The 72,089-nt window shown below is 39.8% G+C and overlaps 1 protein-coding gene across 6 annotated transcripts; it reads right to left on the bottom strand.

The window, feature by feature from the left end:
• Window positions 1-15,338: 15,338 nt before the first annotated feature.
• On the bottom strand, window positions 15,339-69,460 carry LPIN1 (lipin 1). Of its 6 annotated transcripts, none has more exons than XM_053459217.1 (21): window positions 69,220-69,460; window positions 41,247-41,447; window positions 40,916-41,011; window positions 38,121-38,428; window positions 36,464-36,583; window positions 35,851-35,958; window positions 33,682-33,808; window positions 32,731-33,037; window positions 31,781-31,874; window positions 29,808-29,998; window positions 27,984-28,077; window positions 27,035-27,104; window positions 23,873-23,962; window positions 22,354-22,421; window positions 21,515-21,656; window positions 19,255-19,403; window positions 18,902-18,988; window positions 18,392-18,544; window positions 17,751-17,865; window positions 17,297-17,400; window positions 15,339-15,889 (listed from the first exon to the last, which is right to left on the bottom strand). In XM_053459217.1, exons 1-21 carry the CDS (start codon window positions 69,355-69,357, stop codon window positions 15,730-15,732), a joined length of 2,922 nt encoding a protein of 973 aa, XP_053315192.1. In that variant the 5' UTR covers window positions 69,358-69,460; the 3' UTR covers window positions 15,339-15,729. The 6 variants fall into 6 exon arrangements, with proteins under 6 accessions (XP_053315192.1, XP_053315190.1, XP_053315193.1 ...); XM_053459215.1 differs by having other exon boundaries at window positions 15,340-15,889; window positions 23,870-23,962; window positions 69,220-69,459; XM_053459218.1 differs by lacking the exon at window positions 69,220-69,460 and adding an exon at window positions 53,526-53,621 and having other exon boundaries at window positions 15,340-15,889; window positions 23,870-23,962.
• Window positions 69,461-72,089: the final 2,629 nt, after the last annotated feature.

Genomic DNA, 72,089 nt, shown 5'->3' with positions numbered 1-72,089 from the left:
GCTATACACGCATTTACAAGGGGGACACCACAAAAAATTAAATGGACCATCTAGCTGTCATATGCTTTGAAGTACATATAACCACTGGTGTGTCCTTTAGACTTTGACAAAAGCGCATAAGTGAGTCATTTACTAAACCGATGAATATATAGTAAGCTCAGGATTCTGTCTTGTGTTTCAAAATGAACTATCTCTCATGTCCTCCTCTCAGCATAGACATGACAGGGAACCCTCCAGACTTGGTCCAGAAACCCCAGGAATCAAAGCCATTGGGATATTCCCACCTTCATGACTTACAACTCCTCCAACGTACATTGTAATCATATACCAATGCCTTATAGTTTATTAGATGTGCTTTTATAGGCACATAATATAGAAAAATACATGTGACTCTTTGTTTACTGGGTACGTTAGATTGACATACTTACTTTAATTACAAGCCAACCCAAACTCCAAATTCATTATTAACAAGAATAATTACGGAGCGCATCAGTCATGATATAAGGGGTTCTGTCAAATTATCCAATTGATGCTACACATATGGGTTAGGTGTCATGCACCTGATGCTATTATTAATCTGACCATAGATCAATACCAGCTAAAAGTTAATTTGTTAATTGATCTTCAAATCCATAACATTGGCAAAAAAAATCAATGAGTGCTATTTCAAAGACAACTATATATTTTCTGTCTTGATATATTTTGTTACTGTTCATTCTTGTTTTTATTTGTGGTATTAGTCTTCTTAGAAATCACTTCATACCGGTCCTTAGAAGCAAATGGAAAGGCATTCAGACTCATGATTTATTCAGAGATTGAAAATAACCATGGGAACGTAGAATAAGAACCATTCTGCCCATCAGGGGGGTAACTTGCCCAGGGGCCTCCAACTTCACAGCTGGTCTCTGCCATCATTGCCCCCAAACAACTTGTCTATGCCTTCTTTGCCTCTTGTTCCCACATCTGTAAACACACTTACACAAATTGCACACACTTACTCATATTCTCTAACACATACGTACACATTCATTCTAACACACACTCCATCTCACCCACTTACACATCCATGCTCACACACACATTACACATCCATGCTCAAACACACACACAGAAATACACATCCATTCTCACACACACATTTACAAATCAATGCTCAAACACATACACTACACATTCATGCTCACACACAATTACATATCCATGCTCACTTGGTCTATTCTTTTGGATAGCTTTTGGATTCTATGTTGGATAGCATTATGTCCATCTCATGTTTAAATTCCCTCACTGCATTAGCCTCTACCACTTCTCATGGGAGGCTTTTCCATATATCTACCACCTTCTTATTAAAGGAAAATTTTGTTATAGTCTGGAATTAAGTATATATACTCTATTCATGCGCTTTGTTGGTATTTCAATAAAATACATGTTTGTGTGCTTATTCAGAAGCTTTTGAAAGTAGAAATTCTGGCATTCCCTATTGCGTAGTGTCTTACAGCCCATTTTCTATATAATGGCTTAGCTCAGCCAAGACTACTGAATCATTTTCATAGTATGCAAGCTGTTTTCATTTAGATTCATTTCACAGTTCTGGTCCAGCCCTGCTGGATCTTTCTCCTGATGGTATACAATAACACTGGGATTACCATGTGTCGTCCCAGCAGTTACAGATGACAAAAAAAACCCAGAGCCTCAGGAAGGAAATGAAATGTGGCAAAATTAGAGTAGACCTGTGGTTAGGAAACTGGCTTCTGAAATGGAGAACCAGCATCCGAGTCCTAGAGCCAGACCTAAGTCACAAGTCAATTTATAGCACACAGCGTTCTTCCTGAAAGAAGTAGTAATGGTATTTCTGTGGTGTATGGGGATGATACATTGCCTCTGTATGTCCTGGGATCAAACTATTTTTTATGGCTGTTAATGTAACATTAAATCACCTTCTGGAAAAATGTGAAAAGTGTAGCTGTTGCTACTATTAAGTAGTTCAGGAGCAGCCATGGGGGAAGTCACAAAATCCAAGTTGCTGGCCTGGCTGCGTACACATGTGGATGGGGGAAATGCTCATCTGGAAGATGGCTCAAGCTGATCAATACAAAAAAGGATGAATTAAGATGCAGTCATTGATGGTTTCCATAGGTCCATAAATCACATTTTGTTCTCACTCATTAAGGATGATTCAGATCCTAGTGATAGAGGAACAAAGAACTTATCTGGCTAAAACACATGTTCAATGCATTCAACGTACACAGTCCTGTGCAAATCATATTCACCAAAAGGAATAACATTAAAAAGTCCATACAATGAGCACATAAAGGACCAGATTATGGCCAAAATGCTGTATAAAGCCCTTATTACTCTACACCATTGTCCTCCTCGGGTATAGCCCTGGCACTAGAACTAGTATAATAGGATAGCTTGCTCTCTGTGGACATCAATGGATCATCTTAGTGTGAGACAATTAGGAAATGTGACCTTCTGTGGACTCCTCCTAGGTCAAGGCTTGCCTAAGACCATTTGATATATGCTTCCAAAGACTGGGAAAGTACACCATAGCAAGACCAGAACAGCTGCTAAGAGAGACACTTGTGACGCAGAAAAAGTGGCCACAAGAGCAGATCTGAGCCCAGATCTATGTGTGCTTACACAGGTTGTGCTATCTACACCTTCCAAGGGCACCGCATCTCTCCTTGAGGATCTAGGATTGGGCTCTCAGCGGATGGGAATGGACTCCCATACTGTCGGACTTTGCATCGTCTCCTAAATCATGTATTTTCAGTTTAACTACAGACTTGAAATATGAATGGTGACGTTATGTTTTACCATGTATAGTTTTAAATTATTGCTGCTATATTAATATTACATGAAGCTGTTCAAAATATACCGGGTTGCATTAAGAAAAAGTCACTAAAAGTCAAGTCGTTGTTATATTACCGTATTTGCTTGATTATAAGACTACCCTGATTATAAGACGACCCCCCAAAATCTGAATATTAATTTAGGAAAAAAAAGAAAAAGCCTGAATATAAGACGACCCTATAGGAAAAAAGTTTTACCAGTAAATGTTAATTCATGTAAACTATTTTTTTTAAATAAAAGCTATGATTGAGAAAAATATTTTGTTGTTATTTACTTTTATTTTCCAACCTGCCCCCCCCCAGTAATGCACATCTGTCCCCGGGCTTGCCATTCTGCCCCAGAAATGCCTTATACCCCCTATATGCCACTGTTCCCTATGATGTGCCTTTTAACCCTCTATATGCCACTGTACCCCATGATATGCCTTTGACCCCCTATGTGCTACTTTCTGGAGGCAGAGTGGCATTAAGGGGGTTAAAAGGCATTTCATAGAGCACTCTGCCTACAGAAATGCCTTAACACACCCCCCCAAACATTGTCTACGATTCGCGTAGACAACTTCCACTGCAGCCGGGAGGAGGTGCGTTTAGCAGCGGGGGTTGTGTGCATCCATCGTGCAGACCTTCCTCGGCTGTCAGAGAGAATTCCCCGCACCGGAAAACAATCTGTCTCAGTCTACGTGTTCAATAGATACCATTACTCTGTCAAAATAGTCCTTTCTAAAATTAAGTGAGAAGTTGCCAATTTGCTTTTTTTTTATGGCACTTTGCCGCCCCAAGCCCTTTTTTTTATTTTTTAAAGCCGAGAAGAGAGAGAGAGAGGGCGCCGAGTGGTTTTATCTTACCAAGTTGTCAGTACCCGCTCGGCGCCCCTCTCTCCTCTGCGAGCCCTCTAGCTCAGTCTCGGTGCCGGCTTGTAATGTTGTGCGCCGGAAGATTACGTCATTTCCGGCGCTCAGCATTACAAGCCGGCACCGAGACCGAGCAGGGAGACAGCATTTTGTTTTGGGCGGCCCTGGCTAGCCCCACCACTGCCCTCACCACCATAGCTAGACCCCCCTTCCAATCTCCTTTAGCTATCTCGACATTTCTATCTTTGCCCCCCCCAACCTAATTTAAAACTCCTCCATTCCTCTAGCTATTCCCTCCCCTTATACCGTAGCTCCCTCATCATTTAAGTGAGACTGATGGATCATCCTACCAACTTCATGTACATTTTCTGCATATGCCACTCCTAAAATGTATTTATTTTTATATAACCTAAAATAAGATCTAGCATAAAAAACACTTTCCGCAAATCTAAATTATACATAACAATTTTTTGCCATCATGAAAGAGAAAATCTATCCCAGTCTTTTACATTTTTTGAGAATGCCTACCCTAATTCTGAATATGTCTAGTTACTGAGTATATTCGCATTCAATTAAAACGCAAGTAACGTTATACTAAGTGATTACGCTCAAACATTGAGAGATAAAGGCATGTTAATCACACTAATAGCTATCAGGATACGGGATTCTTACTAGATCAATTTTTCATTAAAACGTTCTTCTCAGGTGATATTCCACAGGGAGACAGAAACAAGAAAATAAGTCCCACAATCGCAGCGAGATCGCTGATCTTTCATGAGATCGGTGCTGCATTTTGATGAATCTCTCTGAAGCAGTTATTCGGGAATATCTGCAGGTTCTGATACAAATACACAAAGTTACATGAATGTTCTGAGACCCGTTTGGACCGTTATTACATAACCTCCAACATTTCGGGTGTCCGAATCTGCTCTCTGGGGCAGTTAGGGGAGATTCTCTGATCTCCCAAATGGGCTCATGATCCCCATTGCTCAGAAACGTAGGACAGAGGGGCAGTTACCCCATACAACAAGACAGCACCCCTAAAAGTCTGTTTTGTGATATGTTGCATTTCCCCATAGCTGCCAGATATTAGTTTAAATTGAAGTCTACTTCTTTTTATTATTTATTCAACCACAGACTACCGTGTATATTATGTGACACCTTCCAGATCAACTCAGTCCCTGTTGATATGCAAATATTTCCTTAATACAAATGACATTTAAAAAAAAAATTCTGGTGACTTGAATTTGAAAGTGATTTGATTGCTAGAGATAGTCAAAACTGCAGATTCAGAGTTGCTTTTAGCCCCAAGCTCTCGTCTTGTCGTATTTCATGTACTTAATCATTTTTATTCTGCAAGTATCTGCCAAGAATAACATTTATGCATCCATCAGAAAGCAGAACCTACTGATAAAAATGTCTTTATTCCTGTTGTTGATATTAGATAACAGGTTGTTATATCTTTGTTTAAAAAAAATATCCTTTATTATTTTAAATTAAGATGCTTAAGTAGACAAATTTAAATGATAAAGATATGTTAGATGTTCTAATTATTCTATAATACAGGGGTAGATCGATATCTTCCAATTATTATATTAAGATGTTAAAACAAATAATGAATAAGTACTTCAATCATGTTGAACAGTCCTTCATCCTCACATCTTGACTTTGGAGTAGGAGACTATGAAGTTTTAATGTCAGGAGTAAGGTGTTCAATTCCATTGACCTACTGCCAGCACTCTTGGACTCAGAGAGGATATCAAAGAAAATCAACCAAGCAGAGTCCCAGATAAAACATCCCTTACACGCACCGGCCCATATACACAAACATATACACATATACTGCCCTTACTTACACCTGCCCATACACACACATATACACATACACTGCCCTTACTTACACCTGCGCATACACACACATATGCACTAATGAAATACAATCTTACTGGCTATACTAAAGATAGGAAGTATAACTATTGAGTTATAGTGCTATCCCCTCTCTCCCCATCATCTACCACCCTTTCTCCCCATCATCTGCCCCCCTTTCTTCTAATCTCTTAACATTCTCCACTTCCTTTTCCATCTATTATCCTGTCTATTGCCTGGTGCGCCGGCAATTGATGCTGAGATATTATGTCATATCACACTATTCGACATCAGTTGTTGGAGTAAAGTGATAAGGGAGCATGGAAGCTGAGATCTGAAGTGATGAGCCTCAAGCTCCCTTAATGTTAGGCCGGTTAGAGGGAGATTGTGATCTCCCCAACTGGCCCTGCTCATTGGGCACACCTGAGGGCACCTGCTATCCAGACCAGCGCTCATGGTGTCTTGCACCAGCCTCGGCGTGGCCCAGAAGACTGGTCCCAGAGGAGGCAGCCTATTGGAAAATCTCTGGGTATCCCAGTAAGCCAGTCCGTCTCTGGCACTGTGCCTGCGCCCCTTGCTTTGCGCACTTGGGGTGGCCTTTCCACATGGAAAGTTTCAATTTGACCTGTTGTTATTGTACTCGGTTCAACTGCAGATGGCCCCTACTGACTTTAATACATCTCGTGTGTAAAAAACACAAGTGTGGAAAACAAGAAACATAATTCAATTTAAACACTTTTAGCTCCGGGTTACGGATTTTGTACATTCAGTCTTCCTTTATTTGGCATTCAACGGACCTCCCGTCAGAATCCTGAGCTCTGAATTACATGAACCGTATTCAAACAACGCCTTCTATTTTGATGTTTCTGGGCATGTAGTGCGGTACTGTTGGGATTATAATATTTTGGCAATTAGATGCTGTATGCTTTTCAGTGCTCACAAATTATTTAAAATGCTTTACCAATGTGTCCATTGGACCATATACAAGTTCGTAACAGTGGAAAATCCTTCCAGATGCAGGCTTTTATCTGTGGAGGCGTCATATTGAGTTATAGTGCTTTTTGAAAGAGCCCATGAATGTTGATAGAAAACACTATCATAAATATATGCAAACAAATTGTTTCTAATGTCTAGACATGGCACATCACATTATATCAACAATACAAAAAAAGAATAGGAAAGTAACAGGTTTATTGTATTAATGGGAAGTACGTATATCCCTCATTACTTTTGTAACCAGCCGTGTGCCTATGGAATCATGTTCTAAGGGTAGCCGATGGCTGCCTTCCTGCGACGGGTTACATTTGTAGTGCACTTTGGGCTATAAAGGAAGAAGTGGCCACATTAACTATTTACTGCTACTTAGTGGCACAGAATCAGTTACTTCCAAGCAGTTTGGGTCAGTGGTCCTGGTGGAGGATTTGAAGCTATCACCATGGAAAATAATTGTATTAACGAGTCTAGAGACCCACACAAACATGCAAATTGAAACAGCCCTGACCTGTTTGGATATCGGGAATATGTATAACCAAGAATTACTACCAAGGAGGAATATTTTTGTGTCTCTGGCTGACTACACAGTTCCAGGCGTTGATCGTAATCTATCTTTGTGAGCTTTATTGTATTTCTTTTTGCTAGTAATCTTCTTCCACCGTCTACAGATATTGGTGTTTTATTGTGACAGTTTCTTTTAAGAAATACTAAGCGATTGCAAAATCGTGAATGATTTCATACTTTGTTGTCCTTTGTTTTTTTTCTTGCTGATATGATGTCCCATCATTTATATAGTTGATACAAAGTTCTGAAAACCCTCTTAGTTTATGGCACCTGTCTTAGTCTACAGATAAATTCTCCCTTCCTGCTGGTTAAAACTCGTATAACCCGTGCAAGTGATGTGCAGAGTATTTCAGAAGGAGTGAAAAGTTATTATGAAGGTCTGTCTGAGAGTTCCTTCGTCAAGAAGAGCCGAGTTTGTGCCCCATTAGTGTCATTAACACACTAATCACCATTGTAGTAGTCATTTTCTCACACCTGTTGGTAGCCACTGGAGTCCCACCAGGATTTACATCACTGGGGGCACCAGGCCCAAGGATAGTCCTGCACATGTGGCCAAAAGCCTGTGCAAAGAGTATCCATGGGGTACAATAAAGTCAAGATAATCATAACTACCACGGATAACAACATAAGATAATTTTTGTAAAGTATCCTACCAAGTACCAGTTTCTGTCACACGAACATACGTGATGGTGAAGATTGGTCATGCACCACAAGCCCTAACAACACTGTCTCAGGGGCAAACTGTATCCACCGGGGTATCAAACGCAATAAACATGTCAATGTGTAAATTAGGATAGCTATACTCATGGCGGCTAACCACATCACATGACTTTTGTAAGGTATTTCACCAACTTCCATCTTGTGTGACATAATGATGAAGATAGCTGATGCACTTTTAGCTGGAACCATATTGATTTAGTGGTAAGCAATGACTATGGAGAACACCTCACAATAAACCTGTTATTACGAGATCAGGACAGCCATATAAAAAAGCCCCCTGATTTGAAACAAATGGGCAAGAAGCAGAATTAACCCCTTAAGGACAATGGGCGGTCCCTAAACCCATTGAAAACAATGCATTTTGAGAGAGCGGCAAGTGAGCCGGCAAACTGGTTTTTCCTTAAACCCTTTCACACTCAGGTTTGCCCTAAAATTATGGAAATTAAAAGGAAACAAAGTTAAATGTTTTACGCCATAGGAAGACAAAGTAATTACCCTCGTTTAGCGAAACAAAGTATATGTTCTCAGTTTTTTGGGGGGGTAATAACCAAAAGAACTTGATGGTTGATATGTTAACAAATAATTTGTTGGGATTATATACAATGTAAATTCATGAATGCTAAGTGTTATATATTGATAAAAATGTACCTGCAGGGTAATTTCTTTTATAATTATTGAAATTTTAGAAATTTCAGCATTTATAGTAGTCCGTGAAAAGACAGCATGTAGGTTTACATGTCAAAATGCTTTTGAAATGTTTTCATTACACTACCAATTGTGTATCTTTTTTTGCACCATTCTACAATATATAGAAATACAAAATGTCAGTTATTAACGTATCAAATGTGGCTTTAAAAGGGAGGGTTAGGATTCGAGATGTGGAAATGTGCTTTTCAGAGGAGGCTATACAAATGTAATTGTGACATAATGATTGAAGGAGATTGACAGATGAAATGCCAGAACAAACAAAAATTGATATTTTTGATTCAATTGGCCATATGCTAGAATATCCTTATCTAACCTAAAGTGCTTTGTACCCAACAGTGTTCTCTGAAGTCATTCATATTAAGGTTGCTAAATTACCTCCACACCAGTTACAAGTTGGTGTAGTTAGTTTTAGGGTCTCAGTATGCTAATAAGGAGCTGGGTTAAAGTTCCCTAATTTATATTATAATTACGCTAATTGTATAAAATCTAATATAGGTTAAATATGTATACGGTATATTTACTAGACATGTACAAATGGGCCAAAAACGATTAGGACAAATTGTGGCCCATTCATTTTCACCTGGTGCCCACATTCACTTTCATTCACCCTCTCACATTCTCATTCACTCTCTCTCACACTCTATAAATGTTTCCCTACCTTCTAACCTGACTACTTCTGCCAGCCACTTCCACATCTTCTTTTTCTTCTATCTTCTCCCTTCCCTTTGATCTTCAATCTGCAATCTTCTATCTTCATCTGCACCTTCACAGACATAACCCGGTAGGAACTTCAGCCAAAACGGCGGTGCTTCCAGTGACATTCTCTCCCTGATCCTTCAGTCGGTGAGAGGAAGTCAGCCGAAGTGCACCATATTGCCCTAAATTCATGCTTCAAGAAAGAGATAGCAACAGATATTCATGAGAATCTTTGCTTGGACACTTCCATTGAAAGACATGGAATTTGAGGCTAATGTATTAAGGTCCTATCCCAACAAGGTTATGAGGGAAATTGATTTTAAGAAAATTACATAAACGTAAGAATTTTGATGTGTCAATTACAAAGTTAATCATCAAAACGGTATAATCAGCAAAACTAAAAACTGTAACTCTTGCTAAACAGAAAGTTACAAACTGGATCCAGGTGTAATTCGAGAGATGTATCAGTGTCTACTGGTTAGGTAACAGCCGCCAACCTTGGCAAATTCTACAAAATGAACTTGTGAATATTTCATGAAATGCTAGGAAAGATTCAGCAAACTGATAATATAACTTAAAATAATACTAGTTGAAATAAGGCGAGATAAGTTTTTTTTTGCTATCATGAATCTAAGATGACTCTAAGGACAGAATCAGGAGAAACAGACAGACTAAACAGGCTGAATGTAAGGGGTGCGCTAAGGTAGTAATTAAGGCACCCAGTCAGTGGGGTCACGTAACATTATGCGCCCCCGTGGTAGGAGGACTGCAGCTGCATACGTAGGCTGCAAACTGCACTGGAGACCTGGCTTTGAGCAGGGTAAGAGGGATGTGGCGGAAGTATAGGGAGGGAGAACTGTGTTAGCCGCATGCATAACAGGAGAGGAGGAGTATGTGTAATTATATGGTGTTTATGTATGTAAATATATGACATTTGAGTCTGTATGTATGAGTGTGTATCTTAGGTGTAAGCATGAGTATGTGCATGTTAGTGAATGATTTGATTTTAGTAGGAGGGTGCATTAATATTTGGTGTTAGCATGTGTACGTGGGTGGTATGGAGTTTGCATGAGTAAGTAAGCGTGTGTTAGCGTATGGTTGCAGAGAGAGTGGGTTTACATGTTAGTATGCGAGAGTGTTTGAAAGGAAGGATACCGAATAAATACTGCACGCCGCACCATTAACCCTAGGCTCCCCGATTCTTATCTGCCGTCACATGCTTTGTTTGTGTGGCTTCACTTTGCATTCTAGTGGCCTTGATAGTAAATCTTGAAGGTCATAAAACCAAAGTTTGACCATGCATTCAGCTCTAGAGAATTCCTCTTTTTTCACTTTTTTTCTGAATGTAAACAGCTCTTTATTTTCAGCATAAAAAAAAATAAAAATCGCAAGTAGTTGCTTTCGAATGTGAAACCTAAAACCACAATCTCCGGTTCAGAATACACAGAATGAGTCACAGGAAGGGGTCACTTGCTTGCAAAACTCATTAAAGGGAAAATGGATTTCCTGAGTCGATAAATAGATTTCTGGCATCTCGCTAAACGTCTCGTCTGTGCATTTCAAAAGATATATATAAAACCATCCAATATTTCATGAATGATGGTAATCTCGCCCGTATATCATCTTGCAATTACTCCCACCCATGAATATTATTCATACATATATTTTTTTTTTCCTTCCACTTCTCTAAGAATTAATCTATTTTCTGATTGTCTTTGCAGTACACACACTTCTAGGTGGAATGAAATAAATTAAGAAATATGCAATTTTGCAATATTTGTACCGTAAAATACATAAGAGGCTTTAAATTAACTTATGAATTATGTATGGACTTATTCACAGCGGTATATTAAGTCATTTGTCAGGGAAGCTTTGAGTGTATTAAAAAACCGAGGCGTGATTGGTGTGGAACATATTACAATATATTGTATAATAGAATAAATGAAGATTTATTTATATCCAATGCCGTATAGAAAGAATAAGGCGTCAAGAGACAATGTGATGTGAAATCATGTATTAAAGATATCCATGGTTTCATTGGCCCTGTAGATAATTTACTTTGGACTCGGGTAAGTCGCTAAACGTCAAGGAAAATCTTCATCTAAATGTCTTATCAAGCATTAAGGGCCGCCACGTGGAACAGTTCTATGGTAGAAGTGGCAGAAATGTAATTTGGGTTCTGGAGAGTTACTCGTTGCATTTAAAACATGAATAAAATGGCCGACATGGACATCTCTAGGTCAGGTTCCTCCTCATGAGCATTAAGGTCTACTAAGGAGAACAGAGGAACCGGTTTGTCAATCCGGCATGACCTTGATGAAAGTCGTCCTTGGAACTTTAAATACAGCAGATGGCTTACCGTGACGGATAACATGTTTCTAAATATGCCATTGTGGCGTCAGCACGGGTTATACGTGTGCCCCTTATATGTTGATTGATGGGACATTCTGCTGCTGCAAACACAAGAAGGTCAAACACACCAAGCAGCCGGAATCCAAAGCTTATCATTTTATATGAATACTATTTTATCAATTGTATGAAACATGGAAATTAAGAACAATAACAACAACGTAAATACATTAACCAGAGCACATCGGCCCAGTCCAACATTTCGGCTGCACAGGCTCCATCCACGTCGACATGGCATATGGTCAGTGGTTAGGTCTAATTAAAGCTTTTAAAGATGCTGTTCCGCTTACACAATTCCTTAATCGTCCTTTTTAGCGTACTTTCCAGATTTGTTATTTTGTTCTTTCTTCTTAAGGCTTAATCACATAAAGTAACATTTGCAGTTTCTATGACAACAGCCTTTCAGTGGAAAATGAAGATGCGATATTTTACTTGATTAAACAATTCATTCCGGGGAAGGGTTTTGGCATTTAACAGCACTAGTAATTATCTTTCTAATGCTGCATTTAGTTACAACGGTATGTGTAACAGCATTTTTAATGGAATACAAGTAGAAACAACTACATTTACGAATATACTCCCTCTTCCATTATTTTATTGTAATAGTGATTTTTTCCACACACTTTGCTTAATAGACTGCTAGCACCCATTGTAAATAATAAGTGAATATGATAAAAATATTACAATTAAGCAGCCCTAACTATCTATAACCAATCCGCCTTATGAAGAATCTGTTCTGATCATTTGTTGTGCTGTTGGTTCTGTGGAACGTGCCGTATGATCTGCGTTGGCCAGAATTTAGCACATGCTAACTAAAAAAACATCCGTCTTTGCAATTGCAAAACTCCCAAATGTCCGTACAGTGGAATAACTCCCTGTTGTCCCGCCAAACACCTCCATGCCCCAGAACTAAACCAAAAAGGTGCCACGTTAGTTGAGGTCCGTGTGTTTGTGCAGCAAGGTAGTTAGACAGGTAGCAGGTGGTCTTGCCCTTCTACTAACCCCCCACCTCTAATGAAGGTGTCTTTATGTGGGCACCTGAAACATTGGGGGGAGGGGTATGGATTTTGGATACATACAGTACACCTTACCTTTCCTAAAGAGCTTGACGCGCAAAAAGCATATGCATCTGACACCTGAGGCGGAATGTGTTAAGTCAGCCGCAAAAGGGAATAAAACGGACTCATGTTACTGTTACGAGACATCACAACTCCCATTTTTCCCATGAAGTTAATGTAACATATGGGACTAGCCGTTATCTATAGGCTGTATTTACTATACTGTATGTTTATTGCTACACCCGTCTTGCTAGGTATATTAAATGTGCCGACTAAGATTCACAGAGTGACCATATCTCCATTGGGTCAAAGAAAACAGAGTTTGCAGTAAAACCCCAACCAGAACACAATGCCCAACATCTATAGTACCTTCCCCCCCAGCCACCGCCGGATACACCGGGTAGACTCACTAGCCGACCATGATAAAGCCTTGGAAGAAGAAGTAGGGTATTTGGCTAGATGTCCATCAAAAGGCCTGGGAACTTTTACAAGTGTATCACGTCTGCTAAATGATGAGGTAGCGACCTCTAACTTGTACACCATTTACACGAGTTGGACTTGTACCCCAAGAACCAGTTTTTGTAATAAAAAAAAAAAATAAACACTTACCTTTTTTTGGGTGCTATAAGGACAGCCCTTAAATTACTAGTTGGTTATTAAAAGTCTTAACAACTGGGTAAAAGATTCCAAATGAGAACACAATGATTTCTTTGCAAACAATTTCCATTTATTACATTATGTCATTATCCTTACATCGGGCACATCAACATTTTATTTCCAGTCATAAATCCTATGTGATACACTCACAAGTACAACAGGGTGCGTGTGTCAATATGCTGTAGCCGGCAGCTGGGGATTTTGGTCTTCTGATATGGGTCCATCATCACTGCTTAATAGCTTGGGTCACAAGCATTATGAAAGCATATCATTCTATACAGCTTCCCGGTGCCCATTGCTAGTGTGATGGAGGAAAAAAAAAAATCAAGATCCTCAAGTCTACTGGCAGCCCAAAATTGAATACAGCAGCTAAAACGAACAAATTAACTCTATTAAAATGTACACTTTAAACACAGACCTCAACTTTTTGAGCTAAAGCAAAAAAAATAAATAAAAAAAAAAAAGAAAGAAATAATAAATGCAGATCTTAAATCCTTTCTATGGTAGAAGTGTGAACATGTGGCTGAAGCTCAAAGAGTAAGATCGTTTGATGGCAGTGTGCCAGCCGCTATAGGAAACGCGTGTGGAAGATTCCATCTCTCATTGGCTACAGATCTGCATATAAATAGTTATTTTCACAGCATTCAAAAATTTATACTGAGCACTTGGCGTATCAAGTTTGGGACCCAAAGCCCCATTTTACCAAGACCCACTTTTTTTTTTTTTTTTTTAATTACTTAATTTAAGTAATATTTTGCTTCTACAAAAATAACACATTTTCCTTAAAAAGTTGTTTTGAGACCTATTGAGATTTCAACATCTCAGCTGGACTTTTGTTAAAATATAAGACATGCATTTCCAATGTATTTGTTTGCTGGATTATTCCTAATCTGCCGCTATATACAGGACATATTAAACACACGCGCACCAAGATGTACGATTTTTCCGATAATAACGCAATTCAATCATCACATTATTCTCACCAGTCTGACCCCCACACAATGCGAAAAGGACGCAAGAAGACAATCTGCACCGCAATACGCATTCTTGCAGCGATCACATAATAAAAAATAGGAGTATATAGGTGAAAATGAAAAACATTGTAACAGAAAACAGCGTTACCATGTAAGCTATCAATTTTCTTTCACAGAAAGAATACGTTGTGTAAAACATTCCATTTTTCATGTGGAATACAGCAAATCTCCTATTATCTGGGCATGTATACACATCACTTAAAATGCTCAATTCAATCTGTAAGAAGTTACCATACGGAGGGCTCAGTTCTTCACGGCAAATCCGATGTAAATAAGTTACGTTAGGGTAAATAAATTAATGGCTAATTAATTCACCTGTAACATATCGCGAGAGAGAGTACCAGGTCTCAATATCAATGCATCTTTACTGTGCAGTGAAACCGTGGGGCTGCACTCTAGTGCGATGTGCGTTAGATCACATGATCTATGTATGCCTTTCAAAAACTACCATTAGATTCATTCAATTTTCAGATGGTTTCTATAAACCAGTCCATCTACTGCCTTCCGCTTTAGTACAATATCCTAGGCAGCCCTTTTGCCATCTTGTGTACACCAAAGAGGACAGTTGTTATACATCTGAAATAGCACCGACGGAGAAACCGAGCTTCGTAACTAGCCTTACAAATGGGGTCATACTAGGGCCACGTGTTCTAGATCAGGCAACATCATTTCCAAAGACATAAAACTGTAAAGTGTCTATGTGATTAGTCTTGACTCCTCTATAAATCAACAGTGAAACAAACATTGTAAAAAAAAAAAAGTCCTATTTCAAGGGTATTTCCTAACATCCCCACTTTGGAAAGCATTAAGCTGCCTGATAGCACAAGAATTGTCCACCCGTCAAAAAAAAAAATATATATATTAGAACGCAATAGATACTCCACTCCCGGTTTTATTTTAAATTCAGAAATCCTCCGTAACACGCACAGAGTTCCGAAACCCTGACTTTGCCATCAGATGCAAACTGAACCCAAGACAGGCTCCGGGGACATAGATAAACGCGGGCGATATGCATTCTATTACGCAGCAGGTAGACAATCCTTCTAGCCGTGTGTATAGGAAGCTCAGACATCAATCAATACGGTTTCTCTGAAGAACGCGATTCTATACGAACCTCCCGGAAACGGGAAATCCCATCCGAATTATTCCTGACAAAATCATTTCAGCAGCCCCCCCAGACAATGGGGGATTATGAAATGCTGTGACCGTTCCTCCTAAGTGCCTCCTAGAGCATTGCATGTGGATGTTCTGCATTGCTTTCTACACCCTCCTTGTACCGTGGGGGTTAATACACAAAACCTTATGCACTATTCAGTCATTCTTAAGACGCTGGGGGATGAATGTCTTGGTTTTCAAACGGGGGCAAAGGCTCTCTCCAGTACGTGAACTGACTGTACGTATCCGAGCAGGGGAAGTCGGACGAATGGCTTCTCTTCAGAAGAGGGAAAATGTGATCCACCACCTCGCAGAGTCGGACGTAGCTGAAACAATAAAATGCGTACGGTCAGTGTCCGACGAGCCATTTATCAGCGCAAATCCATCTCCCGGGCTGATCGGATTAAACACATAAATAGATACGGGTATTAGCACATCAAGCACACCTCAAAACACGGAGCAAATGGACAATTTAGAGTGCACTACGCGGTTATCGACGTGCGAGTTAAAAGAAGAAAATTGTTTGCCTGAATTAATGGCATCTCTACAGGTTGCCCGAATTCTACCGTGCATAAAAGCTCTGATGTAGCACAGCATGGTAAAAAAATATTTGGAGGCAATATTAGTGGACTTTCAAAGCAAATCACCATTTTTGGGCAGTTAAAGTTGATTTATTGGGTCAACGTAGAAAAAAAATGTAAAGCTCCCTAAACCCTTGGGACCTTAGAGGTCTCTTCTTGATTCCATCTGGAGGTTGTGAAAGTGTGTAGCTTTACATGACTTGATAACTTTGTATTGGGCCAACACAGAAAAGGATGGAAAGACCACATATTCTCTTGGACTAATATGGCTGTATACATTTTTCTTCTCTTGAAATCGTTGAAGAGCTAGGTTATACAGAACGCCAGAGCGTATTAGTAAAATGTCTTAATCTCGATAGAAGGATCTATGGATACATACATTTCTTTAATGGATTGAGAACAGGTCTTAACAAGGAGCTGGCGGACCAATGAGTTTCACAGCAGTCTCTGCACTTGCGCACGCATGATGGAAAATTGCACCAAAATACAGAAACCGTGGAGGAAAAGTCAGAACAAAGGAACGAGAGAATCTTCTGATTTCCTCCATGGTAAATATTTCCTTGAAACTTCTTTGGAAATGGAGTGCTTTTTGAAGTTTTTTTTGCATGACTTTATCCTGTGACCTACAACGCTCAGGGTTTATGGCTGTTCTCAACCGTTTGACTATATGCACGGAATTGTCTGCCAACATCCATCATGCAAGGAAACAATAGCGATCTTACCTGAATAGGAATAGGAACATCCAGTGTATTGTATCATTCGAGCTGCACATAAAGGGGGGGCATGACACAAAAACATGGACTTACAGAACCAAAGAGGTTAAGAGGGGCCCTTTTGTTGCTGGCGGTCCGAATTGTTGTATGATGAGCTACTCGCCAAATTTACGAACATGCCACGGGTTTACGATCTGGAGCTTTAACTACTCGTTCCGACCAAAGTATTTCAGTCTCAGAGCCTCGCATCAATCCTGCTTGTTCCAAACAGCTAGCGGGAACGCTTACAAAGCGACCAAACACATTAACACTGTATAACGCAGCTAAGAGTCAGCGGGGAGGCTTGTTCATCTCTCGCGCGCTTTATTGCTAGCACTTGCCTGGATTTATTAGAGAGGATCGTTTGAGTAATAAACGTAGTAACAAGACCATTACTCACGAGGAGATGTTCGTCTTTGCGTGCTCCTGAATCAGCTCTCCTTTGGGGTTGACTGTAAATATTCTGTTTAAGGAAACCCCCACTTGCTTATACGAACAAACGTCCTGCGTGGATTATAAAAGACATTTGTTATGTATTTTCAACGAGGGTAATAAAATATACGGTCTGCTTAAAATTAATTGTCAACATAAATATTGTGCACAACCATACTATATGTAAGTAAAAACCATTGTGCCAAGAAGTAAACTAAAACATGTCGGTGTCGATTTAATGGCTTATTGTGTGAAGAGCAATGCCATGTAATCAGTTCCTTCCCTTGAAGAGTTAAATTATTGAGTATATGTAAGATTCTTTATAGTTTATATGCAAAACTAGATAACTTTTTGATTGCTTTCCTACTTTGGTTATTTGAACTCTGAAAAGAGACTTTTTGTTAAATGATCCAGTAACTTACGGTGGCACGGTTTCCAAATGCAGCATAAAAAGGCTCCAGATTGGGGAGGAAGAGGTTTTTGATATCGGTCAGGCACTCGATCTTGAACTTTTCAGGTTTTTTTTCTATCACTTCCCTGTTAATAATAATTTTAAAAAAAAGGTACAAAGCTTTCATGTGAATTCCGTGGCAATGCTTCGTAAACACTTTTCTAAAGTGCACGAAAACATTTATGCATAATGAATGAATGACCTTTTTCTTTCTTTCAACAACAAAAAAACTGTCCATTAGCTTGGAGCACGAGGCAGCCTGCCGCGTCTGCGCGTTATCCGGTTAAGCGGCATTGCTAGCCTCTTGGCACCCATAGGGTTAAATGGGCTGTAATGTAGTGTCCTAGTGGCCATAGCAGAAATTATGGTTGAAAAGCAGCATTAGGAATGATTCAGTTCCAAAAGCGTTATATTCAGTAAAGCGGATGGAAGAGCGGCTTTACATTTTGATGTAAAGTTAGAAAATTCCATTCAAAACTGTAAGCGTGGTCTACATTTTGCTGTAGTTAAGAAAAGGGCCGTTTCTTCTACCCATATTTTGATAAATATTAAATGTCTGTAAGGGAATCCCGGCTTAGTTTTGGTACTTTAGTGACGCAGACGCGGACATACCTGTGCAAGGCCGAGAACAAACTGCTGGGACTTAGAAGAACGGGTCCCTGAGGTAGCACTGTCCCTCGCTCGTTCACCCAATGGAGATATCCTCGCGTCATGTCTGCCATTCCAATAGCACGGGCTGAACAATACAAGAACTTATAGCCATTTCTAATAAAAGGAAAAAAATAACATGTTAATCAAAAATGTGACACATATTCGAGGAGAGACAGCTTTAAAACAAAAATACATTCACACGGGGCATTTTTAGCCATAAACTTTAGGGCTAAACATATCTGGTCCTTTTGCGGTCAGAAATGCACCATGACTGCAAACGATACCCAGAGTCTCTAACGTACAGTATAGGACAACAATGGCCTTAATTAATTAGAGGACTATAACCACAACGTTCTACATGGACATTCCTGTTGACTGCAGTTGTTGGCCGAGTTAAACAAGGAACCCTTTAGGAGCGACGTGCGTTTCCTTACACTGAAATCATGAGCTACAGAACCACAAGATACTCACTGGCTAACTTTGTGATACAACTTTGCAATTCCTTGGTGAGTCCAGTCTTTCCCAAGTGTTGGCAAAATATGACCCAATGTGTCAGATCTGAAAGAAAAAAAAAAATCTATATAAGTAAGCTGCAGAAAATAAACATTTTACAGCGTTTATGCTCTGTATAAGAAATGCCTAGAGTCACATTAGTTCAAGAAAAGATGGCCAGCAGAGAAAAATATGTATAGTCACAAGAACTTTAAAAGGTCTGTTCATTTAAATGGAAGAAGCTATAGTCCAGACTGAAGACCCCCCTACATATTATAATAGTGTGCACCTACTGAACGGCTCTGATGAACCACCGTTCCAACATAACTCACCTGGTGATGGTCCCATCGATATCAGAAATAACGATTTTATCATCCCAGTTCCACAGGTAAATGGTGCCTTCACAACGGCAGGTACCCTGATATTGAGTTGTGACACTGAATACAACATCGTTGGGGCCACTCTTCAGTTTAAGGCTTTTCTATAAATCAGAAAAAAAATACATTAGCCTACTAACCAAGGGTCCTGAAGGCCAATATGATTCTGATGTAGGAAGGTGGACTAAAAACTACATCACACTTTATTTACGGACGGCCAGCAGATTGAGTAGCGCTAAGGAGGACAGCAGATATCTAGATAGTTATGATGACACTACAATTACAGATTATGGTTAATTGCAGTTGCCAGTAATATAAAATTTATACCCCCCCAATCACTCAATTATAAGCAAATTAAGATTTATTTGCCCATAAAGTACCGTATTTGCTTGATTATAAGACAAGGTTTTTTCCAGAGCAAATGCTCTGAAAAATACCCCTCGTCTTATAATCGAGGTCGTCTTCTAATCAGACCTCATTCTGCTTCGGCCGTGCTGCTTACTGGGCTTTGATCGCGAGCAGCGTCTCTGCTATTAGCAGCAGGAAACAGGAAGCTAGCACAGTCCTCACATAACTCTACCTCCCCCCTCCTTCCTCTGGGGGCGGGGCCAGAGAAGTTGCTGGCACAGCCGGGACCCTGCAGAAGTCTGCGAGTGGGAGATCTGCAGTTCAGGTAAGGGGGTGGGGGGTTTGAGCGTGTGTGTGTGTGTGTGTGTGTGTGTGTGTGTGTGTGTGTGTATGTGTGATTAATGGAATGAATGACTATTTAAATGTTTGTGACTGAGTGTGTGTGTGATAGCATGGATGTGTAAGGGGGGTGGGGGTGGTAGCATGGCATAGGGAGGCTGTAATCACACTTCTAACATCCCCAGGTTCCAGCATGTACTGGCTGCCTTGGCTTGATAGGAGTGTGATTGCTGTTAGCAGTATATATATATATATATCTCCAGAAATGTATTTTAACCCCCTATATGCCACTCAGCCCCATGATATGCCTTTTAACCCCCTATATGCCAGAGTGTATAAGGCATATCATGGGGCAGAGGGGCATATAGGGGGTTAAAAGGCATATCATGGGGCACAGTGGCATATAGGAGGGTATAAGACATTTCTGGAGGCAGAGTGGCATATAGAGGGTTAAAAGGCACATCATGGGGCAGAGTGGCAAATAGGGGGTATAAGGCATTTCTGGGGGCAGAGTGGCAAGCCTGGGGGGGGCCAGGTTGGGAAATAAAAGGAAATAAAAAATATATTTTTCTCAATCATAGCTTTTATTAAATATGAAAATTAGTTTACATGAATTAATATTTACTAGTAAAAAAATTTTCCTATAGGGTAGTCTTATATTCAGGCTTTTTGTTTTTTCCTAAATTAATATTTTGATTTTGGGGGGTCGTCTTATAATCGAGCAAATACGGTAAGCCCTGTACATAGCTAAAGCTCAGTGTGCTTCATGTTAAAGCCCAAGGTTCAACCATTGAGGGGCACACAGTCACTGTTTCCAAGTAGCAAAATATTAATTACATGTGTAACAATGTGACCACTTCCAAAAACCTATTTGCAATTAAAAAAACAACAACATTTTGTAGCTCTACATCTTGTGAAGAATGACATTTTAAACTTCTTGTATTCTCACTAATTTGTCTTATTTTTGAGTCTTATTTTTTTTTATCCATCGTCAGACGTATCCTCTAGGCCTCCATTCGGCACAAACACTTTTTTGTCTTGTTTTGAAGTACGTGCCTAATTGATGATGTCTGTGTTACACACCAATATGTCTAATGGATATTCCTAATGCATTTTCATTTGACATCATCCCAATTAGATTTTAGATTCTGCAAGCCTTTCAAAGCAGCGCTCCCCCCGTCTCCCGCTGTTAAAGTGCACATGCTGTATCCGGATTAATTATCCGGAATCATTTTTTTGTATATCTTAAATTAGTTTGTAAGTAAACACGGAAGGGCAACTGTTTTGAAGATACACCCGATGCACTACTGACGTTATAAATATATTATATCCAATTTACTCTGTCCTTACATATTATTACCATTGGCTTTAGGCTTACGTCATAGTAAGACTTAAAATCACCAAGGTGAGAAGAAGATGCTTTACGACGACGACTGTTTAAATGAAACATTATTAAAGGTCGGAGCCCATCTCTTCTGCGTCTTCTCGAATATCTGCCCTAGCACGAGCTCATAGGTCCGTAACTCACCAACTGGTCGGAGCTGAGACGCAGCGTCTTTTTATACGTTATGCCGGACGAGGAGAGGAGAGTCTGGGTTGACTGTAAAGAGCCTATGTTTTGTTTGGCTGCCCTGGGGTCTTCATCACTTGAAGACGACTCATCCTTTATTCTAAAAAAGAAATAATTATTCGATCAACTGGAAATAAATGTGCGATTGTAGAAATACATTAGCAGTGAATCACCAAGTGCATTCATTGATCATCTTTAAAATACCATATCTCTAGGGAGGCTCCCGCCTCTCAAGTCATCAATGAACAATCTAGTCTTCAATGCTTCATTCATACACATATATCCAACCATTAGAATACATCATTTTCTATGAATGGAAGCAGAGCTCCTAACCGGTGGTTAAACGTGCCTATGTTTAGGTAGAAATCAGACGGTATCGAACACTTAATTCAATTTACTTCTAGATCACAGAAGCATTGGGAAATGGAACCGGCTGCAGGGTTTTATTCTGGTATTACGATACCGCTGCCCTATTAAGTTGCTGATTTTTGCTAGTTGGTTGAGGGGCGAGGAGAAGAGAACTTCCGCACAGGAATTTTTTTTTTTTTTTTTTTAAATCATTTAGCACTACCCAACCCAAAAAGTAAAAGGTGCTTGAAAGAGTATGTGCAAGATATAACCCCCTCACAAAAAATAAAATAAAAAATTAATTTATTGACGAAAAGGAAAATGGTTATCCACGATAACCAACAACAAGATGTTGGAATTGACCTTGTTTTGGGGATAAATGGTCTCTGAAATTGGGTTTTATTTTGATTTTTAAACAAAGTCCCGGATTTATTTTGAATGCGGATTACCTGTTTTCAATGCCTGTCACAGCTGCTTGTTCTCCGCTCCCGTTCAATCCTTCTTCTGGCTTAGCCTCCTAATAAAACAAGATGTCAGGCCAAGTTCTTACACGGTAAAGGAAATGCATGAACCACCGTTACACGCCTGAGCATTCATTTACACGCAGATTCCAGATGTCCAGGACTTTATAGTCCCAAACAGATCTCTAAAACAGCTATCGTAAATTTACAAAGGAAATTAAAAAATAGTTCTGTATTTGGAAACTGTAGGTAAATCAATTTCACCGGAAAACGGGAAAGTAGAATTGGAGTTAAATGAATAAAAAAAAAAAAAAAAAAAAAAAAATTGAGAAAAAGAAAAAACACTTTATTGGAAAAGAAAATGTAAAATATAATTGAAAAATAGTACTTTTTCTCACATACAAAATGATCTACAATGTTATACCGTAAAGCTAATTTATATGGCTATCCACCTATATACCCATAGAGAATACATTTTTATTTAAAGATACATACACCGGTGGTTCAGGGTAAAGCAGGGTGTTAAATGGAGCTAGGCAAAACACAGAATCTTCCTGCCCGAGTTAATGTGGAAAGCAGTACTTGTTTCCATGGTAACTCCCGCGGGAGTGTGAACAATCAAACGTTTTACAAAAAGTTGCTGGTTTTGCAACGTCTAAACGTGGTCACATGACACATACACTACCGTTCAAACGTTTAGGGTCACTAAGTCCTTGTTTTTGAAAGAAAAACTTTGTCCATTAAAATAACATGAAATGGATCAGAAATCCAGCGCAGATGGGGTTAATGTAAATGACTATTGTAGCTGGAAACGGCTGATTTTATATCTTCATAGGGGTACAGAGGCCCTTTATCACTCCCATCACCCCCGTGTTCCAATGGCCCGTTATCACTCCCATCACCCCCGTGTTCCAATGGCCCTTTATCACTCCCATCACCCCCGTGTTCCAATGGCCCTTTATCACTCCCATCACCCCCGTGTTCCAATGGCACGTTGTGTTCGCTGATCCAAGTTTAAAAGGCTAATTAAACCTTTTTGCAAATATGTTACAGCTAGAAATGTCCTTGTTTCCATGACAACAGCTGAGTGATCCCAAACTTTTTAATGGGAGTGTATGATTGTGCAAACAAGGTTTTTTTCTCCTCGTGTAACCTTTTTTTTGGGGGGGGGGGATTACTTAAATCTGCCAAGGTGAACGTTACATTTTAATTAATTAAAGAGCATTTGCTTGAGTTACGCTTAACTAAACTTGTACGCGAGCTTAAGAGGTCGGCGCGTGTTACTTGTCTATCGCTTAAAGGCAAGTATGGGTTTAGTGTCCGAGTTTTTCTCTCTCTCTCTCTCAAAAGCATGATTTCAAATGGCTCACTGGATTGGCTACTAAAAAGTTATCCTCTATCAATTTAGATCATCCTGTAATTCCTTCCACATTTACATATTTTTAAGACATTATAAAATAAAAAAGCACAAAAAGATGAGTTTTTGAAAATCAGACACACTCACCACCTTAATATTGGTGTTCCTTCCGCGCCATGAAAACCACCATCTTCCTCCCTTTTTGGGCATCTTGTCTCTCATGAGCGTATCCACAGTTACCTGCGTTACATGCATGGTGACAAACACATAACAAAACAAAACAAAAAAAGGGGGGGAAAAAAGCAAAAATAAATTTCTAAATGAAATAAATAATAGCTGAAAAATAAACTAGCATGTTTAAGAAAAAGTAATGGCAGGCAATTGCGCGAATGAGGACCATGCATACTTTTGGCTGGCCACAGAGATTCAAAAGACAACATCTAATGGAATCTAGAACAGCCCAGACGTAATCAAAGCAAGAGTGCTTGAAACATTTATAGAGGGGGGGAAAAAAAGCAAAAAAACAAAAGAAAAAAATGTGTTAGTATTTGCAGTTACATGGAAATGCATACCAGATGTCTGTGGCCATGAATTCTAATATATATTTTTTACATTCTTATAAATCAGCTGGAATAATGATATAAAGAAAAACATGGAATAAAATATTGCACATATTAATATTGCACATATTTTATATATTATTTATGGTTTAGATATATGTGAACATATGGTGTTATATATTTGTAGATATTAATCTCCCTATTAAGCCGTTTTGCTTTATTATTATAATTATTAATATTATTATTATATCACTAGGTGCAATTAAATTCTTGCAGCTTTGGAATGTGGTTGACCCAGAATATGTTATATTATGAATCAAACTTCCGACAGTCAAAAAACAAAATCTTTAGCGCTTTAAATTCAGGAACCCAGGTTTACTTGTTTTCTAGCTCATGATTTCGTGATGAGAATACAAACAAACTTATTATACTGTATACAGCAGATAGAGTCTGCCTTCAAGGGAAACTACAATACCAAACTCCTTTTAAATAGCGCGTATAATACCCAAATGTCCCCCGTTTTGAGGATGTTTAACACGGTATATAAGTAAGCAGTGGATGCGATACACGTGGCTTCGGAAAATGCATTTCCCAGCTCTCCAGATTAGCTGATAGAGCCATAGAATGACCAGATCTGTGAATTCTCCGGGTTTGGCCTGGAGAACTCTGGGAGAAGCACTCCTTCTCCGGGTCAATACCCCACTCCCTGCCCATTTCTCCTTCAAATGGGGGAGTTTCCTGCAACGTCAGCAGGACCGCCCACCCATGTCAGCGGGACCACCCACCATCGTCAACGGGCAGTCATGGCCGTGTCTTGCAGAGGCCAGAAGTTCTGAGGTATGAGAATGACACCATGGGACCACCTAGTCAATTTTTCAGCCTTTGGTCTCATCTTAGATTTAAATTCCCTTCCTGTATTAGCCTCTACCCTAGGCATGTCCAAACTTTTTTCAAAGAGATTTGATGAAGTGAACGCGTGCGAGGACCGACCATTTTGCCTGACATTCTTTGAACCATTAAAATTAAATGCAAATTAACTATTTTATGCAAAGTTTATTGAAAACGGCATACTTTTCATTTTGTGACTTGGATGACAAATCTAAACCGGTGTTAATTCACTCTGCCTTTAATATCAAAAAAACAGATCTATATTCGGGCAACTTATCTGCGGGGCCTTATCAGTCCGGAACGCGGGCCGCAATTGGCCCTCAGGCCGGACTTTGGACATGCCTGCTCTACCTCTTCTGCTGAGAATCTGTTTAACTTAATTACCACCACCCTCTCACTAAAAGTTAAAAAAAACTCTAACAAACTCAAATGCATTCTCTAAAAACGACTTCTGTCATTGTGCAGGAAGAAAGCGAGCCTCACACAAAGAGATCTATTCCAGACCATAATAATGGGATCATTACATGATTCATGCGTTATTATTCCTCGGATAAATAAAACACGGCCTGATGGAAAATGTTGCCGCGCAACCAGCACCTGACAACGGGAGACGCTCGGTTATGTTTATTATATATTATACCAATAATGGGTAGCCAGTAGCAACTCACTAAATATTATATAGTGTAGAGATGAATCAATACTATAACAAAGGTTAAGCGCCAGTAGATTTTAGCAGTCGTAGTTACATGGCTCCTCAGATAGGTCCACCAGTAGTTTGCTATATGATGTTAATAGGAGGGATGTAGACCGACCATCCTGGTTTCAAAAATCGAATTAAATAAGTTCAGTGCAACATTTTAAAAGTGATCTTATTGCCATAGCAACCAATGGAATGGGTTGGTCGGCATTAACCCTTTGGCAAGCCAACCTCCAAAAAGTCCAGCAGCCTTGGATAGAACGAGCCAGACCCAATGACCCGTCTAAACCGCTAATGGAGATGAAGAAAGCATGGTTTGTGGACCACCTGCCTAAACAGGGGTATGCACCTGTTACAGTAAGATTAAAGGAGGCACAGCACAGAGCACACTGCAGAGGAATCTAAACATACATACACACACGGACACATATACACACATAGTGTTAAGACCATGTCTTGATTGATTTGATTGCATTTGTACTAAAAAAAAGTCTATTGAAGTCAGCATTTTTTTTTTTTTTATACAGCTTGCCAAATGTTAGTAGTTTGTGAAACCTCGGTTACGGTATGTGGATAGATACGATGACTTCAACAGGCAATGTGGTGATGAAAGACTTTGCTTTAACCATATAAAAGGGAGAAATGAAAACAAAAAGGGGTTTAAATGTAACTATTGCAATAATGACACCTTTTTAATTTTTTTGAATTATTTAGTAGTTTATGTAGAACTGGCTCACCTCATGGGTGGGGGTTAGTTAAATCTGCTCAGAGGACTTGATTAAAAACAGCATTTTTTGGAGTTATGCTTAACTAAACTTGTACACGAGCTTAAGGGCTTGGTGCTTGTTAACTGCTTATGTGCCGAGGGAGCTGAATCGCTAAAAGGCAAGTATGGTTTTCGCAAGCTTTCTTTCTTTCTAGATGGTTCAATGCATTGGCGCCTAAAAATAATGAATTTAATTTCTCATTTGTGTTTTAAAAGAATTCCACAATTAGGTAAAAATGCATGATATTCGGAAAAGTTATAGATTCTGGAAATGAGGTCTGAAATGTCAATAACAGAAACACAAAGTGAATGCAGTGTCTAAATCACCAACGTCACAAGACAAAAACGTAACAACCGTGGGGCAATAAACCAAGTTCTCTGCCAATAATACTCTGGCCTACCTTAGGCAGGGGTTTCTGAAAAGCCTGCATGGCCAAGAGGAGAGGCGCTGCTGTTGGCCAGTTGAAGTACCTGCGGAATAAACACATTTATTACTAAAAATATATTTATAAATTAAGTGTATTTTCCAGGGCATTATTTAGCATTAATCCTGCTTTAGAACAGGTGCCGACATCATTTTTTTTTAATTCTAGACGCACTACGAGCAAAATAATTGTGATTCATTTCCAGTGATGAGTAAAGATAAATATACCACACATTCCCGTTATCATTTGGTACACATTTGCCATCAAATTTTTATAATTGCATATTACAAACTGTCCAAACATTTCAGGGGAAGCAGCCATATTTCTTAATGTGTCTGCTTAAAATAAAAAAATAAAAAAGATTTTTATATTTGACAAATCTGCAGACTGCCATTGTTGTCAGTCATTTGATATTTTAGGTGACTTTCCCTGATCAATTACCACACTGAGCTGATGCTTTATGGCAGTGCTAATGAAGTCCACTCCTCCATAGACTCCACTCCTCCATTAGTCAGAGGGTCCCTCTAAGTGATTATGACTGAATTATTTAACCGTTTACCACGTGCTGTATGAAAAAGGAGTCAGCGTGTTTGTCTAGTAGATTGATTTAAGATAACAGAGCCATACAAACTGCTAATATGCGGCTGCCTGGAAACATTATTTTATAGTTTTTATAGTCAATAACTTAAGAATATAGGGTGGATAAATTAATTGGGATGAGCAATTATGATGCAAGATTTGGAAAAGGCGGTCGATGTGCTTTATTAATCAGATTAGCAGGGCTTGCCTTAAAGAATCAGCTCAGGGAGGTGTCTGAGCAGGAAGAGCCGCCCGGAATATCACATGACAGACAACAATGGCCGCCTCCAGGTTATTGGAACAAAATGAAATAAAACAGAATGCACCAAACGAAGGCAGTACTTACTTGTTTCCAATTTTTATAACAAGGTTTGGGTCATCAATAATTGCAGGGTTTTCCACAAACTGCTGGTAAGTTACCACTTGCTCTAAAAACTGCTCTGTTGGGGGGGGGGGGAACAAAACCAAACAAATCAGAAATGAAAGGTCTGTGTTTTCCGAACCAAATAAATAAAGTATAAAATCAGCAGAGATGCTGGAGGGAACGCCCTGGCTTCTGATTTAAAAAAAAGATTCTATGAACACTGGAATTCTAGATGTGTTCCGGTTAATTATTCAGTTCCCGGTTTCCAGTCAAAAACCAGACAGACACAAAACTGCCTTGTGTTATAAACATTCTTTTCTCATCATTCACGGACACATGAACTCAACATGACTTTAATTACGAACCCAATTCCATGTTCAGGGACGTAGTAAATAAAACCAACACACTTCCCGTAGTAAATATGCTTTATGATTAAAAAAATATATATATACATGATTTTAAGCGATGTGCATTATTCTAACTACCTGTGTTAGTGAATAAAGCCCTTTACAGCTTCACTCATCGACAAACCTGTTAAACCCTAGTTAATGGCATGGGCTCATCTTGCAATGGCAAGTGGCACACCAACGTAATAGTAGCTTGTAAGGAGGTGGCAATAAAGGGTATTGGGTTTCCAACCAACCATAGGGTGGACACATGCTCTGATATTCATATAATAAACAAATGGTCTAATTAGTAGATTTTTTTTGCCATTAGCATTTCTCCAGGGTTACAAGAAACGTTCCAATTAACCTAACACAGGTAGACGTACATTTGTAATTAGCTGAATAAGTTTGAGCACACAAAGCACAGTTGGAAACCTTTCTAATGGACAATTTTCACAGCGTAACAAAGCCCAAGCCACACTTGTAAACATCAATGATTAAAAATAGATCCATCTTAAACAAAACGTATAGTGAAGAAGCCATCCGCTATGTTGGCCGACTCGTTCCACTTACACGTATCGTGGAAATTGTTCAACAATGGCATCTTTCCAGAAGCGGAGAGGTGGCCCAGCTTGTGTATACTCTAAACATGCTTATAGCATAGAAACACAGAATAGGACAACAGGTCGGAACTATTTCAGCCCATCTAGTCTACCCAAAGGTTTCCAGCACCCTCTGTGATCCAGGGCACTGGTGGCTCCACTAACTAACCAAGAAAAGAACATGGCGGAAGCGTTTAAAAACTCCAGACAAGTGTTGCTTTTATGTGATATAGTAAAACGTATTCTGGCCTAGTTTAAGATTATGACCTCTTGAGAACAGAATTGCTTACTTAATGATTTTTTGCGAGGCAGGAAAGATGGGGTACGGCCAAAGAAACGGGATCGGCTATGAATTGAAAGAGCCAAACTGTGGCACAGAATAAGAGGATCTAAACACAATGACTCTCCCCACCCATACCATCAAAAGTACTCTCCCAGACGTCCAGTCATCTTGGAACCTCCGGGAGATATCTGAGAAGTTATCAGACACGCGCTTAAGCCCTGAAAAAAACGTGAATTCAATAAACTTGAGTCTGGCGCCGTCACTGCTCCTCCAAAGTACTGTAGCCGCTAACCGTCATTAGTCTAGTTGCTTGCGATGGGTAAGAACAAACCGTGGACAAGAAGAAGAAAAATATAGATTTTGACTACACCTAATATGGTGACTTTTCTGCAGAAACCTTCTTTTGTGCTGGCTTTTAGGTTTAGAAGTAATGCAGCTCCATTCCATGCCTACATATAAACCTAAATTGTAAAGGGACCCTCCAAGAACATAGACCGGACATTATATAAAGATCATTGTGTTTAAGGGTTTGTACCTTTTGTGATCTCTTTGTTATCACTCAGTCCTCCGCAGAGCGATATGGCTATGGAGGGCAGATCTCGAATTCCATCGGAGATGCTTTCCACGCCGCTGTCCCCCCCGGAGCTCCCCACGGACTGGGGAGACTGGTTTTCAGACCGCGCTCCATTCTCACTGGTGCTCCTGCTCGAGGTAGAGGCTTCTCCGCTGTAAATTAACAAACATACAAATTTAAATGCACCACATTTCATCCGGCCGCGATATGGTATATTTACTAACAGATGGCAAGCCATTTTCTTCCAATTCAGGGTTCACAATTATATCGATGCATACGCCATCTTTTGGATTGAGTGTTAAGGTTGAAATAAAACTACCGTATATTCCGGCGTATAAGACGACTGGGCGTATAAGACGACCCCCAACTTTTACAGTCCAAATATAGAGTTTGGACTATACTCGCCGTATAAGACTACCCCTCTACCCAGCGTACAACAACCAGCCAATCACGGCAAGCGATGTACCTTACCGGTGATTTGCTGACATGCACTGCCCTTACACACACACACACATATATAATATATATATATATATATATATATATATATATATATATATATATATATATATATATATATATATATATATATATATATATATATATATATATATATATATATATATATATATATATATATCTACACATATGCCTGTCCATACATACACATTTATACACTGCCCTCACCACACACATGTATATGTGTATATATATATATATATATATATATATATATATATATACATATACATATATACATATATATACATATACATATATACACACACCAGTATATATATACATATACACACACACACCAGTATATATATACATATACATATATACACACACCAGTATATATATATTTCTCCCCCCTTTGTCCCTTTCTCCCTATCTCTTACCTTATCTTCTGTCTTCTTTCTTCCATCCAGTTGTGGGAGCCCGAGGTCTGGCACTTCAGACCTCGGCTTCCCTGCTCTCTAATCACTAGGCGCCGGCTATTGATGCCGAGCGCAGGGATGACGTCATGTCCCGGCGCCCGGCATCAATAGCCGGCGCGTAGTGATTAGAGAGCAGGGAAGCCGAGGTCTCAAGTGCCAGACCTCGGGCTTCCCTGCTCCCTCATCACTACGCGCCGGCAATTGATGCCGGGCGCCGGGACATGAAGGCATCCTTGCGCTCGGCATCAATAGCCGGCGCGTAGTGATTAGAGAGATTGGTGGCTTCGTGGGAACCTCCGGCTTGGTAAGTACCCGGCGTATAAGACGACCCCCGACTTTTAAGAAGATTTTTTGGGGTTAAAAAGTCGTCTTATACGCCGGAATATACGGTACTAGCCTGTCTACACAATACAGGTATGACATTGCCATACATAGGAACGTCCCAGGGATAACCCTCCTTCTCATCACAGTAGATGGAGGAGGCAGAACATGGCTAGCTGCACATGGACTGGGGGTAGTGACCAGCATGCAGCATTGGCAACGTGGGCAGAACCATACAATATGCCCCCACCTGGATATAAAACCACAGCAGCCAGGAAAACTGCTTAGATTTCCAGAGCTACCCGGGCAAACCAGACGAGTTTTTATGCATCTGTCTATTGTAGTACATTTGTCAAGAAGACCGATAACCAGCGATGGTTAATCTCATGAAAAGTTGATTTCAGACTTCATAAAGTATGAAGCTTTAAAGTAGTCAAATCGCCAGCAAATACATAGATTATATTTGTGTAAATATTAGCACACATGGATACCGCAAAGGTAACGGTACCACTCTAGAACACTATACATTGCTCAACGTCCAAGAACGCAAGCAAGCTGGCGCCAAATTCAATTTCTCACACCCATTTCATTGATTAACTCTAAAATAACATTCATGGATCATTGAATTAAAAAAAGCATTTCTTTAAAGTGTAGTAGAATAAAGGTGGGCACCTTTTTGGAAAATATAATGCAGCAACTTCTGGATCCATACAAGTGATGTCATCCAAATATACGCCATCCGTCCCAAGATGTCGGCTCCGTTTATCTGTAATAAAGATCAAATAATTTGTTAGTCTCTTGCTTACTTAAAATACACAATTGTGAACGCTGAAGCTTTCTGCCACAAAATTTCTCCACCACCTTAAAGCTCGATGCCACTTATAGTCGGTCTCTTTAAAATGTTTTGGTAGCAACGCCTTGGGTTCTGCAGCAACTAAAATGATGGTAGCTTTTAGGATAACTAAATTTATTAAAACTACTATAAAATGTACTTTTCTTTTTACACCAAATGTTTTGAAGAGATATTAAGGAGTAAAGAACTATTTTATCAGTTTCTTGTCAATGTTATTACCTTAGAATGGTTGACTGATCCATTCAACAACAACATGGTAGATAATGGGCGGATAGTAATGTAGATCATAAAAAAAAAAGTAGCTGAAGATGGCTACCCCCCCCCATATAAAATGGGGGGGGGGGGTATAGATATTTGTTTCCTGATATAATCTGCTCATAAAATCATATATGTTTATTTGGTGTACTGAACTTTAAAATGCAGGATTTGGGGAAAAAAAAAAAACAGATCCAACTTAACTAAGCAGCATTTTGTGCTTTAACAGGGTTAAAAAAAAATAAAAAAAATAAAAATCTTATTACAAGAAACCATTCGCAGATTTAGTAAAACCAGCAATAATCACGTTAAAGCATAATCAGCCATAACCGTGGAAGAAGTGCACGAGATGTAACATTTTACCGCACCCAGACACAACACGCTTTCAAATAAGGAAATATTAAAATTCATTAAATATTGGGAATGCCGCAAAAGGTGCTTCAAGCAACGCAAGGATGTTATCACAGTGAACAAGAACGTTGGATTTACTGGCTCTTTAAAGTCAGCGTCTAACCTTTCTTCTTTGAAGGAGAATCCGTCTTGCTGGGAAGGTGGTGGGAACCAGTGGTCATGGGGCTTATGTCTTCTTCTGCGGGGAGAAGGGCCGCAGCTGCTCCGAGAGATCCAGGATCAAACTCGCTTATGTTCAGAACAGAATCAGGACCAACGTCTTCTATAGTAACCAAAACAGGCTTATCCAGGTCAGGGTCACGAGGCAAGCCTTTGCCCTCATCGGAAGCGCTGGGGATGGTCCTGAAATGGGTCTTTTCACTCATACTGATGCTCACGGTGCCTGCATCCTTGGATTTATGTGGAGAAGACTACAAAACATTGTGAAGATGTACATTAATTCTTCAAAAGTTAAACACATTTTATTATTGATAGCAAAAGAATTCAGTTTTGGCCTTTTTAACAACAACAGTTTAGTTAACAATAAGCATAGAATCAGAAAAGCACATTTGTAATAGATATGTACTAAATTAATACACAATAGAAAGTGAAATATTTATCCCAAATTAATTACTTCTACTATGTGTCCTTATAGTAAAGAGATTCATGTATTGGATGCGACGTTGTGATCACTCTAGACTGTATAAACCATCAAAAAACAAAATCGGTTTTCTAAAAATTTCACCCAAATTTTGTAGTTTTACCAATCATGTTGCAGAACTACGGTAACAGTTCTTGGAATGTTTGACTAATGAGATATTCAGTAGACTTCTATTCAATGTTCCGTTTCGTACATGGGCGCTGCCGTTATTACTGATTTGATATTGTTATTATATTATTACTGATTTGTTCACAACCGTCTACATGAATGCACTGCATTTTGGGAATAATCTGCATTTTGAACAGAAGTGTAGAGCAGAGCAGCCATATCTTTTAAGACACCTCCTGTAGGACAATCCATCTGAAGGTACCTAGTGGTGGCCCCAGTAACTCCTGTTTGAGAAGTAACCCTCACCTTTTTAGCTTGTGGCAGCTCCCCCCATGCCCAGTGCATCGGGGGCTCAGTTTGTAACCCTCTATCCAAAGGCTTGCTGACCAATTCTGAATCGCTTTTAGGGGTGGCGGGACGGGAACCTGGGGGGCTAAACAAAATAATGTTTTCAGCAAATTAAAATCAATGAAATTAGGTATTTATAGAACAGTTTAATCACATTATTATGGTTACGTCGCATCATCACATTCCACGTCGCTATACACCGGGTAAACAGGACATAAGTAGATCACATGAAAATTTTGATTTACAGAAACAACGTTAAGGACGACCCCGCTGAAACGAGTTTACAATCTAGAAGGAGGGGTTGGTTTATTACACAAGAAGTTAACAGACTGATAAATGCATGGAATAGATATAAATCCCAAATATGAACTCTAATCAATAACCAAGGATTAGGGAACGGGCAGACCTATATACAGGTTCTTGTTATTCATGTTTATTTATGTCTTTACTACTGAAGAGTATTGAGCAAATTTGATTATATTTAAATGAAATGCCTACTTAACCCATTAAAGACCACTTTACAGTCAATGCCATCCTGTAACAGGACTTTAAGATAGCATAAAGTATTCATCGTATTTACCAATAATTCTAGAAGGCGGTCCTTATAGCCCAGATTGTTTTATTTTTATTTATAAATTGTATATATATACATATATATATATATATATATATATATATATATATATATATATATATATATATATATATATATTACGATGTGTAAACAGGACATAGTATGTAGCGAATCCTCTAACATTTTGGAATGACAGAGTAAATGTGAAGAGCACTTTGTCATAGTATAGAAGGCATGGGCCACCAGTGAAGCTACGGGGTTAAATAAGAAATTCCTTCCATTCAGATGCATCCTAGCAAAACGTTATATGGGCCACCATAAATTTTCATTCGGCACAGCCAGCGCTTCGGAGATGTGTTTTTTGTTTTGCCAACTGCTTTTGTCCCTTTTCCTTATTTTGTAGAATACTCTTTATTATATCTTTTGACTGGATAACATTATGCGGCCCCATAAATTTCAGCCAAAGACAAGAAGCCGCACAGCAACAGTACTAGTCAAATGATGATATTTTTTTGACTGAAGTCACAACAGAGTTCTATTCTACATAGAAACATATCCGAGGTGTAATGTTCGGGTAGTATGGATTCTAATCATGACTTCCGGATTTGGTCGGAATAGGGGCTGTTCCAGAAAGTAGGCGACCCTGCAGAACAAACACATGGATGGCGGCATCCGCTGAAGACCAGATCCCACCTTCGTCACAGGATAACGAGATGAGGAGCAGCTTAAAAAGATGTGGATATATTAATTGTGTAACTTCACAACTTCCAACGTCCAAGCGGGTAGAACAACGTCATCGCTGCCAAATGTAACCAAAATCGCAACAGGCGCATAACTCAACAAAGCCGGGCATCGGCGTGCGTTTGTCATGGAGAAGCGGCAAGGTGCATACGAACAAACCTATGCTGATCAGAAGGGAACACACCTTGGAGTACTTAAACTGAGTTTTTTTCCCCCAAATCTGTTTATTCTTGCATACGCATCAGTCTTCTATCATCTTTAAGCTTTGTGTGATTAAACAGACCAATGGAGGGAGCTAGATATGGCTCTTGGAGCACTCAAAAGGTTGAAGATATCACCACAATATTAAATGGACAGGCCAGTCATCAGAAGCACTTTAATGCATAGGATAGCTGAAAGGTCCTTTTAAGTTTTTGCGATGCCCCCCCCGGTACATTAATACGCATCCAGTAAGCTGCATCCTATATTATTAGCGATAAGCAGCAAAGTATCCCACCGCAGAGCATCAGAGATATAACTGAAGCGTTACAGAAGGCGTATGGATATGTAGAATTCTACAGACATCAAATAAGTCTCACACGGGGAATAAACATTCGGTGTTATATTAATGCATGAATTCCACACATCTTTTAAGTATGTAGGTCCTGAATATTATACGGTGATATTTGCATGCCGTGTTTTACTCTAAAATGATAAACGAAATGCATTTTCAAAGTTAAATGTGTTAGTAACAATCGGGAAGCGAAGACAGAAGATTTATAGATTTTATATAGTAAAGGAGGGTTAGTTACTTATAGTAGGAGGTCAGCTACCTGTCAGAAGCACGGAGGAAAGAAGACTGTTGAGGGCAAGAACTAGAGAGACCTCCATCAGATGGAACGAGGAGATGAGAGGAAGACTCTCTGCGTTTTACTGATTTACTAAATGGAATGTGTTTTGGGGGGAAAAATAAATCAAAAAATCATCAATTACAGTTTTCTCCATAACATTATACATCTCAACCAACCCGCTATACCGCTGGCACATACAACAACCCAGCCAACTCCAGAAATAGCTTCCTACACCCAAGTATAGAGAATACAGCTATTAATACGCACGAGGTTAGGTTTTTAAGGCCCGATGAATAGCGCAAGTACGTTTTTTTTTCTTAAATCCTATATATTTCCACTACAGGCTACAAGCGGCTCCCTGCAGTTATTTGCTTATATGATATTCTGGCTAGCTAGTATTTCATGTTAGAAAATCTGGAGGATATTTAATTAATGTTACAAGTTAGTTGTGTTCAAAAATTACAAAACAGAAATACAACATGAACCCCACTGTAAGGGTTCACAGATCTATCTAAACATCTATGAATCTTTCCAGAGGACATTCGATATATTTATAAAGCAATTATTCTATACACACACACACACACACACACACCTTTGAATGGGTGACCACTCTCCATCAGAATGAGGGTATGCATCCAAAATGGGGAAAGAGCTGACTTGTGGGGGTCTCATCTCAGAGGTTCGGTCACTGTAGCTGTTCTGAACAGATGATCTGGAAATAAAGAACATTTAATTCAACCGTTAAGATAGATCTTGCCATGAAAAGTATAAAACACACAAACGCCGGCAACTGCAAAAATACACCAGCTGCGCCACCTAATACCCCCCTGAGTTCAAGGAGACAAAGGAATGGACTGAGATCTGCCTCTAATCACTGGAGTTGGTACAGGGAAGTGCCACCGAGCTGCCCAACAATATCTCATGGAAGCCACGGCATGGAGCGGCTCACCCAGATTATAAGAGGAGACCCACGTTCACAAAGAGCCGGTCCGTCCATGCAAAGTTAAGTGGCCCTGCAGTGAAAGCGAGGCTGCAGTGTGCAAGTAGCCAGGGAGAAAGGGGTGAGAGGAGAGGGAGGGAGGGAGCAAGTGAGTGAGTGGGTAAGGGAGGGAGTAGGTATGTATCTATAGGTGTACATGTAAGCATTTGTGTGTGTGTGTGTGAGCATGAATGTATAAGAGTAAGTATTGTGTTAGCATGGGTATGTAAGTGAGTGCTAATGAGTATGAGTAAGTGTTTGTTGGTGTAAGCATGCGCGTTTGTATGAGTGTGTACATTTGTATAAGTGTGTATACATATGTGGGCCATATATTGTGCGGGCAATGAACTGATCAGGCCACTTGGCTTTAACACCATCCCCCCGCTGGCCAGAAGGTGTCACCCCTCCCATTTTGTTAATTTACTGTGGTTTAGGTTGGGTATAATTATATATTATATATAGATAGAAACACAAATTGCGTTACACTACAGCATTTTATTTCCTTAAACCAAAAAAACTCTGCTTTAATTTACTACAGGAAAAACAATTTTTTTTTAAAGTATACCCATTTTGAATAACTCATTTTAGTGTTCTCTCAGCTAATTCAGATACTATTTGCAACTGTATAATTTCAGAAAACTTTGAAGATAAACCCTGGGATGCAAAATAATGCAATTCAGCCAAGTGTTTAAACACAACAGCGCTAAGAAAGTTCAAACTACATTACATCTTACGGTGTAATACTTCATTCCGTCACTAGAGGTCACCGAATCCCTTGATTAAAGGTGCTGTTCCACCCACACGCAATATTAAGTTCACGCTCTGCTAAACCTTAGCAGATCGCTTGCTGTTAATTATTCATTGTGCTGAAGGTTTAATCACATACAAAAAAAAACAAAACATTAAGAATCTTTTTCAGTTTCTATGGGAACAACCTACCTGACGTGCTTTTGTGTCCATGACAATTAAGGGTCCTTTGCACAAAAAAATATGGATGAGACCATATTTTATATACATTAAATAATTATTGTGGGAAAGGATGCGGCCTCCATAATGCTGCAAAGTTACAAAAGTGTGGAAATAACAGATTATGAAAGATGCTGTTTTTTGCATTACTGCATAATGATTACTTTTAGCACCTGTACCGGAGATTGAGGAGCTGTCCCCGGACAGAACTACATGTCCATAGACACGTATGTTCTAGAAACCTAGAGCTATAAAGAAAACACTTTCTGTGGTTTTAAGCAGAAGCAGACACAGTAGAACACACCTGGCCGTTTCGAGTGCCTCCGTCTCCTCATCTGAACTCATTTCTATAGGGAACATATCCTCGTCTTCGGTGGTGTCCCCATTTTCTTCCCTCTTCACGTTATCCAGTCTGGACTTCCTCCTTCGTTTACGCCTTTTTTTCACAGAGCTGTTTGAAGAGTTCTCTGTCCCAGCCTGACCGGCGTGTGAGGTCCCAGGTTGGTCACCGCTCCTGGTCCAGTCCATCGAGTTCCTCTTTAGCTGCGATTCCATCAGAGCAGCTCCTTCCAGTAATATAGGCGAAGTGGCCAAGTACGAGGGTATGGATACCTATCATAAAACATATGGAAGTTAATTAGACTTCAATATATATTATGGTCCTGTGATTTAATTATCTTACACCATACATTGCGGGTAAACCACATGTAGACTGATCTATAGTCTAGAATATCAAATGGTAACAAAACAAAGAAACACAAGCATGGCTCTTTATTTTAATTTAAGAGGGGAAGCTCTTAAGCGGAGGATTAAGTAGGATTTGGATGGCAGTGAACATTTCCAGTTTATACATGCCCTTGTTTTTAATCTATACATTTGCCAAAAAAAAAAAAAAAAAACTACTAAAAATGTATGGACTTGGTTTAAGCTTATAAGTCATATCTTCTCAATCCATGTGCATGTTTTCACATTACACTTAAACAGGAAAATGAGAAAAGCAGAAGTAGGATGCAATAATAAACACACAAAAACAAACAAACAAGAACGTCTTTGATGAAACGTCTCTCCAAAGGCACACTCCAGCCGTCCACTTTTAATTTACGGGGTGTCCGCCTGCAAATAAATGGGGGGATTCTGCCTCTTTCCCAACCTCCCAGAGATCCCTGTGTGCATGCGTGGAGGAGCTTTCGTGTGGATTTCAATGAGTGGAGGGAATCGTGGGAGCACGGAGGAGGAACTGCAGCTTCTGCCCAAATTACGTCAATCCCCCCCCTTTTTAAACAATGCATACTAAAGTATGTCACTAGCGGAAGACACCAGGACTCCAACAATGGTCCAGGAGCGGTCGGTGCCTCTGTCAACCCCTTCTGTCATCTCACATTGGAAATCCATAAGCTGTAAATAGGTGCAAAGTCACTGCAGCCACTAAATATGGAGAAGAAGACAGTGCCAACAGCGCTGACAAAGGAAACCGTTATGTGTCCTCTTAAGCTTGGAGGTCAGAACGTTACACAACCGGCCAAGAAATATTTTGCCATCTCTGGGCTTTTCATTTGCCAAGAGAGAGAACAGCAGCGTCTCCATTACAACCCTTTAACACCGCCGCGGCTCTGGATAATGTCAGAAGCCGTACAAATAGATCGTGACTAATGAGTGGCCGCTCTGTTATTTCACCTACGCGGACGGAGCAGATAGATCGTTATATAGAAAGCCGGGCAAACCGTTACCAGTAATTCAGAACTCTAAACATTTGGTTCCTTCGCTTACTGCTTCGGACTTAATCCGCGTGCATTCTAGTTACTCGTATGTTTGTACGGAGATACACGTATGCGTTTCGTTTATAGGAAAGGGCGTGATACATTATGCCTTTTGGTGGTTAGAACGCCGCAGGGGAAATTCCAGACTCGGCTTGGTTCAGAGTCATGCGATTATATCTACATTTAAACGTTAAAAAGCAGAACTTGCTTTTAAAAACAGACCCGTCTCCTACATTATGCAAAAAATAGACTAAATAAGAAAAAAAAAATCAATACAGCGTAATCATTTCTTGCCAGTAGTTTTATCTTAACCTCAGCATGCTGACTTTTGGGTTGAGCCAGACAAGAGCCCCATTAATGGTGTGCAGAGGGGGCTTTAACGTGCAGGAGAGTCTCAGTGGGTTAAAGGGTAGTTCTGTCCCACGCATTCAGCTACACGGTCAGCAATGTGTGCGGATTACATATGGATCATTTCAGAAGAACCCCAGAATCTGCATTTATAAGCCTATTATGAAAGTGCTTCCCTTTTTTGTATTGTTTGGCAAGAAATTGTTTGTAAGGGCATTTCCTGTCACTGCTGCGAAAAAATAAAAAGACAAATAAATAGAGTTTTAAAATATGGTTTTTAAAGACACAATTTATTTAATGTTCCTCTTGATTCATCCCAACAGCCCCCTTCAGTCTCACTGCCTCTATTAATTCCCAACAGCCATAGGGGGAGAAAGCCTCATTTATTATTATTATTTGTTTTATATATTGCCTTCATATTCTGCAATCCCATTCACTGGGGCTCTAATCCACAGAATACCAGCAGCCACGGGAGGCAGCTGCCAGTACAGCGAACCATTAGCACTTCTTAGTTAAAGCGAATTTCAGTGAATGAAAATGCCAAACTTGGGGTACTTTAACGTAGTGGTGGGCTAAGCACTATATATGGCCATATAGCGTGACAGAACCCCCAATATTTATGCTTTAGTTTTTTGGTATTCACTGGGTACTGAATTCCTGCTTTGTTTTGTTGACATTTCGGATATTACTGTCACTTTTAAAAAAAAAAAATATATATATATATATATATATATATATATATATATATATATATATAGTTTAGTGCCTTCTTTTTTCAGTGATTGGTCCACAGTGACTATAATAGATTCCTGTTCGTTTCCGTGTTACAGAACAAACAAAAAATAAATACTTTGTTCCTGCTTGGTTTTACTTGATTAAAAAGATGTTTGGAACAAATATAAAAAAAACCCTCAGAAGGAGAATGCATCCTATTACTCCACAGGTTTTTTTTCTTTTAAATGTACATTAATATGTAGTAATGGGGTCAGTCTACCTCATTATCTTCCATTTCTTCAACAAAAAATGCTTCTCCATTATCTCCTAGTTTCATATGCAAATCCACACACTCTCCGTTAATTTCGATATCAACCTAGGGGGGGATAAAAAAAAAATGAATAAATAATCAAAATACTGTATGGTTGGCATTATAAAGCTGGCATCTACAGGGGAGATGTGATCAACAGCCTAGACTGAGTACATTTTTTTAACTAAATGTAATAAATCATTGTCTTAAAATCTCACCAATTCATTTCTAATTATACAGTATTATATAATAGACCTCTCACTATATTATATATAACAGAACACGTTGTTGTCTTCCTTACCACTTTCTCTCTAGAGCGTAGCACTCCCATCTTCCCGAAACGCACGTGGAAGGGGGAACACTGCAGGTTGCCATTAGGTTGTCTCACCACGATGACGTCGATGCATCCCGAGAGCGTGGCGGGGTTTAGGCCTCGGTAGAGCTCTTTCACCGTGACAAATACTTGCCCTGCTAACTGCCCCACGTAATTCATGGTTTGAGCCTAGAATACAGCAGGAAGACATATTGAAGCTCATACAACGCTCAAAGTTATTAACTCAAAAAAAGTAGAACACAGAGAAAAAAAAAAGTGTTTCAATTCTTTAGGGATCAATGAAACAAATATTATTAATAATAATGTAAGTATTATTGTTTTATATAGCACCATCATATTCCACAGCGCTGTACAATGGGTAAATAGGACTTAACCCGTAGTATGTAACATACCTGATCAAAGAAGCTTACAATCTAAAGGTCATTTACCCCTCCACCACTACCATTAGCCGGGGTTCAGAAACAAAAGACACGTATATGTAAATATATATATATAGTAAATTAAAGGGAAAATATTAAAATTGCACTAAAGCAGTAGAAGCGCATCAAGGACGTCGCAGATCTACCGACGTTAATGACCAGGAAGCTAGTTTTTGTAGAAAGTGGTTTCACAAGAAATACTGTTACTCCGCAGAACAGTTCACCCAGCCCTGGGCCATGTATAGAAATATATATATATATATATATATATATATATATATATATATATATATATATATATATATATATATATATATATATATATATATATATATATATATATACTGACACAAGGATATCCTTATTACAGAAAGAATGTCATTAAAGGCATTCCGGGACACTGGGAATTTACTCGCTGCTTTAAAGTCTAACCCGATACAAAGGCCAGTTCTAAATGTTCGATGCCTGGGCTATTCCTGGCCGATCTTTGCATTTATGTTCTTGGGACGACCTGTTAAATAAGCACCACCACCCGATCGAGTTTATATTAAAATAATCCATTCTTCATGGATTTGCCATAACGCCTGGTAGTTATTACAGTGTCCTTTTCTGGGGTATAGCTGAAACATGTGATTAATGTGGTGATTTACCATCCAACAGCAGATAACCCAAATCTTCATCACGAAAAAGACACTAAGCACAAAAACATAAAAAGGCGTGAAATGCCGACGATGGTTATTGCCTTGAGCCGCTAATATAACGTAGTCAAGTAAACATTACGGGGAACAATGAAGCTGCTTCCCAGTTTAAAAAGAACAAAAACCCAGGCAACAGGGGAAGGGATTGCCGGAGGTAAACATAATATTTGCATTGAACGAGTATTTGAATTGTAGACGAGCCTCTTAATAATAGAGCGGAGTTAACTCTATTGCCGTTCTGTAGCAACTAAGAGGGCACCAGAGTTTAGTTTATTTTAAACGGGAGGGTGGTAGATAAATGGAACAGCCTCTCATCTAACATAGTGAGAATTTAAACACTCAAGGGATAGGCATAAAGCTGTCCAAGGATTTGATGGGTCAAACAGTTCTTATCTGCCATTTCACGGCAAAAAAAAAAACCCAACTCTTAATGGCACCAATACTGAATTGGTTTGAGATGTTTCAGTAACGTGCTTTTATTAGCAGGTTCTGATAATAAACCAAGTAAAAAGACCAAAGCTATAAAAATAAATGTCTAGGCAAATATAGGCGCCACCGGTTTCCACATTGACCGCTCCTCTTGAAGACCTTTGTTCCAGAACGTCTCTTTAGAACTACGGCCTACAGACTGCCAAGTTTGAATTCAATGTATTATTTGTGCACAGACCCTCCGCTGGCGAGCCATGCAGACGTATTCTGGATACGAACAGACCACATTGTTTATTTAGTTTGAGTGTGAATCATGTGAGCGCCGGTTTCATAAGGGCACTCGTTCTCTGCAAACAAATTAAATCACCGCGTTGATGCGCTTGGCCAGCATTTACTTATTTATCAAAACTTCTCATTGTCTGTTACAGTAGAACAAGCAAAACAAGATTCCCTCACTCTGCATAAACTAGGTGTAGGACCAGAACGTGCGAGGAGCCAAACCTTCCACACTTCACACCATTGCAAAAATGGCCGACGCTCTGAAAACAAAAACAAGCGGTGGATATCCTCCAGCATTACTGTTGTGTATCTTTTGTTCTTTATCTGAAAGATATCATGTGATAAATATCTGTGCATGACAGACAATGCCGCCAACTAATGTCTCCAACGTAACAAATTACCGACCAAGTTGTGTGTTTTATATGTTTTTTGTTTGTTTTTTTAAAGCAGAAATATGCGACACATGGGTTTATTTTTTTTTATGAGATAGATTCACGGTAGCCGTATGCCTAAGATAAAACAAAGGACTGATTAAGGTCCGAGTCTTAACAGCAGGAAAGAAATGTGTAGCTACAGGTTCGATTTACATTTACACGCAACGTGTGAGCACGTCAAATCCAAGCTTGCAAGTTTCATACTGAAATAACCGAACATGTATGTGCAGCTAATGGGAATGTTTGAAATGCTTGGCCGTTGAAAGTTGCTCATTGAGTGTGCATTTTGTGACACGTAGCTGTGTATTGCGTAGTATGCATATCATTAGTACCAAAAAACATGAAACTACACAAGTTTTGAGACACAGTTTTGCTTTAAATCATTTAAACTGGCAGAATGGGGTTAATGCATGGATCTCGTAAAAAAGTCCCAAAAGTGAGCACAATTTTGCAGGAGGTTCCATTCTTGCTATACGTGGTATAAAGTTTAATCGCCCTTTACCTGCATTCATTTGCCAAAGGAAATGTAGAATTTAAAGAGAGAATATTTGGCTCTAAATAAAATGTGTCCTCACACTGACTTATCACCATAAGCCATTTCAAAACTAAATGCAGCTTTCAAGATGTGGAGCAAAAGCACTTTACTCAATCGATCACTTCCTTAGAGATTAAAACGCCACTACGCCCTCAGGGTGTACTATTACGTGAAGTGGCCCAAGCGACCCTTAGGACAATCTTAAGTTATCTGTACCTGGTACACAGGACATGAGATACTTATAAAAGGTCTATGCAGATCCACTTGGGATCTACGATGGTAACCCCCTGCTGGCTGATCACAGGTACAGCGATTAGAAATGCAAAGCTTTACAGCCATGCTCACTGATCAGATGCAGTAACGATGCCTCAGTAACGAGTGTGATGCCTCTTCAAAATAAATACATTTCAAAAATAGTTATATTACTTAACAGAAGAACGCCTCATCCGTAGTCCGACGAATCATGCTTTAAAACAGCCAATTAGTGTCAGGAAACGGCTCCCATTGAACTCAATAGGAGCGCTTTCAATGCATCTGCACGAGGGTCTCCTTAAACCATACCCTTACCTCTGGCATCTCCTGCATGGCAACTAATGTGGGGGGGGCATGGAAAGGGGCAAATGCATTTGCCACGGGGACACCATGAAAGGGGGCATCCAGCCATCATGTGCATTGAAGTCCATATGATGGCTGGTCTGTATGGAAAGTATGCAGTCTTGTGACATCTGTGTAATCTCCCTTTGTAAATAAAAGTATATGGTTTTATGATCCACCAGCCAAAGTGCATTTATTCTTTCATTAAACGGCCTGGGTTTGCACGCCCTATTTTTACCGGTAAGCACATATAGCTGTGTGTTAGTAGTTGGAACGGTCTACGCTACTTGTAACTAGGCTATTGTTCTTGGATACTTTCCAATCTACTGTATCTGGAATTCTGGCAGCAGGACAGCAGATTGCAGGCGGTAAGCAGCTACAGCAAAGAACATTCTATGATAATGGTGTTTTCATCCCATAATCTCAGACACAAATGTTTATTAAACCGATGACACGCAAGGTAATATCATAATCAATCCTTTATCAAGAGGGAGTGGGATTCACTATAACGTGTGAATAATTTCAGACTGACCAACTCCACTGAAAGCACATAGCAAGACCATGAACTCACACGTTGCAGACCTCAGTCCATCAAAGCAAGGTGTTGCAGTTCTTTTAAAAGAGATCTGACACCTTTACAACTTTTACCCTCACATAATGAATTTATTAAGCATGCTTAAGCCTGTAGTTTAGTGTATTCATCACTATTAATCGTTTCAGACCTGTAAAAGCAGATATTTACCCATTGGTCTTTAGAACAATGGACATGTAGCTAGTGTCCTCTCTGGACACTTGCCAGTTGGACTGCTTAATTCTTCTAATGACGTACTATTATGTCTTGAAAAAGTGCAAAACAGCACATCCTGTGTTTCTAGCATTGGCGATGATGCCTGCATGCTGATCAAAGGGAGATCAGTCTGGTCTTTGACTTAAACAAGGTCAATAACAGTAATTGTGTATTTGATGGAAGAAAAGAACAATTCAGCCCATCAATTATACTCATTATTTCAGATCTAAAGACTCAGAGCTTAAATCGGTCCTTGGTAGGGGACAACATTTCCTAACTTCATGGGCACTTACTGGCCACAGATGGTGGTATAGCATGACTCCTATCATTATATAGAAAGTCAGACAGACAGTGGTACAGCATAACTCTGGGACATTGCAGAACATAAATTGTGTTTTGGTCAGTTTTTTTTTTTTGTTTACCACTTTAATATTTTAGTGGTAATAAATAGCCTTATAGGTCTGAATAACCAAATGATAGCCCCGTTTGTACTGAATTGTAATTTATATATATACACACACACATACATATATATATATATATATATATATATATATATATATATATATATATATATATATATATATATATATATATATATATATATATATATTGTGTGTGTGTATACTAAAAAAAGGACTGTGGTTGAACAAACTGAAAATTTGATAGTCAAAAAAGCGTCATTCCTTAGGGTAACCAATCCCTGGGTCATGAAAGGGTTAATACACAGTCCTAAAAATGGAACAACGTTTCAGGATCAAGTGGACAGGCTAATCAGTTTGCCCACTTCTAGCACTTTTTATTCCTCCTCCTGCTCTACTAGTCCATGAAAGCCAGCAGCCGGTGTAATTTACTGTTAATACATAAAGGCACGATGGGGTTTATTTACTAAAGCGGGAGTTTGAAGGCGAGAGGCTATATTAAGTCATCAGTTTTGTTATGTTTATTAAGGGCTGACCCCAAGTGACGTTCTAAAATGAAAAGTACATAGCAAGATGACTTAAGAGATCACTCCGTACAGAATGTCTTCTACTTACAGAAGTTATGGTGGGTAAAGGTGATGGAAAACCCTTCCACTTCAAAACATAATACAGAATATCTTCTTGCAGTAGAAGGTCATGGGGCTAGTCGTTCATAATGCTGAGTGAAGTCAGACAGCTGAAACTTTAAATACCCCCCCAAAAAAAAAAATAAAAAATGACAGGTCTATTCACTAAAAGGAGAGTTAACCAGAGCGATGCGTTTCAGCTCATTGACTTTAGTAGATAGGAGACCCAGACAGCTTCTGCTGCACGTAGAGCTTGGCCAGCTCGTTATATCAGTGAAAGGGCTTCAAAGTCTCCTTAAACATTGAATTATACATTATACAGGGCCAGTTCAACACTTCTCAATGCTTTATGAAATATCAATCGCTCTTTTTGGATTGTAACAATACACTTTTATTTTAGATAATGGCATCTTGTTCTAAAATTTCTCCTCCTTGGAAATCAACTTCCCTGTCTCCTGTACTTTGTATATTTCAATGTTTCTATTATGCATTGTACGGGGCACCATATGCTTTTTAATAACAGAGGGTACATTGATTGCTGATGGCGTAGGGAGAAGTGGCATTCCGAGAGACGGTTTCCATGATGGCACGGAGCCACGTAAACAGGATTTTGGCGCAGTTCCTCCGAGAACCTACCCGTCAAGGGTAAAAACCTACAGACAATCTGCTTCTGAAAGAGAAGCAGATCACAATTTGTGATACAAATAAATTATTAGCTGCTGTGTTATTAAAAAAAAATATATATATATATATATATATATATATATATATATATATATATATATATATATATATATATATAAATTTTCAGCCAGCCAAATTACCTCCCAAACAGGCTCCCAGCCATTCTTACACCAACCATAATGGTAGCTGCGGAACATTGGCTGCTAGTGATCCAGATGTGATTTATCCTGCAGATAGTCTTTTCTATGTAATCAGAGGCTGGCTAAGGGTGATGGGTGCTGGAGTACACAAATGTGGAATTGCCCATCTTTTACAATAGGGGGGAGTTAGACAGTATATGCACTTTAATGCGTGGTGTCCCTTTGTAAACGCATTTGTGGCTTCCCACTATCCTCCGGCTGACGATAGACTCCCCTCCAGTCAGCTCCAGCACTGTTCAGACCCCAATGGGCACCAGCTTAAAGCACTTCCATTGACTTGCATGGGGGCATTTTCTTACCACTGATTGGTGGCTTTAGCCAGCCAGTCACTGGAAAGCATTGACAGACCAGAGGAGAATGACTACTTCAGCTGCTGGGCTGCAGCTTCTACCTGAGATAAGTGGGGGGGTAGATCTGCAGAATGCATATTAAAAGGACACCTTTAGCATTTCCCTCCTAGTGTTGCTTGATCATAGACAGTTACACACACACACACCTCATTTAAATACCCTCGTCCATTAAAAACCAACGGGAAGCCCCTTAAAGGGGACAGCACACAATAACAGACATACATTAAAAGTACATTTACAGTGTGGTTTGCATATACGTCATGAAAAACGAGAAATGCAGTCGTCATTCACCACGTCTTATATGCATTCCAAAATGTAAATGCAGTTTAATGTTATCGGTACGTATCTGTCATTGTTTTTAACGGGTTATTAGAGTATATAAAAGGAGGGACGTATATTAATTTAAGGGACACTCCAGGCTTTGTATGCACTTTAATGCATATGGTAGCCAAGCGGTCCAATAAAATTTGCATTTGGTCCCCTTTGCAAATGAGCCGAGCGATCCTTCTATACGTTTGCCTCTTTACTCGTCTCGTCTAAGCTTGCAGGAGATGCGATTGTCTGAACATATTGCCCACTCACTAAAGTACATGCACTCGATACTCACCTCCTGAGCTGGCTTACTCGGGTCTTCCAGGGGGTCTGATGAAACCTCCCGCAGGGCTATGCGAGGGCTACGGGCTATTTGACATCGGCAGTGGGTGAAAGTGGAGCCTACGGGTATGTAATTACTTTCCTTCTGTATGGATACTCACAAAGTATTTTAATATACATTCTTTGTCGGCGGGGCTGCTCGGGACACTGGTGTGTCTTTAAATTGTCTGATTAATAAATGCTAGGCACAAACACATAAGGTGTCCTTTTTGACCCCTGCGGCGTCTCAATGATAAAAGTAGATCAATACAGTTTTTTGTGCAGCGTTTCACGTTCCTACACAATACCCCCTCCAGGATCGGAGCGAGCCGGCATTCCCCTCGGACAACCGTGTGACAAGTTAGATAGCCCTACATTACATTGGACTTGCCATACATATTTATATAATGGAGTCATGGGGGCGGGGGCTGGCAAATTATGCTCCAGGGGGCAAGCAAAGCTAAGAATGCCCTTCCCGTGTGCCAATACACTCACACGCACTCTCTCGCTCTTACGTCGGCCCCGTTTAAAGATTTGGCCTGGCTGGAAACTGCCACCCTGTCGCTGACACCAGCTCGTACAACCAGATATCCACCAACACACTGACTCACATAAAAGTAAACATAAAACCCTTCTTAAATAATAGCCAATTGTCCTGTAATGATGGGAGTTGCAGTTACAACCCGCTAAATGGCACTGAAAGGGTAAATCAGAGGAAGCAACAACATTACACACATACATATACATATACATATATATATATATATACATATATACACACACACACACACACACCATGAATGTGTTAAGATAAAAACATAACATATAGATAACATGCCCAGGCCTATGCTTTAGTTTCTCTTTTCTTTCACACGTCACACGTCACACGTCTTCCATAACAGACAAGCCACAAAACACAGTAATCCGAAAACAAAAAACTTAACGAAACGCAGCAATGAGAAGCGTCCAATTCCGAGCGAATGGCAGCCATAACGCACAGTACTGTATACCAGGAATAGCCAAGCCCTGGCACACAAGCTGCGGCAAACAACAATTCCTATCACGCTCATGTAAGACATGGTTTTTGTAACATCTGCTTTACTTTCTTCTATGTATAGACTACTCATACTGATATGAATACTACATCTGTGACTCCCCTCCATCTGTGGACTACTTCTTCCGTGACACAGCTGGACTACCAGAGGTCGCGTAAGGCTGCACTAGACTAGAATTTGGAGTCCTGGCCGGTCCACATTATTGTCGGCTTGCAATATATAGAAGAAGGCCTTTCTGCCGGGATGGGGATTTAAAGGCAAAAAGGTTTCCCTTGATTGTTTTTTATGTTATCAAAATAAAAGCCGATCTGTATACAGACACAAAACAATGTTTCATTTCATTAGCAGTATCACTGATGCTACGCGACATGACATCCACCTACGGTTTCTACCATCTCGCCCACCTCGCCCCATCACACCTGTTCAGAAGGGATTAAGCGGTGGAAGCAGTGCCATCACCCCACTTACATAGCAAAGCAAAGGAAGATGGAGCTGAGGAGTCTTCCCAGAGCGGACGATGGAGGCTGACAAGGTGTCCCCTGCCACCCAGCTGCTGCTGAACCCAAAGTCACCTGCCGGGGTGAGAGCCGCCACCAGCGATCACCGATACAAGCGTCTGCGCGGATACCCCAATTCCACCCAGCATGGGGAATAAACACACAGGGGGCAAATCCAGCCTGAAACGCCTCCTGCCCCAGCAAGAACAGCCAGCTGGGTCCTAGTGCCGGGAGCTACACATACCCAAAGTGTACAGAACAGCTCCCCCTGTACACTGCCAGCACTGTGTGATGTATAGAGCCCGAGCAATGCTACATTAATGCCACATATACACAAAGTAACCTATAGAAAGGGACAGACCATGCAAACCTATACACTGACACACATATTGATACACACATTGATACTTCTTCTGCCAATACCTTATGCCAACCATGGGCATCCAAACTATAAATAAATAATATTATTAATAATAATAATGTCTCCATTCATCGTACACTGATACACCGCCTTATACTGATAAGTAACCCTGATTGGGATTTCAAACAATAATAATGTTACCGATTATAATATTCTTATTATTATTTTATCCTGTTTTACGTTCCACGTCAGAATGACAGCACAGATGTTTATAAATCGTCAAGCCATGTTAACAACATCCTGTTTAAAGCCCCCAAAAGGGTAGCGGGGCCCCTTGTTCTGATCAACAAGCCCACCTAGACAAAGCAAATGAAAGGCTACGCCGTGTTACTTACGCCTGATGGGCCGGTACCAGCGCCCAGGTAAGCGATCCGGTTAACGGGGGCCCCGGAAGCCCCGACTATCTATTATGTGATCGATGCGGCCCCACAGATCGCACACAGACAGAATCAGCAATAAGGGGGGATGTCGGTGGTACTCCGGGAGACGACGGTCACTTCCCTAGCACCAGTCCGGCTAGGGCTGCACTGAAAAGCCGTTAGCTCTCCTGGTGATAACCGCTATCAATCTGAGCCAGCAGCAGTACAGGCTAGACACATATGACGGCTTGTTTGTGCATTGCTCGGACGTGCTTCCCTCGCAGGGGCCCCTCAGTGTAAGGAAATGTGTAAGCGCCCATGCTGGATCTTATTTGTGACTTAGCAGCGGGGAGGAGGCTGAGGTGATCCCGGCAGCCAATCAGGAGGCTGCCTCAGCTCAGCCCAATGGATCAGCTGCTTAAGACTCACTTTAAGGAACTCACGTACCGAGTGAGTGTGTGAGTGAGTGTGCCGTGGCCCCGGGGCAGCGTTAATCCCTATTCAGCACAATAGCACACGACTTTAATGTATTAAATGACATCATCATCTTGCTGATTGGACAGTAATGTTCGTTTAAATCAAAATAGTTTTCATGTCTGTCTGCTAGTTGTTTTGCCAATACCTGGGGCTCAGCGACAGCACAGATTGCCAGGGAAGGGAGCGCAGTTTTCCCCTTAAAGGAGGGACATATGGCAACGTACAGAAGACATTGCCTGATAACCCATTAGGCATGCTAAGCAGGTGCCTAGGGGCCCCAGAGCTCTTAGTGGCTTTAACTGATAACATGGTCAGGGTGGGTGACACTAACATAATGTGACCCTTCAGCATTAGCCCAGTAGATCTGTGTGCTAGGAGTAGTGGGGCCAAGCGCCTGACAGGTGAGTGTGATCCCACCCCAATACCTCCTTACCTCATCCCCATTGTCTACCTTTGTTGGGTCAGGAGAGGGGTTTCTTGGTGGGGGTAAATGTTAGTTACCCATTCACAGGACAGATGATCTAAGCTGAAAGAATATAAACCATCACTGCGGGCCCATAACAAGTATATTAGGGTCAAGCAGGCGGACTGTGGCCCCCCACATATTAATAATACATTGAAACAGGTCTGCCCAGGTAATGCATGTGGTGACGTTTGGGATCTGTAACTCCCCCAAAAGATGCCAAAGCTGTATTTGGGGGGCTTTCCTGTAACGAAGTGGCAGGTCCAGGGGGCAGCTGCACCTTTGCCATATACCGTAATTGGCCGACCGGGCTCCATGTAATGGGACGGTTAGAAAGGAGCTAACTGGTCACCCCAACTGGCCCATTAACACTATACAGGGTCCTCCATTGTTTCCTTCAGCTCTGCGCTTCCTTTAAAAGTGGAGTGCCGGGATATGATGTCATATCCCAATGCCTAGAAGTAAGGACAGCAACGGGGAGGGGGCCGGCAGGTTAGGCTTAGTGCAGCGCCACTGGATATCGCTAAACATAAAATCCAGTAACAATATATGCATGAAAAAAAACCAAAAAACAACGTTGCCACAAAGTTTGGTGGGGACTGCTAAATTAACGGCTGCATGAAAAGTGAAAAAATTACCCTAGATAACAAACAAATACTTTTTCGGGTGTTATTTTATAGGGGGGCTTCTGGGACATCATTCTCTGAAAACTACACATTTGAAAACTGAAATGCGCACATTCCAATTTTGCCCCCCAAAACATGCAGAATGGATTTATACAGGGCATCACCGTACCCGGGGGGATATTGCTGAATGCAAACTGGCGCGTTGCACGTATTCTAGGAATTCGAGGCAGCGTTGCAATGGGTGAAAAACCACCAAAAAAAGGTCACCACAAATTTCGCATGAAATTGATGATGAAATGATGCCTGAAACATGTGAAAATGTTCTTCCTTTTAGTATTATATATTTAATGGGGTAGTTTAAAGCTCTCTGACCACTACTGAAGTTAGAGACCCACCATGCCTCCAAGTCCACCTGTAATATTTGCCCCATGACGGACAAAATCAAGGTTTTTTTCCCCATTATTTTTTACATATATGAATATGGTTTCGAAAGAAACCTCTACTTGTCCTGAGAAAGCAATATATGATGTGTGTGGGTTCACTAATTAAGAAACTACAGTTGAGTGGTGACAAAGAATACAGTTGAGTGTGAAATTTGTTATTATTATTTTACGTTTAATTACGTTATCCACTTTAACCCCTTAAGGACAACCCTTTAAAAACAATGCATTGTGAGCCCGTACATGTACGGACTTTGTCATGAAGGGGTTTAGACAACAAATATACAGCAAATATAACAGCAAATCAAATACAAATCTTTAGCTACTAAAGGCATGAACCCTTAGCTGAAAACATGGTTATTATCTATGGACAAGTAAATAGTTACCATTTATGTAATATTAAAATGTTCCAACATATTCCGTGGCGCGGTACAATACAATGGACTTACACACTGGCAACTACTAAAGAAAAAAATGTCAAAGGTTGTCTGCTCTGGGCGACCATCAATGAAGCAAACTTTGACCTTATTCCAAATTCACTAATGACGCAGAACTTGAAGACCGATAAGAACCATTCAGCCCACCTAGTCTGCCCATTTTCCCTGATATAAAGGATCCCAATCACTCGTTCCCGGTCTTCTCTTAGATTCAGGATAGCCATATGCCTCATGCATGTTTACATTTCCTTACTGTTTTAGCCTCTACCACTTCTTCTGGGAGGCTCTTCCACCTATCTACCACCTTCTCAGTAAACTAAGACTTTAAATCTTACAAAGTAACTGCAAAAAATCCACATCGCCATTAAGGAAGCTACAAACCGTAGTCTTTTTGACTTCTGTGTTGGACAAGAAGCTGCTGCACTTGAGAGAATGTAAGATTTGTTTGACTCGCCCCATGCTGCAGCGTGTGCAGGTGCAAATGGATCGATGGGTTGAGAGAAGGCATGGCAGGCTCCTCGTTCATCCCATGGCTGCAGGACCCCCATGCACCGTGCTGCCCCTGCTGCGTTACCCCTGCCAGCTGTAGAGTATTCTGATGAACAGAGGGCTCTTTGTTCCGTGTTTGAGTGGTATTTTCCAGTATATGTGTGCTGCCTGTTAACGACGCAGCAGTCACCCCCTGCACATGGTTTTTTTGTGTACACTGTGAGAAAACATTAAAATATAACACCAAAGCTGGCTTTAGTAACAATATTAACAATACGGCAATATTACACATCACAAAAAGGCTTTTCTTAACACAGGTTTTGTGGTTTTCCTGTTCTTCTTTCAATTTTCTCCATGTCTCAAAAAAAAAAACCAAGAATTGTGTTTCTTAGGATTTGGATAGCTTCTGACCATGATGACTTAAAGCACCATACTGACCTCACCACTGGAGATCTAAAGTGTTAAAGGGGAAAATGACCCCCTCTGAATTACAATCCCCATCCAGTCCCCATACACATTGTGTATATATATATTATATATATATATATATATATATATATATATATATATATATATATTCATACAGTATATATTTATATATATATTTATGGGATATATATAATATATATTCAAACAATATTTATGTATATATATATATATATATATATATATATAGCCCCATGGGATTTCTGGTAGATGTGGATGAGTGTTTAATAATGCTTCTAATACCATATATATATATATACAAACGTATGATTAGAACTTGCAGGAATCAGCAGTGTGAAGTGATGACACAGGTATAACGGATGAGACATTTCTAGAAAAACAGGCTCAGTAAAATGGATGTTGAACAATAATGGAATAAGGAAATCCTGATGTAATTACTTTTATTATGATGTTGTTAATAAATAAATTAGAGGAGGAAAACAGGTTAGAATAGTCAGGTGAGAAAAACAAAGCTCTGATTGCACTACATACTCAACATGGCCCATGGAGAAATACGGTCAAGGGGCTCACTTCCAATTTAGTGATGTGGGCATCTGCCTAGTGATGTCTTTATATCAGATAGTCAGTGTTCCTTAAGTAAGAAGTAAAGTTACATATGCTTTCAAGACCTCAGAGGTCCCTCCTTCAGTTTACATCCAGAGAAGGAATTGCTTTAAAACCCTGGCCCTGTAGAAGGTGTGGTAAAAAAAAATGTTTTGGACTATCTTCTGGGACCAATATGACAATATGCTTTTTTTGCACCAGAAAGAAATTGACAACCAGCAGACTCTTAACATGGCCGTCATTTTCCTAAACCCTACCGTAGCACATGTCACCAACACTGGCACAATCATTTCATTCTCATGGCAGAATACTGATGCACGCCGCACACTCTATCCCGCTGATTGCTGCTAGTCACTGAGTATACCACTTTCCAAAATAACTTTGGTCCCTCTACACTTACTACACCCCCCTACAAAGCAGGTCCCCTCTTTCCCTTTCTTCCACCCCCCATCCCTCTGCCGTTTTCAATCTACCGGTTCCCATTCTCATCTACTTGTTTATACCTATGGATCCCTGTAGAATGATTATTTGGGCAAAAATGTATCCAGATCCCTAACACAGTGGGTGGGGAATCTGATAATCTGATTGGACGAGAAGGAGCAGGCTAGGGTCAGGCTACCCAGTCATGTTATTTATTTGAGAACGGAGATCTGTCACCTGACTCGCGTCATGGAGTGCTGGGTAGAGCCCTTCTTGCCTGATCAAGTCTGGAACCGGTTTTGAGAGTAACTTCATGAATCAAGGTCAATGTTTTTGCCCTGGGCTATGGAGATTAAGTCATGCATTTGAACCCAAACAGCTTTCTGATCCTACACGTCAATGATTGGAGAAATCTACTAAAAAAAAACTTGTTCCTGCGCAGAATAAAACCCATGTATATTATTATTGTCATGTATTCCCGCAAGACTCAAAATATAACATATAAGAGACGTGGAATTTATATAATGATTAACATAACCTTTAGTTCAAATCATAATGGAATTTCCATCGGCTTCTTGGAGTTTTGAACCGGCCAAAAGACAACAAAAGAGTTTAAGCCAATACGGGACTGCCCACATTTTTCACATTTTGTAGTTACGCTTATATTTGAACATTGTTTCTCTTTTTTGTTTTTCAAAAAACATTTGGTGATTTCAATCTATGTTTCTATGGGCAGCCTGCATGTTTTACTAAGCAAACCTCCGCATGAGAATAAAATGAGCAAAAATAACAATAATCTATACCTAAGCACTGTGAAATTTGCACATATATATATATATATATATATATATATATATGTGATCTTCATTTAAGCTGATCTTAGAGGTATTTAGAGGTAATGTAAGGAAGTTTTATTTTACTGAGACGCTGGTAGATAAGTGGAACAGTCTCCCAGCAGAAGTGGTAGAGGTTAATGCAATGAAGGAATTTAAACACACATGGGGCAGACATAAAGCTATCCTGAATCTAAGACGAGACCAAAGACTGATTAACATCTGAGTCTTTATATCAGGGAAAATGGGCAGATTAGATGGGCCGAATGGGTCTTATCTACCACCAAGTTCTGTTCTATATTCCATTACCATCTCTTTAAATCTGCAGCTATTGTGACCTCAACAGAAGGGAGCACCTGAGGTTTCCTTTGCTCACATTATAGCCTCAGAGATAAGAATAAGTTGATCTGGGATGATTGTAAACTAAATTGTACAATGTAACAAACGCGTGACACTATGTGCTTACTACTAGAGTGCCGCTCACATGGTGTTCTGGGAACCTTGCCAACACTTTAAACACACTCAGATTGGCCGTTACGCTCACACACCCTAGAAAAATGAACGTCATTCATGTAATTGAAAAAAGTCATTGCAAAGGTTGTTTGTGTTTTTATCAGGAAACAAAAGAAGGGAGCACTTCTAGAGCAATCTCACAAATTCTGAGAAATCACGTTCTGTACAGAGAGCTTAACATAAAAATGCTTCTTTTTAACATGCAATAAACATGTTAGAGCCATTGTCGGGTAGTAAACACTGCTCTCAGTGCAGCATATGGTCCACAGGGAATACGCTGGAGTTTTGTATTGGAAAGCAGCCCAGTGAAATATATTAGCCAGCAACCACGGCTATAATAATGAAATGGATACTCCAGCCATTGTATGCGCTTTAATGCTGAGTGTCCCCATTACATTTTCATTTGTGTCCCTGTCGGAAATGCAAGGAGCGACTCTGCAGAACCCTGCCATATGCGTTTGCCTTTTTTTCCCACCAAATAGGCTTGCTGGAGAAGTATACTTTGCTCATGCGGAGAAAGCGCTTCCATAGATTTCAATAGGAGAACTTTCCTGTCACTGATTGGCTGCTTCAAGCAGCCTTAAGAGGTGAAAAACAGGACTATGGAGGGGATATATAAGTGTATGTGATCATGGATATCTATGCATAAGTGTATGTGATCATGGATGTCTATGTATAAGTGTATGTGAGCATGGATATCTATGTATAAGTGTATGTGATCATGGATATCTATGCATAAGTGTATGTGATCATGGATGTCTATGTATAAGTGTATGTGAGCATGGATATCTATGTATAAGTGTATGTGATCATGGATATCTATGTATAAGTGTATGTGATCATGGATATCTATGTATAATTGTATGTGATCATGGATATCTATGTATAAGTGTATGTGATCATGACTGTCTATGTATAAGTGTTTGTGAGCATGGATTTCTATGTTTAAGTGTGTGTGAGCATGGATTTCTATGTTTAAGTGTGTGTGAGTATGGATTTCTATGTCTAAGTGTGTGTGTGTATGGGAGTGTATGCTTAACTGTGTGTGAGCATGGATGTAGATGTGTTTGTGTGAGCATGTATCTGTAACTGGTGTGAGATAAAGATTGTGTTAGTAAGAGTGGTGTGAGAGGGAGTGTGTGCTAGAATGAGTGTGCATGTGTGTTAGAATGTGTAAATTTGTATAAGACTGTTTACATATGTGTCAGATTGTATGTTGGTGGTGGGGCAAGGGGCAAAGATGGCACAGATAAGGTGTATGTGGGCACTAACAATCTGGAGCAAAGGTGGGACATAAATTTCATAGTTTAATGAAGGTCCAAGGCAGCTACTTTGGGAATTTAAGTGTATTCATGTCATACACTAACGGTTGCCCTGAGTACCACTTTCTGTTTACAAATATGTAAACATTCTCTATTCTAGTCTATAGTCTAAGAGTAGTGGGAGTTGTAGCCCACGGCATAGCAAGGGTTACTTCTAACAGGCAGGTGGGCTTTTTAAGTCTATTATATTGAAACAGGAGAATTATGTATCCATTATTTTATTCTATAGCACTAATTAGCTGCTAATAAATTACATTATGCACTAATTAACTGCGAATACGTTACATTCCCTTACCCCAGCGTAAGGTGTGGATAAACTATTAGCACCTAACACTATTCACGTGTTCCTAGACTATTGTATTATTTGCATGGAATTAAAAGCAGAAAACTCCAAACATTGTTTGCCTTTTCAATGGTTTTCCAGAAAGGTTCTGTTCAATGGGACTTTTCTCTTCAAAATAGCAAATTCATCACTGTTAGCCGTAGGTCTAAACCTGCCTATTATTTCTAACAGATAATGCGTTCGCTTTCAACTAGATGAGCAACAATGGCCAGTAAACATTTTGTGTGCTTTGGCAGGGTAGTTCTTCAAAGTAAAAATACAAAGCTCATCTATAAAATCCCTGTTGCCAGATGGTACTGAAGCATCGGCAGGGGAGGGCTGGCAGCCTAAGGCCTGGGGGGCAAGTCTAGTCAACTGGCCCATTGCACCATCAAAGCGGCTGCGAGCGACATTGAAAGCGGCCGTCGTGCGGCAGTCACTCCACCAGCGCCTAATGAAATGAAAGTGGCCGGCGTGCACACACCGCATGCCTCAGCTCTTCATCACACCCCTTTTAAGACGTGGGAAGAGGAGCTGAGGCATGGCCGTTGGGTCTGACAGACGCATGATGCAGGGGCGTACCTAGAGTATTTGGCACCTGTGGCAGACCCTGTATGTGGCACCCCCCCACACATACACACACACACACTTTAAAACTGCAGTTTCTATGGTTAGGCACACATTGACAGGGGTACAGCAAAATTGTTATCATTATATACTTAGGGATTATGCAGCACCACCGTCAATGTGTACCTAGACATTGAGCCAGACACTGACAGCCCCTATCACTATATACTAAGCCAAACATTGATGTGGTGTAGGCTTACCACTTTAGTGACTGGCATAGTATATAGTAGGGATGCACCGAAATGAAAATTCTGGACTGAAACTAAAAATTCAGCATTCACTTGGCCAAAACTGGAAAAAAAAACAAAAAAAACTTTAAAATACTTTATTAAAAGTAACACCAAAATTAGACAAAAAAATCAACAACAATATTAACATATATATATATATATATATATATATATATATATATATATATATATATATATATATATACACGTATATATAACAACAATCACAATCCTATCATGCCCAGGTTCTAGCATGTGCTGGCTGGCTTAGCATGATAGGAGTGTGATTGCTGTCTGCAATTTTATATATATATATAAATATATATATATATATTAATACTGTCATTGAATTATTCTGTCCAATAAAAGTGTTAACACACCGAAGTTGGACCAAAAAATAATTTATAACAGCAATCACACTCCTATCATGCCTAGGCAGCCACTACATGCTGGAATCTGGGCATGAAAGGAATGTGATTACGGACTCCCTATGCCAAGCTATCCCCCAACACTTACACATCCATGCTATCTGAAACCCTCATTCACAAACATTCAGCATAACACCCATCACTCTCACACACTTTCATTCAGCATAACACCCATCACTCTCACACACTTACATTCAGCATAACACACATCACTCTCATATACTTACATTCAGCATAACACCCATCACTCTCACACACTTACATTCAGCATAACACCCATCACTCTCACACACTTACATTCAGCATAACACCCATCACTCTCACACACTTACATTCAGCATAACACCCATCACTCTCACACACTTACTAATCCACTCTCTCCTACCTTTTCTTCTTTCACTCTCACTTTTCCTCCTCTTCTTCTTCTTCTTCTTCCTGTCCTGTGCACTGAGCGTGGAAGACGGTGGGCGTGGCTTCAGTGTTGTGCGCCGGGATTTTACATCAAGTCCCGGCGCACAGCCACAGTTGCTGCGCGCATCGTTTCTGAAGGCGTGCCGGCATGGTGGCACCCCTCAGATGAGCGGCAGCCGGGGCGGACCCCCCCGCCAGGTACGCATGACGGCCGCACTCAATCCTGCTCGCGGCCGCTTAGTTTTTAACTTTGCGGCCGCAACCGCATTGAATGTCGTCCGTCCGGCCCACCGGCCCGGATTTAGGGCGGCCTGGGGGGCAATTGCCCCCCTGCCCCCGGCCCAGCCCGCCCCTGAGCATCGGTATAATTTACGTGATGATGTTTAGGGCTAGACACATGTTTCTACTTTCTTAAAACCCTCTTCTACATTCCTTTCCTTCTAATTTTGCCTTTTACTGTTATCTTATGGTCAAAAAGAAATTCCCCAGCTCCCCTCTCCCTAAATGCACCCAAATCTTATAAGATGTAAACCCAAATTAGTTACTTTTTCCAAATCCTATATCCTAAACATTGTCTTATTATATTAACTAATGGTCCAATCAGAATAAAGATTGCTATCGTGATAAGACCACTTATAAAACACTGTCTTCTTTTAAAGGTGATGTTCCACTTAGACAAAACATTGATTGAGGTGTCTACTATGTTGAGCAAAGCATTCCGTTAAAATTATGAATCGTGTCTAGCATTTCTACTTCTTTGAAACCCTAAGCCTCTAGCGTAGCACATTTCGTTTTTATCCCCCTGTTGATTCCCAATCTAAAAAGAATTTAGCACAGTGTACGTACAGACAAATGCGTCTCCTCGTTACATTGGCTGTACTGTTCTCTTGGTCAATTGGCTGTACTGCAAGTCTTTGCTATGAACACCAGAGTAATTTAAACAATCCCATAGTTAAAACATGATCTACCTTCATGCATTACTACTGAATGTTCCTTCCAAGAAAAAAGTGGCAATTATACATAGGCTGTTTCCGATGAATTATGATAGGAAGTATATTCAGCGTGAATTAACAGTAATTTGTGAATTGAGATAATTTGATTGAGATAAAACAATAAGGAGGCTCATAACGCCAAATTAGGGACCAGATCCTTTTCACAGGAATGATACCTTCTCAACGGGTATGGCGTCAACGTTCAATGGGTCTATTAAGTAAATATTTCATTTTATTTTGTGTAGTCCAGATTCGCTAGGAATAATTAGGTTTACATATTCAATCAGATGATTAATCCACAAAAAATGAATGAACCAATGGATAATGAATATTTCAAGTTTCACGTTGGTTTTCCTTTGTTTTGTGGGGGTCTCTTCTCTTTTTTGCAGGTACTTATGAATGCACCAAGTAAGCTAAATTCAATAAAAATAAAGTGTGAATGAATCCGAATCCATAAGTCTTGTTTTAATGTCAGAATTGAACACACCGTGCAAACATTCTTAGGGCCGAGTGAAAATGCGACCCCCCTAGGCTAATGATTTCTCCAAAAGCAAAATTGAAGGTATTGGTCCGGGCTACCTTATAAAAAAAACACTTGGGAAGTTTGGGTTTGTTATTCACAAGAAGCAATGTCTGATTTGAACAACGACTCGAACAAAAGAGACCTGAGATTAAGAATTGTTGCCTTGCATAAAGCTGGAAAGAGTTACAAAAATATCTCTAAAAAGCATTGTTCCACCTGTATAAACTGTTTGTAGACAGATGTATAGTAAAACAATTTCCTTTTCTTTCTTTTTTTTTTAGATGTTCTTAGTTATGTACCATAGAAGAAAAACACACAATTCCCTGCAGCATAACAACAGATTCCTTAGCGGGGGGGGGGGGGTTGGTGTTGGCTACACGTATGTTACTACAGTAAGGCAGAGGTGGCGGCCCTGCCGTCCAATCCAAATACTTCAAGAGTCGCTGCATGTATGTAAACATCACATGACTGGGTGACTTCTGACCTATTGTAACAAATCACTTGAATAGAAGCCTGGATTTCCTGTGGGAATAACACATTGTGCCAACTAAATGGAATTTCATTATAAACATTTTAGAAAAAAAAAAAAAAAGAATCTTGAACTGCCTTCATGCAGAGAAATCAGTGTTGTTATTTTTTTAGCTCATCAGAACATCCTGATTTCTTCTATTTTCGCTTTTTTGCCACATTAAAATGTTTCAGATCATCTAATTTTAATATAAGACAAAGACAACATCAGAACAACAAAATGCAGCCTTTAAATGATCATTTCACTTATCGAAGGTAAAGTTGATCAAACCCTATATCACACATATGAAAAAGTAATTGCCCCCTAAACCTAATAACTGGTTGTGCCACCCTTGGCGACAACAACTGCAATGAAACGTTTGTCTTTTATATCGCTGTGGAGGAAAATTGGCCGCACTTTTTGGCAGAATTGTTTTAATTTAGCCATATTTGTGGGTTTTCGAATTTGAACTGCTTTTCTAAGCATCTCAATCCACTCCAGAACCCTCAGCCATTCAGAGATGGCCCCGGTTGTGTGCTTTGGATCATTGTCCCGCTGCATAACCCAACAGCGCATTAGCCTTGGGTCACAAACTGATGGCCGGGCACTCTCCTTCAGGATTTTCTGACAAACCCTATGGCATACAGGATACGTCTTTGATCCTCAAGGACCAGTTTTTTTACTAAAACTAATGGTCAATCATAACCCATAAAACCAAAATGTCCCTCCTGAAATGTTGAGAGGTATGCTTTCTAGTTAGTATGATTACCTCATCTAAGGGGAGATTAGTGGAAAACATGACAAAACTAGCCTATTCTATCAGTTTCCTGCCCTGGAGTTCTCTTCCTTCTTATTACCCTATCCTTACCAAGGCTGCCTGAACCAATCAACAACAACCAGCAATATAGCAGGAGAGAGATAACTTAACTGGGAAGAATAATCATGCAGATCACACGAACAGGAAGTTAACATGTAAAGGTTAACATCTGTAAACATGGATGGATTTCTAGCGTATTTTATTTATTATTTGATTGACTACTTGTTTTTTTTAGTGTACTATGAATTAATTTTAATCTTTATTATGTGCTCCAATAAAGATAACCACACAGCATAGCTGACTTCGATTTGAAGACTATAAAGTTGGGCACAATCTCGGCCACAGGAAATGTAACAAGAGGCTTTACATGCCAGCGAGGGCATATGACGCATGACTATCCACAAATATGTCCTGTAACTGAAATCCAAGTTACAGAACAGCTCGGTGTCGCTTAACATCCTACATGTAAGGACTGAACGGGACAATAAATAGTTGTGGAAACATGAGCCCACCCAGCACAGAACGCACTGAATGCATGTGATGCCTAGCGCATCGCTTACTGCCAGGGCTTGGGAAGCTGGCACCACTGCAAGAATTCTACGTCATTCAAACTGAAACCCAAGAATGCCAGAACATTTACCCCGGGAGGGGACCTGCCACCCTCTTAAAGAGAGCGTTACAGCAAACAAAATGTTTATCTGAGATGTTTATGTGGGTAGGAAATATGCTGAGGAGCTAAGGGGAAAATTTATACTAAAAATAATTGAACTGGTTCTTCAGAAGACACGCATGTACTGGAAAGAAGCCAGCGTGTGTTTGTAGTATTATTAAAAATAATAGACTTCTTTTTACGGAATTCCAACAGGCTCATCGAATAATTGATGATTGAGGGTAAATTTGAAACCACAAGCATACGACCCCTTGGAATAGACGGAACTGGAGATGTTTATCTCACATGGGTAAACAGCTCCATATTCAATGACTCCCTTTTGAACCTCTTATCAGGAACGACATAATAAGTGAGTTCCTATACTGCAAACCAAGTATTTTTAGAACTTATCTAAAAAATAACAATAAATAAACTTGGGAAGCCCAAATAGAAGAAGCATTACAGTTAACACTGTAGTCAGAGCTTGCCCTAAGGACACTAGCTAGCTAGGCATGCATTTGCTTGCTAACACAGGAAAAAGAACATGATGGGCACCCCTGTCCGCTAAGCTGTCTAGATAACCTCTGACTTTACCTACATAGTACGTTGGCCATCGCTCTGGTGGCTGGTAAATTCAATTACATCATCTCCATCATCTGCGAATGAGAGTCTAAAGCAGTGGCATCTTTTGGCTAAGCATTCCCATAGGGCTCGCCCAGCTGCCCCCAGTACTTAACTCTGCGACTGCTGTCTCCTATGCAGAAAATATATTGGGGTTATAGCCATTTACATTTCACCCTAACCTTCTATACAACATCCATGTAACCAGCTGTGCTAGAAGTGGTTGATCATGGCTTGAATAAGACCATGGCCCAGCTGCAGATCATAAGAGTTTATGTAAGATGTACTTCATGAAGACAATTCAGCATGATTGATAAAAAAAACGTTTCTCAAACTAAAGGCTACTGTATTTTACTTATAATAAACTCACCCATTTAAATTGTTGAGCTGGAACCTGTTGTGACCACTAGGTGTCACTGTAGCTTTAGGCAAGAGATAAAAACTGTTACTAAGGAAATATATAAAAAAAAATATTTTAAAAAAAAAGAAAAATAAAAAAAATTATATATATAGTAAGTCACAAGAAAACACAGATAAACAAGTTTTCAAGCTTATTTAATAATAGATATTAAAAAGTGATAAATTGTTTCTCTTATTTTGTGGGACTTGACATATCTTGAAATTATTCAAGATATTGGGTAATAAGGGCTTCTGTAGTTTGAAGCAGGATTGCTGAGTAAAATGCATGGGGATCAGTGTGGGTGCACAGAAAATATTTGCTTGACTCTTAGCATCTTAAATTAGAGGTTCAAAAACGGCAAATGCACTTCAGTAGGGTATGTCTAAAGTAGTCACTCAATGACCAGTACTTCCATATTAAATATTTTTTTTGTTTTATAGTAAAAAATCTTCATTCTAGGTGATGTAAAGGGGTTTATGTTTTCTGTAAAAAGAAGAAAAACGTGGGATGGAGGGATACTTCTATTACTCCAAGTAATAATAATAATAATTACATTAAAAAAAAATTATTTATATAGTTGACAGACTAAGACAAACTTTATGATACGACGATTCAGGTACATTATCACTATAGCACAGGGAAGCCTGTTAACATTCAGCCACTGGATTAGTTTGTCCAAATGGCAGATCCGTTGACCTAAACATTGACCAACACGCTTAGAGCACATTGCGGTACTGTGGAACACACCAAAAATGACTACATAAAGAGTCTATAATAGGAGCACAGAAAGGACCTTTTCAGGATGTAAATGCTGCCTTAAAGAGACACTTTACCCATCTACCCACTATACACTTTAACACATATAATAGCTTCTGCAGAATATCCCATATACATTTGCCCATTTCTCCACCCACTTGCTACTTTGTGTGCTCTGGAAAATTCATGGGGGGTATGTAACATGACCCCCCCCCCACCCACCCGGGCACTTACATATGGAAACTGCTCCCTTTTCAAAAAGAATGCTTTTCAGCTACTGATTGGCTACATCAAGCAGCCAATCAGTGGAGTCAATTGTCAGTCTACAGCGGAAGAGGGGGCTGCATATTAAAATACTGATAATGAGGCTGATTAGGACATTGTACTGTGCCTTTATGGGTTCGCTACTCTAGATACCCTGGTGGCTAGATGTGGAATTGCACAATTCTCTCCCCAGACTAAAAGGTGGAATGTTTCTTGTGACTGGACCATTTTTTCGGTTGCTATGGCCACAGAGACTGTATGCTGTTGTTAAGGGTTGTTATGCATCAGTTGTTCTTCATTATATTTATATCCATAAAAAAACAGCCCCCGAGCAACATCCACGCTTCTTATTATTAGTGGTGAAACATTTCTTCCACTCAGCTAATTAAGAAAGAACAAGAATACAAAATATGAATTAATACAATTAAAAATAAATCCATAGGAACAACGGCACTGACAATATGTTACCTTTTCCACTAACACTCCCCAGTGTATTTTAAAATTGTTCCTCAAAACGCAAAATGTAATCACGACAACACATAATACATTTGTTCATTATATATTTAAAACCTTAGAATCAGAAACATACATGGGCTCTTGGGGATGAATTTATATTCAAGAATCAATGAAAAGCCCCGAGGTCTGGACAGGGCCAGGTCCCGACACTGATTGAAGGGGCATTCTGCTGTTCCTTCAGGGTAGAATCACAGGGGCCTTAAAGTGCCAGGGAGGCCTCGTCATCATCAGTCCGGTCCGACAGGGCCCGTTACTAAAATGAATCCCACCAACAATCCATTTAATTAGTAGAATTCTAATGTCTCTTTTTAGACCCTCTGTTCTCTGTCTGTATTACTTGGAATTGGGATTTATACATATGCATTAAAACTAGACTTGTACATTCATATTCGCGACAACATGAACACAAATGTTGCATTTTCCTAGTTTAAATCGAATAATGAAGAAACGATTATGGTGGCAGATAAACTTACGCGATGACGCACAACGTGAAGAACCTTCGTTTCTTCGTGTTCGTATGTATACTTGGCTAGCCTATTAGTTAAGACAAAATCCCTAAATATCTCCTAGGTAATGTCATTGGTCCCTTCCCCTCATACAAGTCACTGCCTCTGTCTTAAGTCTTCCGTGGTATAGCAGGGGTTAATACCCAAATCCGTAGGATCGCGCCAGGATTTAAATGTCTGTAAGAGCAACTCTATTGGTCGCTGGCAAGGGGCTCGTCTGGCATCGACCAATGAAGAGCAGTTTAAATATAGAATATAGAAACAGAGGGGGTGATGTGAGAAAGGATGCTTTTTTGCTCGCCCCGGTAGCTGCACAGGTACTGGGAACATACACGGATGTTCAATGACCATAGTGAAACCTCATTCCTTCTATTTTTGTATTTGGGCCCCCGGGCGCCTGCATTAATAAATACTATAATTCATGTTAATTGTTTCTTTAGCCACTGGCTAGATAAGGGTGATTACAGAAGCAGTCAATCTTTAATTGTTGTAATATAATTATACATTTTATATAAGGAATAAGGTATAATTATACATTTTATATAAGGAAAAATAGTATATAGAATTTACAAGCAAATACCAGTATTTGTCACGGAAACACGGAATGGAAATGACATAATGTCCTGTTATCAGTTTTGCCTAGACCCAATTTATGTTTCAGGGGTTTCATGTTGCCCTATATTATACATTTATTAATAGTACTGGCTTTTATGGTTTGAATGTAGTGATTTTTGTCCGTGGAGTGGTAGGGCTGGGGGATATTGGATATTTCTAATTTAATTTATTATACATTTATTTATTATTTCCCCCCCCCCATTCCTTTTGTTTCCATTGCTGTATGCCTTGAGATCCATCTGGGGACCTCTCATAATATTTTAGATGCCAGTGATGCCTTGGTGACATCACTGGCCTTAATACATTTTATTTATTTTATATTTATCTTATTTATATTTAATGTTTCCTATATTTTTCTTGGAAGGTGGAAGTAAGCAAATGGTTGTTTAGACAATTAATTCCCTTTTTGTACTTTTTGTCACAATAACCAGGCCTGGACAATGGATGATAATGAATGAGCCACAGAAAATGTATTGAGAGAAAAAAAAAATAGCGTTTTAGGGATTACGGATATAAACATTTAATTCAGTTACTGGTTTACATTGAGCGCTAATACACTAATAATTGAACATAATGAGTGGAAAATACGCGTGTTCTTGATTCTATTTAGAGAATACACCAAGCTGTGGCCAGCAATGCTTATTAACATGCACTGCATGTGTTCTGCTCATCATACATGTTCCTAATGGTGATTCCATCAATGTAAACGATGGCATCATAGACAAAAGGGCTTCTGTAGGATAAGATTTATTAAGTGTTAACAATTAGGAGAGATGTTTTCCCCTGAAAAAAGGACTTTTATATAAAAGCCCTATATAATAAAAAGGAGCTTTTTTTTTAAATAAAAAGAATCTCCACTTTCTTATCTTTTCAATATCTTTAACTATTAATGCCTCTGTTCCGCCTGAATTCTACATTTTTTATATCTAAATCCAGCAATAAAACACCATTCCTAATATTATTGATTGCCCAACCCTTCCCAGAAACTCTCACCATGTCAAAATTTTGTCTCCTTTTTTTGGCATGTGAAACAAAATCAAGTATGTGATTAAATATTCAGTAGAAAGAATAAAATGACAAAACAAAAATAACATTTGACATAGATAAGAACCGTTCAACCTGTCTAGTCTGCTAATTTTTTTTCTGACACAGAGACTCAGACCTCCAATAATCCTAGGTCTTATCTTAGCTTCAGGATTTTTTATCCTATGCATGTTTAAATTCCCACACTATATCAGTTTTTACCACCTCTGCTGGGAGGCTGTTTCACTTCTCTGCCACCCTCTCTGTAAAGTAAAACTTCGCTAAGGTTTATTTGCTTAACATAGTCGAGTGGGCAATTAATGTTTTGTCTAAGTGGAACTGCACCTTTACGTTACCATTGACCTTTACAGAAATGCCCCCCAGCCCTGTCAGACTATCCAACAGGAGTATAAATGCCACAGACTGAAAAACACAGGTTTTGGAGACTCGGAGGCATCTTTTATATCCGGCACCAACAATTTACGCAGCACTTCTTACAGTTCATGCATTCAAAGCGTCTTTCAAAACTAGAACTGACAGTCTGAGACAAATCGATATATTAGGTAAAGAGGGGCTCTGCTCGCAAGCTTACACTCTAGAGGGGTGTATGGGTACCTTGGGCACTCCCCAGGCCTCACCCCCGAATATAATGTCATATCCCAACGCTCAGCATCTCAAGGACGCGCACCACTGGGAACAGCATGCTAAAGAACATAGGATCTGATGGCAATTAAGAACCATTTTGGCTATAAGGACTCAAACCTTAATTGTTTAGCTGTATGTCTGTCCCATGCATGTCTAAATTCCCTCACTGCCATAACCTCTTCTGCTGGGAAGCTATTCCACTTATCTAACACCCAAAACTTCCTTTTATTACGTTTAAGCCTCTGACTCTCCAGTTTTAGATTATGTCAAAATAAACTTCCCTCCTGTATTTCATTAAATCATTTTCTGTATCTAAATATTTCTATAGGTTCCTCCATAGTGAATGGACCAGCTGGGAGGGGGGGCAGAAACTTCCCTTGGAACTGGGCCAATGTGTAGCTTTACACCATTGAGTTTAATCACTCAATAACGCCAAATACAGTACATGAAAACATTATCAGAACAAGCATTGAGGTTCGAATTTCAAGAACAATATTCAGAATTCCAAGTTATGATATACCGCTTTTATGATTTATATGTAGAATGTTATAAATATGTATACTATATATATATATGTAATTGGCATAAACTTTACCCAGGACCAGTACTCCAAACCCAAATGTATTCCTGCTAATGTCAGCCTCCTCTCTTCCGCTTGATCTTCTGAAACTGTTTCCTCTTTCCCTTCTTCCAAAATATCTCCCGTGGGATTTTCGGCACTGTTTACGTCCATTACCAAAGGTCAAGTGATATGAGTGGGTTAAAATCGCCTAGATTTCTCACTGTAGAGAATCATTCCGTCTTGATGAAAATTGCTTTCGACAATGAAGACCCAGGGAAAACCTATTTACGCTGATCATGTTTGTATCTAATTTTACCTGCACAAGTTCTTGGAATGGCAGCTAATGCAGAAACATGAGACAGACAACAAGCACACTCTTTGCTTACAACTGACTCCTCAAGTATTCCGGTTCAGAAACTGGCTTCGGTTCATACACAATGCCCACCCTCGTAAAAAGCTACTACTAGCCAAGTAAAGCAAGCGAGCAATTACCCCCCTCTATGCTATTCCAAAGTTACATTTTTGCCCCAGTCCAAAAGACTTTTTTTTTCTTTTTCTTCTTTTTTTTTTGTATTTCTCTTGCAGTTCCACTTCCAACCACCAGGGTGTCCAGCATAACATGGAATAATTTTGCATTTAGAACATAAATAAATCCTTTCTGAACTTTCTAACGCATTTATTTTGATGAACATACATTGAACATGGCTCTATATAGTCTATTTGGTTTTGTCCCCAGGGTTAAAAGTTGCCAGCCCGCTCCTGTGTCCTTTCTGGTGACAGGGTTAAATTCTAAGATAACAGACCAGAATATTTCCTTTGGTTAAATAATGTATTAACATTCCAGTAGCAGTAATCTGGCACAGATTCAACATATTTACCTGAATACGTTAGAAAATAGTACCAGAAGGTGGACACATCTGTTCTCGGATCCAATCGAACTTAAAAAATATTAAAAAGGGTTCAGAAGGTCTATAAAACGCATCTGTTAAACTACTCTCTAAATCCTTGGTGAAAACATAAAAAAACTGTATTATTTTTGTACAAAAAGCAAGAAATACTATAAAGTGGCAAAATAGCAGATTTCACTAAAAGTTTACAAAATCATACATTTATTGCAGTGATATAGAATTCAACACTTTCTTGAAATTAAATAAATCTTTAATTAATTTATATGGGGGGATACTGTGTAGGGTCTTCACCCATTATAGCAGCCTCAAGCTCTGTCTGGGTACATAATTTTAACAAGTTATTTTACAGTAACTTTATTATTATTACCTTTTTATTTATTAAGTGCCAACATATTACCCAGCGCTGTACAAATTAAATAGGGCAGGTAATACATACATAACAAATATACCTGAATACATCTGGTGTTGAGAACCCTGCCCGTGAGCCGCCATCTAGCCTTATAATGCTTTTATACAAAGTTCCAGGAAGGAATGGAGAGCTTTTGAGCGCCCCACTGGAGAGCTTCCAATCTAAAGGAATAGTATGGGTAATTGAAAGGAAAGGAGGGATGACAAGAGGGAGTAGTAGTTCTCTTGTAGCAGTAATTAGGAGTACGTGGTTTCAGGATGCAGAAGAGGATGTATAAATAAAATGAGAGGTGGGTGGGTTAGTGCTTGGTGTCAGAAGGTGGCTAACACACAGCTTGGGATGTTACAGAAAGGCTACAAGAGGGGGAAGAGGGAGAGATAAATAAGAGAGTTTTGGCTAGAAAAATGGACGAGTTTATGGCTGTAGGAGGCCAGAGGGGGAGTTCCCGCAGATGTTGGCAGCGTTCCCACTGATGCCAGAGGAGTTCCCGCTGGCGCCCGCGGCGTTCCCACTGGCGCCGGAGGAGTTACCACTGACGTCGGGGGCGTTCCCGCTGATGTCATCGGAAAACACCTCCATTTAAAGGAAAAAATGGGCAGGGAGCGGGGCGTGTCAAGACCCCGCTCCCGCGACCCGGAGAACCAGAGGAACAGCGCTCACCCGGCAATCGGGTCAAACTCGGAGAGTTCCCAGGTATGCTGATTTGGCGGTCCAAATGGGGTTAAATACCCTTTTGATTCTTGCTAGGGCCTCTCTTGGTTTCAGATGGTGATCTGCAGAGGGTTTGTATCTTTTGTCATTAACCTTGGTAATATTCAATGATGGGATTGACACCTGAGATGGGGATATTTGGAAATACATTTTGCTGAACAATACCAAAAAGTCAAAACAGTATTATGAAGGTATGAAGAGATGACCAGGGATAAAGATCAGGGTTTCAGTGGATGTGATATAAACGGCTATTGTACAAACTGGAGAGAGGCTTAGGCAATATTGCTTGCACCTGGATTTAAAATCTCATTAAGCTCCTGTGAAATCCTTAAGGATCCGTGAAGTAGGGGATACATCACAAAAAATCCCCTATGTTATGAGGTTTTGGCACCGGCAGGGTTAAATCCCCGCTGGTGGACCATGATCAAGCTGTCAAATCTGACAACCTAGTCTTCCCTGACAGCCGGGGCCAAAATTTGTGGGCCCGAGCTGTCAGATCGAATGTAACGGTGCGCTAATAAAACTACAGCTAAACACGAGCACTGCAAAACTGTTAAAAATCCTCGCTCACAAAGGGTACAAAAAAACAAAACAGCCCGGTCCTTAAGGACCACCGGACAAAAAGTGTGCAAATCTTGTTACGTAAATTGAGTTTGTTTAATATAAAATACGGCATCTTCTATGTGCCTACTCTGGGATATGTTGTGCATCGTCATTTATTTCATGGGCAGTCTAGATGTATGTACAACCACATTTATTGGGGGGAAAGAATTCCCTTCTCTTTTATTCTTTCCTCCCTCTTCTTTTTCTTATCCTATTTGTCTTCCTTTTACTTTTTTAAGTTCTTTATAACGTCTATACATATACATATACTT

Source organism: Spea bombifrons, chromosome 3, assembly GCF_027358695.1.
Source record: "Spea bombifrons isolate aSpeBom1 chromosome 3, aSpeBom1.2.pri, whole genome shotgun sequence".
Taxonomy (NCBI): domain Eukaryota; kingdom Metazoa; phylum Chordata; class Amphibia; order Anura; family Pelobatidae; genus Spea; species Spea bombifrons.
The sequence above is the reverse complement of the archived record's forward strand: the minus strand, read 5'-3'. Positions and strand labels throughout refer to the sequence as shown.

What these genes read in the sequence shown, in the direction of transcription:
- LPIN1 (XM_053459215.1), bottom strand. Translation starts at nt 69,357, where the DNA reads ATGGACGTAAACAGTGCCGAAAATCCCACGGGAGATATTTTGGAAGAA. An exon ending in GCATTATATTTTCCAAAAAG is followed by an intron (nt 29,999 to 31,780) that starts GTGCCCACCTTT and finishes GTTAATTTACAG; the next exon opens with CGGAGAAGCCTCTACCTCGA. An exon ending in TTCAGAAACCCCTGCCTAAG is followed by an intron (nt 23,963 to 27,034) that starts GTAGGCCAGAGT and finishes CATGTAACGCAG; the next exon opens with GTAACTGTGGATACGCTCAT.